The 61,480-nt window shown below is 39.7% G+C and overlaps 3 protein-coding genes and 1 long non-coding RNA gene across 7 annotated transcripts; 3 read left to right on the top strand and 1 right to left on the bottom strand.

The window, feature by feature from the left end:
• The first annotated feature begins 17,873 nt into the window (after positions 1 to 17,873).
• On the top strand, positions 17,874 to 21,580 carry ncam3 (neural cell adhesion molecule 3). The gene is made up of 11 exons (XM_004568114.3): positions 17,874 to 18,004; positions 18,386 to 18,457; positions 18,614 to 18,811; positions 18,914 to 19,048; positions 19,301 to 19,447; positions 19,583 to 19,700; positions 20,245 to 20,399; positions 20,505 to 20,638; positions 20,821 to 20,956; positions 21,106 to 21,273; positions 21,423 to 21,580. Exons 1-11 carry the CDS (start codon positions 17,941 to 17,943, stop codon positions 21,572 to 21,574), a joined length of 1,479 nt encoding a protein of 492 aa, XP_004568171.2. The 5' UTR covers positions 17,874 to 17,940; the 3' UTR covers positions 21,575 to 21,580.
• A 343-nt stretch (positions 21,581 to 21,923) lies between these two features.
• LOC143421049 (neural cell adhesion molecule 1-like) lies at positions 21,924 to 23,402 on the top strand. The gene is made up of 5 exons (XM_076889808.1): positions 21,924 to 22,045; positions 22,138 to 22,306; positions 22,499 to 22,685; positions 22,775 to 22,879; positions 22,974 to 23,402. The coding sequence occupies exons 1-5, from the start codon at positions 21,953 to 21,955 to the stop codon at positions 23,014 to 23,016; spliced, it is 597 nt and encodes a 198-aa protein (XP_076745923.1). The 5' UTR covers positions 21,924 to 21,952; the 3' UTR covers positions 23,017 to 23,402.
• LOC143421050 (uncharacterized) lies at positions 22,239 to 32,174 on the bottom strand. The gene is made up of 3 exons (XR_013100780.1): positions 32,049 to 32,174; positions 22,415 to 22,662; positions 22,239 to 22,325 (listed from the first exon to the last, which is right to left on the bottom strand). It is a non-coding gene; the product is annotated as an uncharacterized LOC143421050 (long non-coding RNA).
• Positions 32,175 to 35,475: 3,301 nt separating this feature from the next.
• On the top strand, positions 35,476 to 60,245 carry mroh1 (maestro heat-like repeat family member 1). Of its 4 annotated transcripts, XM_004568112.5 has the most exons (46): positions 35,476 to 35,634; positions 36,294 to 36,397; positions 37,397 to 37,499; positions 37,642 to 37,787; positions 38,542 to 38,673; positions 39,061 to 39,223; positions 40,001 to 40,099; positions 40,261 to 40,412; positions 41,032 to 41,172; positions 41,366 to 41,458; positions 42,629 to 42,707; positions 43,029 to 43,142; positions 43,365 to 43,438; positions 43,632 to 43,754; positions 44,246 to 44,353; positions 44,597 to 44,741; positions 44,941 to 44,981; positions 45,470 to 45,611; positions 45,858 to 45,910; positions 46,136 to 46,243; positions 46,960 to 47,079; positions 47,193 to 47,315; positions 47,936 to 48,082; positions 48,755 to 48,781; positions 50,047 to 50,169; positions 50,267 to 50,346; positions 50,679 to 50,820; positions 50,961 to 51,056; positions 52,046 to 52,150; positions 52,253 to 52,388; positions 52,601 to 52,713; positions 52,918 to 53,070; positions 54,071 to 54,127; positions 54,390 to 54,487; positions 54,638 to 54,803; positions 55,000 to 55,169; positions 55,286 to 55,423; positions 55,599 to 55,713; positions 55,882 to 56,028; positions 56,105 to 56,171; positions 56,310 to 56,431; positions 56,833 to 56,982; positions 57,107 to 57,241; positions 57,421 to 57,523; positions 57,687 to 57,752; positions 57,838 to 60,245. In XM_004568112.5, the coding sequence occupies exons 3-46, from the start codon at positions 37,478 to 37,480 to the stop codon at positions 57,912 to 57,914; spliced, it is 4,911 nt and encodes a 1,636-aa protein (XP_004568169.3). In that variant the 5' UTR covers positions 35,476 to 35,634; positions 36,294 to 36,397; positions 37,397 to 37,477; the 3' UTR covers positions 57,915 to 60,245. The 4 variants fall into 4 exon arrangements, with proteins under 4 accessions (XP_004568169.3, XP_004568167.3, XP_004568170.3 ...); XM_004568110.5 differs by lacking the exon at positions 36,294 to 36,397; XM_004568111.6 differs by lacking the exons at positions 35,476 to 35,634; positions 36,294 to 36,397 and adding an exon at positions 35,698 to 35,773.
• The last annotated feature ends 1,235 nt before the right edge of the window (positions 60,246 to 61,480 follow it).

Genomic DNA, 61,480 nt, shown 5'->3' with positions numbered 1-61,480 from the left:
CCAATTCACATGAATATATAATACTATTAATAACATTGTGCAAAAGAAGGCTTACAGAACAGAACGCAGACAAAACGAATACAACAGTTTTATATATAAATGAATAAACCAAATCCTTCCTAACTTGTATCAGCTCTATACACTAACAGATTTTGTTACAGAGAAACTCTGAGTTAAAGAGTTTCTTTTTCAAGTTTGTAATAAAAACAAAAACAACCAAACAAATTAAATATTTAACCAACAAAACCATTTTATGCATAATACTGCACATTTTCTAAATCGTGCATAACATATTACCAAGTTGTTACCAGTTATAAGTTCATTAATTATCAAAAACTCAAACAACACTAGATATTGAATTTCTATTAATTTGGTTCCACAAATCAGTGCAATCTTACTAGTCATCATAAAATAGACTTAATTTCTGTTCCTGTTTATTTAATAAATCTATTTTTATTCTTTGGTGTAAATGCTAAAGAATAAAAATAGAGTTTGATATAAATATATACTTGTGTGTATTTTTCAAACAAATCAACATAAATTATCTTCTCTTTATAACTTAATTTCATACCACTGCCACTCTAACTGTCCCATGCAGCCTGTGGGTTGTTTGCAGTACGTGGGCGCATACACGTTCAGCATCTTCGCCACATGATGGGCCCTCTTCCTGACTAAACCAAAACTAATAGTATGTTCATATTTGTAACTTTTTCATTTTGGCCTACGTTTTGTTTTTCCGTTGGCATAAAACACGATGGAGCCACTCCAGTTATGTCCTGCATTATCCATTGGAAGGAACATTTGTCAAGTTTTCATCAGTGACTATCATTTAAGAATTAACTTAAAATACATTTATCCATTACGCTCAAGATTTCTAAGTTTATTTTCTGATATTTATTTTTGTGAGACGTTTTTTCCCTCTGTATCTGCTAAATGCAAACATAGACTTTAGCAATCATTGACTCAAACTACTAAATTACTTTAAAAAAAATGTTGATGCACTCTCCTTAATTATTGCCTATTGTCCTTCAGTTTTTTCTGATGTTTCTTTTTTTACATAGTTAAAGTTAAGTTAAAGTAGTTTCTGGAACAGCTTCTCTGCATGTGCCTCTCCCCAGAGTTCTGACACTATTTCAATTACATGGTGGCCTTTTGTCCCCAGGGGAAGAATTGGGTGTGTGTGGATCTCAAAAAGTAAATGATGTGCTCTAGGACACCCACCTCGCTGCCGCCTTGTACCCGCTGGTCCTGCCCTGGGCTGCCCACAGGATGCTATCCTGCTTTGATGCTCTCATCATACACACACACACAGCATACAGTACACAAGATAACTAATAGTCCCTTAGAAGATCCTGTAATCTTAATAAAGTTTGCGACAAGCAGCCAGCATAGTCTTCCTTAGTGTGTTGACTTCCATCACCCAGAGCACTGTTCACACCAATCAAATGATTTTGCATTAAAGGTGTTTTTGACCAGCCTAAAAATGACAAAACTGTTTTTGTCCAAAAATAATTTGGACAAAGTTGCTTTGAAATAACATCTAGCAGAAACAATTAACTGGAATAGATGTAAATGTGAGCCTGTGATGTGGGCCTTGTGATGGCTAAGTGGTACTTAGCCATCACAAGCCCCCCCCCCCCCCCCCCCCCCGCCCCGTTAAACAAGTGGTTGTCTACAAAAGTATCTTGCTGTTGTCTTTATAAGACACATGCCGCCAGCCCTCCCTAGGGTCATATAGCCTGCTGTAGACATCTGCAGATAGACCAGTGATAGCATACAGTGCATCTAAGCATCCGCCCAGTCTGTATGACCCAGTCCCAGAAAGGCCAATAAACTGTCACTGTTGCGTGTTGTGTGGCATATGTTACAGGCCGCTACCATTCATCACAAATACAAAGTGGGTGTTTCTCCATAGCTCCATTTTTATTAATTTAGAGCTTATGTGCATTTGATGCTTGAGACTGTTCATGCGCTCTCTGGTTTTTATACCTAATGCTTGCATCTCGCTTACACTTATCTCTCTGTGCTCTCCTTTATTGTCTTTCCCTTCACCCCTACACCAATCACAGCACTGCCTGTCACTGAGTCTGACTCTCCCAGAGGTCTCCTCGTGTTAAAAAGGGATTCTTCCTTCCCACAGTCGCCAAGTGCTTGTTTATAGCTAATTGTTGGATTGCAACGATTTTCTCGCTAAACCTTATGACAAAAACCACCCTGAATTTGACTGTTATTGTGAACTGCTGGCATATAAATATCACTCAGTTATCTACATATTTCTTCTCTGTTCCTCTGTTGCCACTGTTAAAACAGCACTCCTATATCTCAGACATCTGGTCATAAACTCATAAACAGGTAGTTAGCATTTGCAGATATATGAAAACTTAAATTTCACAGACACACACACACACTCACATAGACGAACATACTCCTCAGTCACGCCCCACCCAGGGTGTCTGCACAGTTCCGGGCCGTGGGGCAATTAGGAATAATGGCAGGAAGCTAGTTAGTGTTATCTCATGTCACGGCGGCCTCCACTGGCACTGAAAGACCCGGGACCGGTCACGTAGAGACACAGACAGTCAGACAGGGAGCCTGGACAGAAAGAGAAGGAGGAAGAGGAGGCGGAACTGTAAGAGAGCCCTTGGGCAAATGGCCTAAAAAGACACCAATATTATTATTATCATCCACTGGGCTGTATGTTAAATTAGAAGTCACACTTGAAAAAACCAAGTGTTGTCCCAAAGAGTCTTCTAATGTGAAGATAAAATTTAAAATCCACACGTTCACATATCAATAAGCTCATAGTCCAGCGCAAAGGGTTCCAGAAATTTGGCAAAAGTGACCTAATGTCTCATCTATGTGCCACTGCTTCGTCTGCAGTGTGGCTCCTGGCTGCAGTTAAGATGTCTTTCTATTGTTTCAGCAGCACGTTCCATTTCCTGTATGCATGACACTGTGCACATGCCTAGGACTACGTGGGTGTGTTTTGATGGGGGGCGACAGGGATGACGGTAGGAGTAGCGCTGAAAAAACGTAAGAGGATGTGGTCAGGGAGGTCCAAAAAAGACTAAAGAAAATAAACAAAAAAATCCCTGAATGAGGCTCAGGCACAACAAACAGTCACGTTCACCAGCTTCAGGTCACATCATCAGACTGGCAGGCACACAGTGCTTGGAGAAGTCATGCTTCTGCAAGATATGTGTCAAGATCTGGCATTAATGTGGTATGGATTAATAAATTAGCAATGCTATGAGTGGGCTGTTGCTGAGAAGAAACATGCTGACGACATAAAGACAATTTTTAAAAATCCTATAAAAGTAATTTTGACAAATATGCCTTGTCTATGTGAATCCATAGTCTGTGTTCCACTACAGATTTTATCAGAAGGTTTATCGATGCTGACACTGGCCTGTTGTTGTGGACACAAATCTGTTGTGCGGAGTGAACTTTCATATCTCTTTGCGGCAATCTGTACTGAGTTTACTATGTATGAAAGTGTGGGGAATAAAGTGAGCTTACCGAATGTGTTTATTTGTCAGATCTTCTCTTTTCCCTTTTATCGTCGCACCATTTCAACAAAAGAAAAGGCCTCTGTCAATAGAAGAGGCCGAGATAAGACCGCAAAATACCCCAACAAACGATTTACAGTAATGCCGCATGTTACGTGCCAGTTTGCAAACACTGTCTTTAAAGTACATGAAGGTCACTGTTGCCACTATAATGAACTTCCTACGTATAAATCTGTCGTGTTTGTGCTGATTGTTGCTAATCTGCAATAATCTAAGTGGGATGACTTTCCAAACCTTCAGTGAAGCCTGTGCTCGCAAGTTCCCGACTGTATAAAGATCCGCTCTTTATTTTTTCTCACTCTGTCCAGATCAGAGCTTAAAAAGCAGTTGTTTGTCAGAAAGCATCCTTAACGGAAACCCTAGTAAAATATCAGCCACTGCCAAAGCGCACTGTTTGGACATGTGTTCATTCACTCATGTAATGGCAAAAAAATAAACTATAAGACAAATAAACAGGCCTCTATTTTGGTAAAGTTTGTATTTGAGTTAAGAAACTGGGCTGGAATTGAAAACTTCCCACCAATTAACAATGTCAGCGTTTGGGTTATTTATTGTTTTATAAGCAAACTTTTTTTTCCCCCAAATGGCCAAATGATTAAATTTGAATGACCTCAGAATAAATGTGTGATTGAAATTCATCCAATGGCCAAGGCCAAACTGAGCCCATGCGTACGCTGCTGCAGAAGCTGCTTGTAGATAGGTATGTCCCTCTGTTTGTGTGCAAAAATAGCTGATTAGACTAAAGATGTTTAATTTTAGATGAACTGTCTTCAGAGCAGCCTACCATCTGTCTTCCTTCTATTGTTGTGGCTGATTGTATTTTGAATTTCAGTGACGTACAGTAGCATCGGCAGGCTCAGCTATAGTAAAACTAATTCCAGGGGAGTGGCTCCCAATCACAGACTGATGATGGATTGTGTGAGTGAGGAAGAATAGTGAATTTCTGAATAATAACAATGCTAAATACTTTTCACTCGTTTGAAAGCATGCCTGATATGCTGACTTCTTTAAGAAGAAAATATCTTGATGTTCTATCAGGAAACAGCTCTATTTTTAAGTTAAAATAAACAAAATGTAAAATGATGTAACTGCAATGCTCTGATGTTGGGTTTTTTAAAAAAAAATCACAGCAAGGAAACTTCACCGACTCATCTGCAGCTGGATCTGCCAGAGTGGGTCTGGATGTTCTCGATGTTCAGATGAAAGCTCTGGTGAGAGACTTTATGGCGACATCCAAGATTGTTTAGACTGTGGGGCTGTTTGATGAGCGACATGGCTTTGGCTGAAAAACCATTTCTTACAGTACTTTGTTTAGTCAATACATTTTAAGAAAAACATCTAAATATTTCCTGTTGCCCCTCTGGGGTCACTGGAGTGTAACTATAGTGCTTTACCTCTGACCCAAATCTTTCGTGATATCACATCTCATCAGAGAAAACCAAGCAATCAAATATTAGAAGGTCATGAGTATCACCTGTCTTTGTCCTCTGTGTATTCACTATGAGTTTCCTGCATGGCAAAAGAGGTCAGGAAGAGAGGAGCACCGAGCAGGAAACTGTGTGGGTGTGTTACTCCCATTACGACCTGGAGAAATGTGGAGGTGCAGGGTCGCACAAGATGCTGGATGAGTTCAGAATAGCCACACACAATGCACGTAAAAGTGGTATACACACAGACAGCCCACTGCGGTGTTTGTTTATTAGGTATTTATGTGACAACAATGGCTGGTGTAAAAAGGGTGTCATGACCTCAGGGCATCTTTCTGTCTGTATTTCTGTGTATAAATACACTTTGTATAAATTTAGCAAGACGCTGCAATACTATCACTATCACTTCTTTTGTTTAGAGCCCGGTCCAGCGTTATTTTAGTAACAATGGCTGTGTCGCAATTCAGGGTCTGGATCCTTTGGAGGCCGCATTTGAAGGCCGATTATTTCACAGCGATGCGATGAAGGCGGTCCAAATTGGAAGGTTGCTCCAAATGTGGCCGACAAATGCATCCTTCATTGCCCGAATTTGAAGGATGGGTTGGGTGTCCTCCGTGGTTTGAACACCCGGTCAGCTATTGACCTGACTGGGTGGTCAAGGCTCACTAGAGCCGGCGAGAACAGCGAACTCCTGGCACATCATTTTCAAACCCTGCGCGGTCTTTATCTACTCAGGTTATAGATAAGTCACTTAGAACTTAAAAATGTCATTGTTTGGCTTTTTTAAGTGTTTTATGAGTAAATTGGTTTGGCTGAGATTAAAGTTATAGTTTTTACACAGCTGAATAGACGTGAAACAGAAAACTGATTAAACAGAAGTGTGAGATGGTCGAGAATTTGCTCCAATGTCCTGTTACATTGGGGCAAAAAAGTATTTAGTCAGCCACCGATTGTGCAAGTTCCCCCACTTAAAATGATGACAGAGGTCAGTAATTTGCACCAGAGGTACACTTCAACTGTGAGAGACAGAATGTGAAAAAAAAATCCATGAATCCACATGGTAGGATTTGTAAAGAATTTATTCGTAAATCAGGGTGGAAAATAAGTATTTGGTCAATAACAAAAATACAACTCAATACTTTGTAACATAACCTTTGTTGGCAATAACAGAGGTCAAACGTTTACTATAGGTCTTTACCAGGTTTGCACACACAGTAGCTGGTATTTTGGCCCATTCCTCCATGCAGATCTTCTCGAGAGCAGTGATGTTTTGGGGCTGTCGCCGAGCAACACGGACTTTCAACTCCCACCACAGATTTTCTATGGGGTTGAGGTCTGGAGACTGGCTAGGCCACTCCAGGACTTTCAAATGCTTCTTACGGAGCCACTCCTTTGTTGCCCGGGTGGTGTGTTTTGGATCATTGTCATGTTGGAAGACCCAGCCTCGTTTCATCTTCAAAGTTCTCATTGATGGAAGGAGGTTTTGGCTCAAAATCTCACGATACATGGCCCCATTCATTCTGTCCTTAACACGGATCAGTCGTCCTGTCCCCTTGGCAGAAAAACAGCCCCATAGCATGATGTTCCCACCCCCATGCTTCACAGTAGGTATGGTGTTCTTGGGATGCAACTCAGTATTCTTCTTCCTCCAAACACGACGAGTTGAGTTTATACCAAAAAGTTCTACTTTGGTTTCATCTGACCACATGACATTCTCCCAATCCTCTGCTGTATCATCCATGTGCTCTCTGGCAAACTTCAGACGGGCCTGGACATGCACTGGCTTCAGCAGCGGAACACGTCTGGCACTGCGGGATTTGATTCCCTGCCGTTGTAGTGTGTTACTGATGGTGACCTTTGTTACTTTGGTCCCAGCTCTCTGCAGGTCATTCACCAGGTCCCCCCGTGTGGTTCTGGGATCTTTGCTCACCGTTCCCATGATCATTTTGACCCCACGGGATGAGATCTTGCGTGGAGCCCCAGATCGAGGGAGATTATCAGTGGTCTTGTATGTCTTCCATTTTCTGATGATTGCTCCCACAGTTGATTTTTTCACACCAAGCTGCTTGCCTATTGTAGATTCACTCTTCCCAGTCTGGTGCAGGTCTACAATACTTTTCCTGGTGTCCTTCGAAAGCTCTTTGGTCTTGGCCATGGTGGAGTTTGGAGTCTGACTGTTTGAGGCTGTGGACAGGTGTCTTTTATACAGATGATGAGTTCAAACAGGTCCCATTCATACAGGTAACGAGTGGGGGACAGAAAAGCTTCTTACAGAAGACGTTACAGGTCTGTGAGAGCCAGAGATTTTCCTTGTTTGAGGTGACCAAATACTTATTTTCCACCCTGATTTACGAATAAATTCTTTACAAATCCTACCATGTGAATTCATGGATTTTTTTTTCACATTCTGTCTCTCACAGTTGAAGTGTACCTCTGGTGCAAATTACTGACCTCTGTCATCATTTTAGGTGGGGGAACTTGCACAATCGGTGGCTGACTAAATACTTTTTTGCCCCACTGTATATTTTAGATAGCAACGAGCAGACGGCTGAGTTTATTAACCTCCACCGAGACAGCAGTGACGCGAATCTGAAGCCTAGACCGTCCAATTTCACAGCGTTGCACAGCCTCTGGATGCAGCCCCTGCATTGAGACACAGCTAATGACTATCTTACAGACATGACTGCAGACCACGGCATTTTTGCACCTCATACATTTAACTACGGGACAAGCAGAAAAAAAAAATCTTCCAAAATTTAACTCTTAAACTGGTGGCAGGCATTTTTTCCCACTTAGATAGAGTCTTGTATTAGTTACAATGTTTTCTTTTTTGTTCAAGTTTTCTGTTTCATCCCTCTCGCTTGCCCTTTTCCATGGTTTTCTTCCTTCTCTTCTCTTTCACTGCACCGATCACCTATTTCAATATGCAGTCACAAACAACGATTTTTACACATCTGCACGGCATAATCGTGCACTCAGCATCAGCACATCCACTACAGCCGCACAGCGCATACAGACATATAGGACCCACACGCACAAGCGCCTACACACTCGCTCATACAAATTAATATGCATACACATAATCAGACTTATGGAGCCTCTTGCCACATATTTTTTAAAACTTGACTGATAGATAGTAGTGCCTTTTTCCACACTCACTACACATACACAACTATGGAATATCACATGGAATATGCATGGAGCTTGCTCCAGAGAACAGAGGTTAAAGATATGTAACCAGCTTAAAACACTGCAGGCAGATGTACTCATAGACTGTCACAGCTACAGATGAACTTAAAACACCCGAGTTTCCTAATGTGTTCTCTGCCTGCTATAACTCTAGACAAAGGGGAGTAGCATTTTAATACACAAAAATATTAATGTTACATACTCACAGTTATAAATCCAGAGGGCAGATTTCTAATCATTAAATTATCTGCACTTAACAAAACGTTTTGTATTGTGAGTACATATACTGGTATATAAACTGTTTAAAATCTACAGTTCTTTCAATTAATTGCTTCTTTTGTTATTCTTCTTCTACCCAACTGCAATCTGGAAATGTTAAATATTCCTCCTAGGCTTGCAGATGTAACTGCATTAAATCACATCCCACTTTTAAGGAAAGTAGAAGATGATCTAGATCAGGGGTGTCAAACTCAAATACACAGTGGGCCAAAATTCAGAACTGGAACAAAGTCGCAGGCTAACGTTAATATTTATTGGGAAAAAAAATCGTCCTCTAGATATAAGAATGAATCTTTTCTTATGGACTCAAACAAGTTTTGCTGAAAAACTGAATATGGAACGAGCAAAGCTTAAAACTAAACAATATATATATTAGCTGTATAATACCAGTAGGCCAGCTCTAATAGTAATTTGGTATGGCTTTGCCAAATTTGGCCCGTGGGCCAGAGTTTGACACCTATGGCCTAGATGGAAGTCTCTACCCATATCACTCATGGGAAGAGTCGCTTCAAAACAAATGAGGGTTTTGCCAAGAATCAATTATTTATTCTCAATGATCCCGCGTAAACCATCTCCTGACTGTTTTAGATCTCTGGAATTTTCCATTTCTAAATTCCTTGGGAAGATAAGCTCTTAAAAAACCCTACAAAGGACCAAGGATAGAGGAGGACTAGATCTGCCTAACTTTCGCCACCACTTCTTAGCCAACAGGCTACAAATTCATCTCAGGAAGGTTAAAATACACTTTCTTAGATGAGCCCTGGCTAGATGTAGAACAGCCATTATGCAATTATATAGAGCAGGGCTCTCAAACTCACAGCCCGTGGGCCACTTGCATCCCACGTTGTACATTAACGTCAACAAATATAATGCAATTTGGTCCTTACTTTACTTTTTTTGTTGGGGAGGATTTGATTGTTGTTGAGTGCAATGCTAAAATGCGTTCTTTAAAAAGCAAAAAATGATTTAATATGCAGGCAATATGAGCAGAGAGTACAAACATGTTGAGGGATTGGCTGTGTTAGTTCAGTGAGAGAGTTATTTGTAAAGAAAACTTTTCTTTCACCAGCAGTCAAAAACTAATGTGTACACTTTAGTACGCAGGCTTCAAACTACCAAAACTCTCCTTTAAAGAGGACAAAGTCAACGTCTCAAACCTGTCAAAGACAGTATAGCAAGGAACACAGACTGAGGGGCCATGAGCAGAAGGAGAGATTTGAACCCTAGTGGAGAAACCTTCTCATTAAAAAAGTGTAAAAGAAACTTTCACAGGCTGCAGGGGAGGGCTCAATACAGTCAGTCTGCGATGCACTAAGAACAGAGTCAATGATCTGAACTAAAACACCCGGATTGTGACACTTAAACCTCACTCGCATCTGACAGCTTGGGTCATATCGTTCAGCCAGGGCTCAGATTTAGTTTTTTATGCAGCTCAGCTCTTTAGTCTGGCCGCATAAAAACTCTGTAATTTGTTATTATAGATGTGCTGAAAGCTCCCTGAAAAGCCTTCAGTTGATCCAAAATGCAGCAGCAAGAGAACTGACAGGGTCTAGAAAGAGAGAGACCATTCATCCTCCCATGATGCACTGTGTGTGTTTCGTCTTCACTCACCTTTTTTCACTCACTCTGCATTTATACACCTCTCTACAATGAAGTATTAGTTATTATTAATCTCTGGTTCTCTTCCAATGTGTTTCTTTGTTAAACAATTTATATAAAATATAAATTTAAAAAAAAAGTCCGAATTTCATGCCCATGTTTTATTTACAGTAGAACATAGAACGTATATCAAATGTTTTAAATGGGACTGGGGCATTTTGAATTTAATGGCAGCAACATGTCTGAAAAAAGTTGTGATGGGAGCAATAAAAAGCTGACAGTATAGGGGGTACTCAAAAGAAACATATGGTTATTATGTTGGTAACAGATCAGTAACATGATAAAGATAAAAAAAAAAAGGGCAAATAATCACCAATCTGCAAAAATATGCATCTGCAAATTATGAAATCATTTCAGAATAATGTTGCTCAATGTAAAATTGTGAAGACTTTGATTACCTCATCTATAGTACATAATATCACAATGCAGCATGCAGCACACAATAAACTCAATTAAGACAACACATACTCAGACAGCTTGATGGATTCGGTCTGTACTTAATGTCTACCGTTGCGCACATACACAGACACATGTACACAAGCCTTTGCAATGTCGTACGTGCACTGGCTAAGCATCCGTTATCATCTGTGTGCAAGCACTAAGTACTTCCTGCATCGTGATGTTAGAGAACAACAATACTGTGACCGCATGAATAGATTTCTTGGCAATGATAACACGATTCCTCCTCATTATATTTTCTATTAATATTTTTGTCTGGAACTTTTAATTCACCCGTGTCTGCAATATAGTTTTTATAAAGAACAAATTTGCATAAATCCTGAGAATCTGGAGTCATTTATGTAGTCTGATCTGATCAGAGATGAATGAAACTTGGATGGAGCAATGTGTGTTAGGAATGAAAAACTGTCCTCTGGGATTTGGAAAATTATTTATCCGTTACATCGCTCCATTGCACAGTTTTTCATATGTTCATAATCTGCCAAATTCTTTTGTTGTACTTGCCTCACTTTTCCATTCTTCAAACTGGAACGAAAACTTTTGCCTTTTTTCGAGACTCTGAACATTTGGAAACTGTTTAAACTTTTAAAAAGTTGAACTTAAAAATGTATCTAAGTAGCTTTTTAAAAACAATACAAAAAACATGAGCCAGGATTTTCAGCATAATGAAGACACTTGAGGACAAGCACATACTCACAGCGGTCTGTTTTGTTCACACAAAGGGGAGAGCGAGGGTGGGCCTCTCCTCAGTCACGAGAGCCTTGCTGTCTCTCACTCCTTCCTGCCTGTCTCGTCCTCATGTCTTCAGCTGCTCTTGTTCCTGTCAGTCTGTACATGTTCGTGTATGCAATTCTTTTGTGTATTATCTGTCCTTAGACACATTTAAGGTCCTCTGTGTCTTTGACACTGAAACATGTTTTTTTAATAAGGTCTTTTTATCTTAAACGATACATAAAAATATATACTTCTACACTTCTAAATTTCTTCAAATCTAACTTTGCTTACCTGGTTAACTTTAACGTACAACTTAAAACTAGCTAAAAGAGATCTTGGGATGTTATGTTGAATTTTTCTTTTCTTTTTTTTTTACAGACTTACCTGCTTTTAAAGGTTTTGTTAAAATGTTTGTTCTTCTGTGAAAACGAAGACAAACAGCAAGTTTCCAACTCATCTTTCTTTATGTCTCAAACTCCAACAAAGAAGGAGAATTTAGGTTTTTTTTGCTTTGTTTTTTAATCAGCATAGTTTAAAAAAAAATTATTATTCTTTACTATTTTAAGTCTATATGTCTACCATTTTAACTTATGTGTAGCCTTTAAACACATGAATTGAACATGAAAGAAGAGTTGTTTTTATTTGTATAGCAAATATTTGTTATATTCTGATCCACCAGAAAACCCCTTTAGCATCATTTTCTTACCTGAAAAGCCAACAAAGGAGACATGTTGGCCCATTGCGTGACCCCAAAGCCAAAGACAGTTCACATCCTGGAATCAGTTTTTCTTTTACACTTTTTAGAATTTTATTTCATTTTTTTGTGGTTGGGTTTAAGGATGGATGCGTCCTTCTAGATTTGGAAGACAAATTAGGCTTCTGTTATGTACATAAGAAAAACAAATCATAAGCCATTATAAAATTTGATTTGTTCAGCTCAACCAAAGGTGCGTTTTTGTTAGATGTTTTAGCTATCGTGCTATGCTTGGCACCACCTGGTTGCTGATACTCTGGAACCTGAAAAAGCAGATTATACAAAAGGAATATTGTTTAATAAAGTCTTAAATGTTTTGTTAAAGATGATCATACTGTCATTATTGGAATATTTACTGAATTTCAGATAAGAGATAAATGAATCTAAACAACTTCCAAAATCTGGCTTGCATTCTTTTCAATAGTCCTAAAGTATAATAGTTAGTATAAAGTATAATAATTAGTATAAAGTATAATAATTTAATCTATTTCAATATACTTCTCCCCTTGATGTTAGAAAACCCCCCAAAACAAAACAAATGGATTCCACCATCGACAATATGGTACACAGCTTTACTTAGTTTTAGTATATTTTGTTTGAGTATATTAACTGGATTTAGTCTGTTTTTGAGCATTTGCTTGTGAATTTGCATGTATGTCTGAGACAGTTTGGCTATAAATATATGTAGTTATAAATATAAGCGTAATGTTGAGGTTTTGGCACCAACAGCTGGAACAATTGTTCTCAATTTGTTTATTTATTGGCTACAAGGACAAAACAGAGGACGTGGACACCGTTACCATGCTGTGTGTGTGTGTGTGTGTGTGTGTGTGTATTTGTGTGTTTGTGGATGGTGTGTCTTCATCGAAGAATGTTGTCTTGGGTAAATAAATGGCACATAGAAAGTACGATAGAGTTTTTATCTGGGAACGCTGTGTTACCGGATGTTAAATCTGTTTGTTTCCCACTAATCTCTGCAAAATGTTCCAAATGGAAATAAATTTTACACATTCTGCCAAGTCCTTCTTGGTCTTGTTAAACAGAGAGTTATTAATATAAGTACAATTTTGAGTTTTTGACAAAATCACCTGTTGTTCTAAGTTTATTTATTTATTTGCCACAAGATCAAAAAGAGGGGTTGCAAAAATTCTTAGATGTCAACAGTTAGAGTTAATATTAAAAAATACTGTCTTGGGTTAATGTATAACTCACAGGCAAGAAATAAAGCTCTTGGATAATGTAATGTGTAACAGTTTATGGCCACTAGATAGCCCCAAAAAATGCTGCTGAGACCAACAAATGAAAAAAAAAATGAGACAAACATATATATGTTCACTATTTACTGATTAGTCAGTCTCTCTGTTCAGGTAACATATATGTTTATGTATTTAAAGCTGTTATATTGAAACTTTCCTTTAGAAAAAAAACAAAATAAAAACAATGTGATATTTAGGGAGGTATGTAAACTAATGTCGTCTTTGCAAGTAATTCAATTCAATTCAATTCAATTTTATTTATATAGCGCCAAATCCCAACATAAGTCGCCTCAAGGCGCTTCATAGATACAGAGAAAAACCCAACAATCATATGACCCCCTATGAGCAAGCACTTTGGCAACAGTGGGAAGGAAAAACTCCCTTTTAACAGGAAGAAACCTCCGGCAGAACCAGGCTCAGGGAGGGGCGGCCATCTGCTGCGACCGGTACTCTCAAAATTCATACTCACATTTACTTATGCTTACTACTTACAGTTTCATTTTTAGCTGACAGTGCATTAATACACGTTAAGCTTTAGCCTCACTAATTACTCTAACATGCATGTCTTTGGACTATGGGAGGAAACCCTAGTACCCAGAGAGTATGCAGGCCTCCAGTCGTGGTTCTAACCAATAACCTACTAGCTATAAGGCAACAGTGCTAATCACATCATTACTCCTCATGATCTTTGTGTGACCACTTAGATGTGTGGTTATTTTGGATTTTGCCTTCATAGCGCCTTGGGCCTGAACTAATAAATTGTTAGCAGCACCATGAATTAAAGCAAGACTTTTGTCAGTTTTATAAATTTTGCTAGTAATCAAGCAAAAAAAAAAAAAAAGACTCAAATAAATATGATGCCAACAAGATCTGTGTGTGTGTGACCACCGTCGTTAAACGCCCTCGTTATGAGCGCACTCTGTTCTAATGAGCCATAATAACACCTCCTGATAATCAACCTGATAGGTGTCCCCTTTGGGCTCTCCAACCTTTGACTGGCTGGCTGGACGTTGGTGTGGAGACACTGATAGGCTATCAAAGGGAAAGAAGGAGAGGCAGGCTGGCAGTTGGCCAGTGGAAGTGATAGGACCCAAAGGAACAAGACTTGACTAACATCACATAGATGAAACACAGTGGCATAAACTGTATGCGTGCATGTGTGTACACTTTTACACGTTTAAGTTCATAACACTGATCATCATTACGATCTTTATGGTTATGATCAAAAGGGATGTAAAGTGTTCCCTATTGCTAGTTACTGTGTTTGATTTTGTCATAGTGGATTCCACGACACTTGGTGGACAAAAGTATTGGACGACACGGTCTCTCAGTTTTTGAATCCAAGTATTTTCAGTCGCATTTCCACAGGTGTATGAAATCAAGCACCTAGTCGTGCAGTGGACCTGAACAAACATTTGTGAAATAGTGGATCGTTCTAAAGAGCTCACTGTAGTTCAGCACAGTACTGCAATAGGATCCACCACTGCAATAATCTCAGGCACAAAGTGGCAGATAATGTGAAGTTACAGAGTGAGTCTCTGAGCACTGAGATACATAGCGCATAAAAGTCAGCAGCGCTCCACTGCCTCAATAACTGCAGAGCTCCAAGCTCCTTTGACATGAACATCAGCACAAACACTGTACACCAAGAGTTTCAAGGCATGGGTTTCCCTGACTGAGCAGCTCAAACAAACAGTGTGGCCCAAACAGTCTTTGCTATTTTGTCCCATATACATGGCAACCATGTAGTATATGGGATTATGTGGCAGACCAACACTTGAATTTAGCACATTTATGGTGATGTAAACAATCGTGTTGTTTTTTTGAAACCAAGAGTGACCAATTTGGACTAAGTTATGAACTAATGTTGTACCGACTTTGGTTAGCAATAGATAGTTAAATCCACCCACTATAGATGCTGGATCCCAAAGATCATATCTAATTCTTGCTGACATCAAAATAAATTAACACATTAAAAATGGGCACAGGCACAAAGATGGTTAGAACACTTAAAGCAAGCCTTATTGAAACGTAACTGCATTAAAAAATGATCTAAAAATGCTTCAGTGGGGAGCCAGGACTCTTTGCACACCTTTAACAATGCACAATTTTAAACCCTGATAAGATTTAAAGATAATCCTCAACAACATTAATCAGTTCTCATGAAAGGCACTGCATTTATATTTTGATATATCAGAAGTTGTTAAGAACAGAATCACTGATTCAGCAGTAACTTAACAGACCATGATAGATTCACAGAGCACGTAGTACAAAAAAAGCACCTACATCATTTTGCTTTTCACTGATTACTGCTGATTGTTTATTCTTGCTTTAATCTGATGTGAGTAGCACACGCTTGCTCAGTGGCATGTCTCATTTTGAGAGTGACAAGAGAAAAAAACCATTCTCCCGTGAAAACACAACATTTATGTCACCTCGTCACTGTATACACTTCGCTCCTTTGATTTGACGTCGCTTTCACATCTCAAACAAAAGCTTTTTTTTTCAAGGTCTGTGATCAAATGTAGCCAACAATTAACACTACCAAAGGCGATCCCAGAATACGAGCTGTTTTGCAAAGTTAAGAAATTGTTTTCTTTGCAGCAGAATGGGCATCACTGTGGTTTGTTGATCTCAGCTTCCTGCAGGATGTAAAATGTCTGTGAATGCGAGCGTTGCCATGCTGTATGTGCAGTCTGGTGCGCTTTCTTGAGAAGAATGTGACCCTCTTTAAATGAGAGGAACAAACGATGGAATGATAAAAATATCTTTCTCCATCTCTTCTTTCCCTTGAGGGCTGCCTCCCCTCACTTTCATCCGGCAGCCTGAAGGGACAAGGAGGGAACAGGGTGGAGAAGGTGAGAGAGAGGGAGCGAGAGAGGGGGAACGTGAACTTTAGCAAATGTAACTTTTTAACTGCAGATTTTAAAGAACCTAATGCCTCCTCGGTAATGAGAATAATACAAATATTCCCATAAAATGAGATAACGATTGTGTCCTTACACAATGCAAACTGAAGGACAGAGCATGCACATACACACACTGATGTGATGTAGAGGTATATTTAGCGATATATGCAATGTAAATACCGTACCTAATTTGTGCACATTGTTTATTCTGAAGAAAAATGTTGTTGTTTTGCAGTGTTAAAATAAAAGTGCAAATGAAAAGATAGAAAAGAAGATAAATATGAATTAAAACAGGCCAACCCAACAATACTGGCAAACATACACTGTTAAAAAGAAATCCTAGAAAAACAGTAATATTCTGGCAGCTGGGGCGCCAAAATAATACCATGAAATAACAGAAAATAACTTTCCCATAAAAATAAGGTTTTTTTCAGTAATGACAATACAGTTGGTTGCCCTAATTTTACATGGGATTTTGCCTTTTTCAAGTGCTTTTAAACATTAAATTAGGAACATTTTAATGTGATCAAGCAATGAAATTACCTATAAACAAAGTCAATGAATGTGGCAATATGAATAATAATACTTAAATGTACAGAAATATACAGTTAACTTAAATAATAGTGGATTGCATGCCTGGGGACAGACTGACAGCTCGAACCGGCAACCTTCCGATTACAAGGCGAACTGCCAACTCTTGAGCCACGATCGCCCTATATAGCAATAACAATTATTATTTGATGTAAACAAAGTTTATAGGAATCATGTTATATATTTTTCCATAGCATTACATTTGAATTTAACAGTTCAATCCTTCACATAACGGACAAATATTTGTGCAATCATGATACATCTGTGAATGTATTTTAACAATCTAAATATGCATATGTACAGACAAATACATTTAAAAAACAAGGACATTATGTTTTATTACATTACAGTGATTTTACATTAATTTACATTTAAAATGTGAAATCACAGACTATTGATGTAAATTTAATGATATTCTAGAAGAACAGAACAAAACTGCAAAATACACAGTAAAATACTTTTATATTAGGACTTGTTCTTACAGTGTAGGCAGTCACATGAAATGAACTTACAAACATATAAACAAGCAAATCTACTATAATTGCAATTTTTCCCATTCTTGATGCACATTCATGGATTACCTATTAGATTGAGCTTTTCTGTGTCACACATTTTCAACTGCTCACGTGACCTATGCGCTGATAGAGCGTGCCGAATTGAATTGAACTGGCCGAGAAACTGGAGGGGAGCAAAGCAGAATGCGGTGAAAAAAATGAACAAAAGAGATAAAGATAATAGAACGTGGGGGACCATTTTGAGCAAAACAAAAAGAGAGAGATTAAGGAAAAGATGAGAGGAGCAATGACGTCATTCACTCACCACATCCCAGTTTTCTTCCTGAATGACCCAAAGTGACTCTGCTGGAGTTTTAGGAGGGATGAGAGACCAGAAGTCTGTTCCCCGCCTCCTCCTCCTCATTTCCTCTCATCTCTTTTGCCCTTGTGCCCCTATATAACCACTGACATAGACCCTGTTTCTCTCAGAGTGGTGCTCGGTGGATAGGATACAGGTGTTTGCCTGTCAGTTTCATACTCAGACAGATTTATTTTTTGACTAGCTGATTTTTCTGAATTTGATTTGCTGACAGCACAGTTGTCGTTTGAAAGATCGGTAATCTGCAGACAGGTGAGCAAGATGAACCAACCAACTCGCATCCTGACATTGGCCTTGCTGCTCCTGCAGCTGATGGACAGCATAGGTAAGATCTGCTGATGTTTTTAATGATTTTGAAGTGGAAATGCAGAGTTGTCAGAGTGGGAAAACTGAGACTGTGGTCTATGAAAACTGTGAAGTGTAAGGATGAAATTATTCAAGAAAACTATGCTTTATTGAGAGACACATCCACAGAGCGTTGGAGTGTTTAAACTGGATTTACTGGGGGGAGATGTGTTGTGCATGTCATTCAACTGCTGTCTGTTAAATGTTTAACAATGAACTAAAAAGTCCTGATAGGTGATTTAGGAACAACAGTGTTACTGTGTTTGCTTTGGATGAGATGTTGCTCTGTGTTTTTCTTCTTCCAAAGAGAGGAAAAACATCCCAGACTAAAACCAATCTCCTCTCCTGTCTTCTCCTCCAGATGCTAAAATGAGCATCATTTCCACTAAACTAGATATTAAAGTTGGAGATGAGATCTTGCTGTTGTGTAAAGGTGAGTCGTTTATATTTCTTATCTAATTGAAACGATTCAGCATGAACATATTTTGCAATCCAGCTTTATACTCTTGTGAAGGTATTAAAATAAGGCTACAAATTATATTTTTTTCCCCTCTCTTTTTCTTTTTGACCTTCTTGTCTCTCCTCTCAGCTGGAGCAGAGGGAGACATAACCTGGCAAAAGGATGGGGAGGACATAGATGATGAAGAGATTGTGAATAAGTTGGACGAGGCCTCCTCCAAATTGGTAATTAAGAAGGCTACAATGCAGGATGCTGGCAGGTACACCTGCCACTGCGATTTTGACAGCGGACATAAAGATGATGCTCAGATACAGCTGTTTGTTTATGGTACGTAACAGCTGGCGGCACTTTTTCCATTTAAACTTTAAACTCAGTAAAATGTATGCTAGGACTTGTTGCTTTATCCTTAATCTTTTCCTCTTCTGTCAGATGGGCCATCCTTTGGAAGCACTAAGACCTACCATGAGTTTCTGGAGGGTACAGATGGGCTGGTACCCTGCCTGGTGACTGGACAGCCACAGGTGGATGTTCAGTGGTTTAAGAACCAGCAAGAAATCTCTAATGGTAAGAGCAAAAAATGGGAACATAGGACCTGATGCTACCCTGCAATATGAAGGCTTGCTTTGTGATTTAAAAAGAGCGTTTTGTGAACCTTTTGTGAACATTCAGTTTCCCAAGCAAACTCTCCTGTAAACTTTAGAGTCGTAATAAGCAAAAGTTAGTGTATGACTATCATAGCCAAAGCTGCTCTAATCAATATTTCTGCATCAAAATAGTTTTTAGTTAATTTTTTCTGCCTTTCTTCTCTTGCTTCAGTGGGAGGGCATATGCGTAAGCAGTCTGATAACACGCGCCGTATTGAAAAGGTGAAGAGAGAGGATGCTGGGACATACGTGTGCAGAGCTCAGATCAGAGGGAGGCCGTCAATCTTTATGGAACTCTCTGTTTCTGTTGTTGTCAATGGTAAGTGACTGTTTTGCACCAACACATTCATGAGGCTGAATTATTATCATCACTTCCTCTTAGAGTTTTAGAATGAGATTAACAAACAAAAAAAACCCACCTGAAAATGTACTGAAACTCAACCCTCTCCTGCAGCTCCCCCGACTGTGAGACTGAGAGAAGAGGTGAAGAAAGTGTTGGCTGGACCTGAAACTAACGTCTCTTTGTTGTGTTTGGTGGACGGTCTGCCACAACCCAACATCACCTGGACCATGTAAGACCACATTTTATGATTTAATAATAAAAATCAAATGTATGGGCTGAACACGATCTGAGCACGTTACATCCCTCTCTCTAACGGCATCACAAAACCTCTAAGGTTAAACTTGTCAGATTTTTCACACAGTTCATCCTTTCCTTTTTATTTAATTCACATATATGCATGCTTGTCACAAAATGTAAATAATGTTGTTGTTGTTGTTGTTTTTATTGGTTTTAATTACCACCATAGCTGAGGGAAAATGTACAATCAGCAAAGAAACTGGGTCACGTTGTGTTGATGTTTGGACTAGTCCCCCTGACGCTCTCCGTCACTAATGTAGCGTGACATCTACACTGTGCATCAGCGGGTGGAGCAGAGTGCACGTGTCTAAGGGGGCTGTGTGTGTGTGTTCCTTGATTTCCAGCTTTATCTCTGCCTCCCTCTCCTGGCCTCGTTTTCTCCATTCCTGATATCTAAACAGTCTCACTATCTCATATTGCATAGCATATTAACATGAAAAAAATAAGCAATTTTCTATTTATTTCATTTTTTCCAGGCCTGTTCAGTTTAACCCCTCCCGTCATCACTTCAACTCAGACAGCAGCCAGCTGACTATACAGTCTGTTGTGAGGGAGGACTTTGGGGAGTACGTCTGCACGGCCACCAACAAGATTGCTGAGAGCAGCGCTACCATCATGCTTCATGTCTTTGGTTGGTTTGATTGTGTTTCACTTTAAAAACAGCTGTGCTAGAAAAACTCTTTTTAAATCTTGCTTCAGCAGTTTGTGTCACGATCATTGATGTGTTTCATTTCAGAGGCCCCCGAGGTGTTTGTCTCAGCAGAGCAGCAGCGTGTGTTGGTGGGTGAGGCTGTATCTGTGTCCTGTAATGTGACTGGCCATCCCCACCCTGAATTACACTGGCTCAACAAGCAAAATGGACAAACACTGGTAAGACTGTATAAACATAAATACTTAGATTCAAACAGCAAATTGTGTAGCTGAATTCAAGGACCTATATGTAAGCACTAATCCTGAATTGAAAAATTTGATAGAGCCCATAATGTTATATGGTTAAATATATGTAATGTTTTTTAAAATGTTTTTACCTTCTGTCTTTTTCTCTCTGTCAGAGTTCAACTTCAGGCCGCGTGCGAGTGGTGGATAATGTGTTGATGATTGATGAGGTGGTGCCCTCTGATGGTGGATTGTATTCCTGCATGGCCATCAGTTCTTCTGCAAATGCATCAAGAGATGTCGCCGTATACAGTAAGACGTTGTCTCTGTCATATATGGTTAAATGGAGAAAGTGCCTTTATACTTTATTTATAACACCAGTGCATGTTCTGTTTCTTTTATATTAATTTGTGTTTTGCTGTTCCCTTTTTCATTTTTTTCATTTTACACCCTAACTTCAGCTCAGCCCGGTCCACCTCTCTACCTGTCAGTCTCTGCGGGTCCAGCTTCAGTCCACTTCTCACTGAAAACCACACCTGTGAGTGGAGGAACACCCATCACAAGTTTTGTCCTGCAGTGGAAAGAAAAACCCACAGAGCAGTGGAAGGAGAACACCGTCCCGGCTACAGGTGAAACACCTCCTCTTTCCAGCCGTGTATATGCATCAGTCATCATTTACACTTTCACCTGCTCACAAGTAAAAGTTTTATGAATGTGTGAATGAGTAGTAGGACTTGAATATGTGCAGTATCTGATGCTGTTTGTGTGTTTTTTGTAGATCCTCTTGTTATCAACCTCAAGCCGTACACTTCGTACACAGTACGTCTCTCTGCACTGAATGCAGTGGGACGTGGAAAGTTCTCTGAGACACACAATGTCCACACACAGGGAATACGTAAGTTCTTCACACATTACCAACATATTATATAAAGCATACATTATATCTCTAATTCATTCCATAAATTTAAATAGGAGTGAATGAATTACTGGTTCACACTGTGCAGGATGCTTGCTGATGTTTTTGTGGTACTACATCCTTATCTGCCATCATTACTTTTTCTTTTCCATGTCATCTTCTTCCGTCTCCTGATATTCACTCGCGCTGTTCATCACATGATGTAATCCACCGTCATCCATCCTCAGAAGGTAAAGTTCTCACAGTTTTTTGCTAAACTAACCTGACATGCTAGTTTAAGTAAATCAGTGAAATGCAGTGATCAGGTTTTAAATATTGTTATGAATTCTTCGTGTTTTTCTTGCGTCGTTCCCACAGGTGAACCTGACAGTCCAGTTCTATCCTCTGATGAGATGAAAATAGAGAGCAACACCTTCTCTGTCCCTCTTAAACACACGGTAGATGGTGGCAGCCCTGTGTTGCAGTTTAATGTTCGATACAGACAGGTAAGAGACAGCATGAGCCTGTCTTTGTGTTTGTCTCCATCAACCCATTTCCCTTGATTAAGTCCTTTGGTTGCTCTGCTGTCTTTAACCAGGATAAAGAAGAGGCTGAGTGGAAGGAACTGCAGATGCCACCTGATGCTGACTCTGTTTCCCTCAAAGACTTGGCTTTTGGCTCAAACTATCAGCTGGAAGTCTCAGCAGTCAATGCCAACGGTTCCTCCATACCTGCCACATTCAACTTCACCATCGCAGAACAGTCTGGTATGTGGCCTCTTGAGATCTGCAGCATATACGGAGCTAGAAGTTATTCTTAGAGTGTAATTTATACATTGAAAAACTGACACTCATACAAAATCACAGCAGATCTACCTGAATAATAGAATTTTCTTGTCAGAATAAAGATGTTTAATGTTTTCTGTTTGCGCATTGAGACTTTTTCCTCTCTCCCACCAGCCAAGAGCGGCATGACCAAAGGCGCTGTGGTTGGCATCGTCATGATCATCTTTCTGGTGGTATTCATTGCTGTCGATGCCACCTGCTGCTACAGAAACCACTGCGGCCTGCTCATGTGCATTGCCGTGAAGCTCTTTGGGCAGAAAGTTCCAGGAATCAAAAAGCTGGAAGAAGGAGGTGAAAAGGGGTAAGTGTTTGGAATAACCTGGAGGAGATGAAGCTTATATCATATATTTCCATGATCATAACTCATATATTTATGTGTTTTGTCTGCAGAGAAGTAAAGCTGAAGGGCATGTCCACTCTGAAAAGCAGTATGCAACAGGTGGGGGTCCCACTCAAGGAAGGGAAATGTGACAAGGCCCCACTCACCAAGAATGAGTACGTTCATTTTCTCCCACACACTGTAAATCTACACAGATATGTCATAAACATGCGTTGAGAATCTCACCGACTACTTCTTTTCGTCTCGCAGGAAAACCCAACCTGATAGAGACCTGCCCAGCATTAATGCATGAGACAAGAAAACAAAGACGGGAAGATTTCATGTACTTTACAAAGAACAGAAGAAGAAGTGAAGTAATGATAGGTGCCATGGGAAAGGGCAAACACTTTAACACTCCGTAGGGGACTGGCTGACTTTGGCCTGACCCAAACCTCTGAACGGTTTCAGTCAGTGGACAGCGATTCTTTGTGCAGCCTCTCGTGACAGCACTGTCCTCTCCTCAAGCTTCTAGCTGACCTGGTTGATACGTGACTGCAGACAGGAGATTAGCAGAAGTTTTTTTGTTACTTTGTCTGCTTTTACAGGGTAATCCTCATGTCTGTGGTTTACAGGCTAAAGCCATTGTTGTTACTTTCTAACTTTACACTTGATTTATGAAAAAAAATCATAAAGACACAACAAAGGTTTGCCTTTCACATTTGAATGTTACACAGGCGTGAGGACCTAGTTCATTTTGGTTTTTGTTACTAACTTTTTATTATTACTGCACTGTGGCAGCTCTACTAACTTATGTCTATGACAAAATATCCTATTAATGTAACACCAAATATGACAACTTTACCATGTGGACTATTTAAAGGGCAATATATACTAAACCTACACATAACCAACCTTAATTTAAAGTATGCTAATTTGTGTTGGTATTTATTGGGTTTAAAAGCCGTACCGTGACTAAATGAGAAATGTTGTAAAAATGAAAAACATAATTGGACTTTTTAGCCAGTTTTGTTCTCAAGCACTTTTTTAGGAAAAGTTTTGAAGCTCTGCTAGTGTCACTGACCACTTAGGGGACCTTAAAATGAGATCCCTCTTTAAAGTACCTGTAATAATAGCCGACATGTATGATATGGTTGCTAGACACAAAACTGATTGATGTAACTCATTTTTGTATTTATGACCAAATTAATGATTACAGGACGCAAGCTGTTCAAACGACAATTTATTTGAAGTATCTTCGAATTTTTGAAGGCGATGCATGTTTGTTTTTATATTATGTTTTTCACTGTACATTCTTGTAAATACATGTTACTTCTTTCTCTTTGTGTTTTATAAAAAACTTTGACTTGGAAAGCAGCTGTATGTCTCTTTTACTCACCAAATGAATGTTTTTCCCTTTTTCCTGGTGTAATTATCTCATACAGTAAAACTATGAACACTGAGAAAACCTGTTTTTTCTTTATTGACTAAGCCTATCACAGTTACATATAACACCTGGCTACTATATTTAGAGAGTTTAAGAATATAATATGTTCCATTAAAAAAAAGCCCTGCATGGAAATGACTGTGCTTCCACAGCTCACTGAGCGCCATGTTCAAATTTAATGTAAATGTATAAAAAGAATGATGACATGTCTCTGCTTCCTCCCACTTTACAAAAGTGAAGCCAAAAGCTTCTACAGTCACTGAACACAACATTTATTTAGCAGTTTTTAATTCCAGATCAACCAAGTATTGACTCCAGTTGTGCTGAATGTATTTCTGACTTAAATCCTTCAAGTAAGCAAGATGTACTATGTACTATAACTCACATGACTACAGCATTAAAAACCTTATTGTTCAGTCGTGGTATGCTGAGCTAATGTTGGTATTTTGATATCCAAGCAACTTTTTTGATACCAACTTTTTATCTTTCTCGAAATCCAGCTGTGTATAAACAGAGTTAAACTGTAGTCTCACTTGCTTTCTTCATGTTTGGATGTTTAGGATGTGATAAACTCCAGTCACGTAAACATCTGTTGACTTCTGAAGAAAACATCAGGACTAGAAAACAAAGAAAAAAGTCTGTCTGCAGATGCAGTGCTGTGTAATAGTGAGTGTGATCAGCATGAGTATGATGTGGCTGCTAATCTGAATTTCTTCTTTCATGTAAATGAGATTGACCACAGTTATGACTGATGGCAGTTTTTTCTGTACAATGTGAGAATGGCCCATCATGTCTAAGATTACACACCACCTGACAGGCAGGCCACAGTGCTTTGTTTTATATAGTGGTGAGCGGCTATGCTGTCTCTATTCCTGTTCACCTCATACACCTCAAACTGTCAGTACAGCTCTGCACTAACTCAGTGAAAGCTTCTGCTTCTGAAAGTGAAAAAGCACTGAAAACTCCTACTTTTACAGAGGGACTATTGAGAGCGTCCTGAGCAGCTGCATCACTGTCTGGTCTGATGATAACTGCACTGTATCGGATCGCAACACCCTACAACAGATAGTGAGAACAGATGAGAACATCACTGGAGCCTCTCTTTCCTCCATCACAGACACTTATCGCACCAGCTACATCCGCAAAGCCACAGGCATTTTGGAGAAACCCTCACGGACACTATTCGCCCGGCTGCCTTCTGACAAGAGGTACCGGAGCATTCGGGCCCTCACTGTCAGACTGACAAACAGTTTCTTCCCCCAGGCTGTTAGACTCCTGAACACTCAGTGACTGGACTGACACACACACACACACCCTCATACACGTCACTACCAAGCACTTATCTGCACAATTTCATACACACACAGACAGCACACCTTCATACACCAAGTTACTTTTTGCACAATGCTCAGTCATTTCTATTGCAGTTGTGTCTGCACTGTCTTGTGTCTGTAACGTTCTGTTCTGTCTTGGTTTTGTTTTTGCATTTTTTGCACATTGCACTTTATGTAGTCCTGCGTTGATTGTGTGTTATATGTCATATGTAGCACCAGGGTCTTGGAGGAAGGTTGTCTCATTTCACTGTGTACTGTACCACTGCACATGGTTGGAATGACAATAAAGCCACTTGACCTTGACCTGCCTATCTCGGGCCAGGATGTTGATATGGAGCAGTATAGATGCCTGAGCATCCACATTAACAACAGGCTGAAATGGAAGACTGTATACATTGACTTTATTCTTCAGCAATTTACACTGAACATTGAAGTTACCATTTTAATGTCTTATGATTCGATTTCTGTGGGCGCGGGGGGGGGGGGGGGGGGGGGGGGGGGGGTTTGGTTTTTTTAGCTCCTTTGTTTTACTTTATTTCATTTATATCTAAATAATTTAACTATTTTCTTTTGAGCATTTTTTTAAAGCTATCTTATTTATGTAACTTTTTTATAGATTGTGTTTTGGCTGATTGAGCACAATAATTTCTTACTTTCAGGAACAATTAACATATATTTTATCCTTTATATAGTAGAACTGTCCATTCATCCATCCATTTTCTTCCACTTATCCAGGGCCGGGTCGCGCGCGGGGGCAGCAGCCCAAGCAGAGAAGCCCAGACCTCCCTCTCCCCAGCCACCTCCTCCAGCTTGTCCGCGGGAACACCAAGACGTTTCCAGGCCAGCCGAGAGATATAATCTCTCCAGCATGTCCTGGGTCTGCCCCAGGGCCTCCTCCCGGTGGGACATGCCCGGAAAACCTCACCCAGGAGGTGCCCAGGAGGCATCCTTGTCAGATGCCCGAACCACCTCAACTGGCTCCTTTCGATGTGGAGGAGCAGCGGCTCTACTCCCAGCCCCTTCCAAATGGCCGAACTTCTCACCCTATCTCTAAGGGAGAGGCCAGCCACCCTTCAGAGGAAGCTCATTTCTGCCGCTTGTATTCGCGATCTCGTTCTTTCGGTCACTACCCACAGCTCGTGGCCATAGGTGAGGGTAGGGACGTAGATTCACCAGTAAATTGAGAGCTTCACTTTTACACTCAGCTCTCTCCTCACCACAACAGACCAGTACAGCGTCCGCATCGCTGCGTCCGCTGCACCAATCCATCTGTCAATCTCCGGCTCTTTTCTCCCGTCACTCGGGAACAAGACCCTGAGATACTTAAACTCCTCCACTTTGGGGCAGGAACTCATCCCCGACCCGCAGTGGGTACTCCCCCCTTTTCCAGCTGAGGACCATAGCCTCAGATTTGGAGGTGCTGATTCTCATTCCCACCACTTCAGGGGTACTGCCCCTGATCTCCACGCAACATTGTAGAGGTGTGTCAACCAAGACAGCCCTACAACATCCAGAGCCTTCAGGAACTCGGGGTGGACCCCGCCCACCCCAGGGGCTCTGCCACCAAGGAGTTGTTTAACTGCCTCAGTGACCTCGCCCCCAGAGATTGGCGGGTTATCCCCTTCGTCCCCAGATTCTGCTTCCACCACGGAAGACGTGCCAGTGGGATTGAGGAGGTCCTCGAAGTATTCCTTCCACTGCCTGGCAATTTTCTCAGTCGAAGTCAGCAGCACTCCACCCGCACTGTACACAGTGCAGGTAGAGCACCGCTTTCCCCTCCTGAGTCGCCTGACGGTTTGCCAGAATCTCTTTGGGGAAGTCCGAAAGTCTGCACTGTTAATAAGAAGTTTATCAGTCCCATAGATGCTGGCCTGTTGTTGTGTGTGTGTGTGTGCAGCGGACGTTGTTATCTATCTGGGTAGATCTGATATGTTTACAACGTGTGAGAGTGTGGTGAAGAAAATTGGTTTACCAAATGTGTTTATTTGTTAAGTCCCCTGTTTTCCTTTCATCATCTCCCCAAGGCGGCTGCCAAACAAAAGAAAGAACTTCTGTCAATAGTAGAGGCCGAGATAAGACCCAAAAATACTCCAACAAACAACTTACGGTAATGCTACATGATGTTACGTGCCAGTTTGCAAACTCTGCATTTCTTTGACTAATTTCCTCCATTTAAATTTAACTAATGAGATTGTTACAATCTAAATGGGTTGACTTTTGACTAAAACCTCCCGAGTCGCCATCAGTAAACTCCACTGTATAAAAATACATTCTTTAAAACAGACACTTTTTTCCCTTCTCTGAGATGTTTTTTTGACAAACAACCACTGATATCTGCTGCTGGCAAAACAGTGTTATATAATGACAACCAAAATAAAAATTAAGTCAAAATAAACAGGACTCAATTCTGGTAAATTTCATAATTGTTAGGTTAGGATGGAATAAAAAATGTCTGCAGATGTTTATGTTATTTCTCTATCTACAGGTAAACTTTTTGTTTTTCATAAAATGGAAAACAAGTATAACCATGTCAGAACAATTATGTGGTTCAATATCATTTACACCACATGTAATGGAAAAAGAAAAGCACCATCCATTCGCTTCCGGTCATCCTTTTCGGGGTCGCGGGGGGTGCTGGAGCCTATCCCAGCTGTCATAGGGCGAGAGGCAGGGTACACCCTGGACAGGTCGCCAGTCTGTCGCAGGGCCAACACACAGGGACAGACAACCATTCGCACTCACATTTACTCACACATTCACACCTAGAGGCAATTTGGATTATCCAATTAACCTATCCCCACAAGCTGCATGTCTTTGGGAGGAAGCCGGAGTACCCGGAGGGAACCCACGCAAACACGGGGAGAACATGCAAACTCCACACAGAAAGATCCCGGCCTGATGTTGGAATTGAACTCAGGACCTTCTTGCTGTGCGGCAACAGTGCTAACCACCGTGCAGATAAACTTATCTAATTAATCACACAGTTCATTCTTTTCTTTTTAGTTAGTTAACATATATGCATGCTTGCCATGAAAGTAAATTTACCTTCATTTTTTCCAGGCCTGTGGAGTTTAACCCCTCCCGTCATCACTTCAACTCAGACAGCAGCCAGATGACTATACAGTCTGTTGTCAGGAAGAACTTTGAGGAGTACGTCTGCACGGCTACCAACAAGATTGCTGAGAGCAGTGCTGCCATCATGCTTCAAGTCTTTGGTTGGTTTGATTGTGTTTCATTTCGAAAGCAGCTGTGCTTTAGTCAGATTTCAGACCAGAAAAACACCTTCTGTCTTTTTCTCTCTGTCAGAGTTCAACTTCAGGCCGTGTGCGAGTGGTGGATAATGTGTTGATGATTGATGAGGTGGTGCCCTCTGATGGTGGATTGTATTCCTGCATGGCCATCAGTTCTTCTGGAAATGCATCAAGAGATGTCGCCGTATACAGTAAGAGTTTTTCTCTGTCATATATGGTTAAATGGAGAAAGTGCCTTTATACTTTATTTATAACACCAGTGCATGTTACTGTTCCTTTTAAATTAATTTGTGTTTTGCTGTTGCTTCTCACTGAAAACCACACCTGTGAGTGGAGGAACAACCATAACAAGTTTTGTCCAGCATTGGAAACAAAAACCAATCACTGACAAAAAGTCATCATTTACACTTTCAACTGCTCACAGGGGCGTAATTTCCAGGGGGGTTAGGGGGGTTACAGTGTCATGCCAAATTGTCATACATCCAACTGCTCTAAGTAAAAAATTCAATCAATTCACATGCACATCAACAGGCTCCCATATCCCAACACTTCCAGTGAGACGGCAAACAACGCAAACAGAACAGACAAACAACAAAACAAAACAAAAAAAGAAATCCAAAAGAAAAGGTAAAGCAGCAGAACTTCTGTCAGTGTAGCCCGGAGAAGCAGTGGCGCCCAAGCTATAAAAGTTATCAGCCACCCACTGAGGCCTACACTTCCGATCAAACAGCGTCGCTCAATTTGTTAACAAAGTAGCCCATATGAGGCTTCTGCAGAAGCCAATAAACAGTGTTGGGGAGTAACGGCATGTACCACCGTTACGTACACTCAACAAAAATATAAGCGCAACACCTTTGTTACTGCTCCCATTCCCCATGGGATGGACGTTGAAGGAAAAAAATGTCCATCCCGGTTTTCCCTCCAAGGCACGAGCGATAAGCAGAGTTCTGTCCTTTCCTTCTAAGATTCCTAATTATTTAAAGTAACACTCAGGTATGCCATTCAGCGTGTTAGTACGAGCTCGGGAGCAGCTTGGGAGAACAAGAAAACAGAGACTGCTTTAGGTTGCCTTCCCAATCGACTCAAAGGTTTATTTAGTACATAACAGCTTATATAGAGGAAAAAAAAGGTTCGTGTGTCAGCAAGTTCTCAGTTCAAACCGGTACAGACCAAATAAGGAAACGTCTTCCTGCCTTGTGAGCAAAGAAGTATCCTGTGTGTAGTTTATCAGTTCAGCTACAATTTATGATCATCCCAGCAAAATACACTCCTAGACATAGAATACAGAGTTCTTTCATTAGTGAATTCTGAAACAAACCACCTGGCCTTTAACGAGCCTTTTTCTAAGAGATAAAGAAAAAGGGAGGATGGGAGTAAGGAAGTGGTCTCGTCTCTGTGGTATTTTCGACCTTGGGGTACCAGCCTGTGAGTCTTACACATTAATTCTTGGGTCACAGAGAAAGAGAAAAACAACTAGTAGATGGGCCTTATTGAGTAACAGTTTTCCTGTATAAAACAATATCCTGTAAATGCTAACCGTGGTATCAAAATATCACAACAGACGTAGAGACCTAAAATTCATTCCAGATACACAATATAACCATCCCTCCCAAACAGTGGTCACAAATCAGTCCAAATGTGTGGTAGTGGGCACATCTGCTATATTGAGATAATCCATCCCACCTCACAGGTGTGCCACATCAGGATGCTGATCTGACATCATGAGTAGTGCACAGGTGTACCTCAGACTGCCCACAACAAAAGGCCACCCTGGAATGTGTAGTTTTGTCTCACAGAAAAATGCCACAGATGCCACAAGCAATGAGGGAGCGTGCAATTGGCATGCTGACTGCAGGAATGTCAACCAGATCTGTCGCCCGTGCATTGAATGTTCATTTCTCAACCATAAGCCGTCTCCACAGGTGTTTCAGAGAATATGGCAGCACATCCAACCGGCCTCACAACCGCAGACCTCGTGTAACCACACCAGCCCAGGACCTCCACATCCAGCAGGTTCACCTCCAAGATCGTCTGAGACCAGCCACCCAGACAGCTGCTGGAACAATTGGTTTGCACAACCAAACAATTTCTGCACAAACTGTCAGAAACCGTCTCAGGGACGCTCAACTGCATGCCCGTCGTCCTCATCGGGGTCTTGACCTGACTCCAGCTCGTCGCCGTAACAGACTTGTGTGGGCAAATGCTCACATTCGATGGCGTCTGGCACGTTGGAGAGGTGTGCGCTTCACGGATGAATCATGGTTCACATTGTTCAGGGCAGATGGCAGCTGAGAATGTCCCAGTTCTTGCATGGCCAGCATACTCACCGGACATGTCACCCATTGAGCATGTTCGGGATGTGCTTGACCGGCGTATACAACAGCGTGTACCAGTTCCCACGAATATCCAACAACCTCGCACAGCCATTGAAGTGGAGTGGACCAACATTCCACAGGCCACAATTGACAATCTGATAGACTCCATGCGACGATGTGTTGCACTGCATGAGGCAAATGGTGGTCACACCAGATACTGACCGGTTCTGGGTCCCCAGACCCCCAATAGCGCAAGAAACTGCACATTCCAGGGTGGCCTTTTGTTGTGGGCAGTCTGAGGTACACCTGTGCACTACTCATGATGTCAGATCAGCATCCTGATGTGGCACACCTGTGAGGTGGGATGGATTATCTCAATATAGCAGATGTGCCCACTACCACACATTTGGACTGATTTGTGACCACTGTTTGGGAGGGATGGTTATATTGTGTATCTGGAATGAATTTTAGGTCTCTACGTCCATCCCATGGGGAATGGGAGCAGTAACAAAGGTGTTGCGTTTATATTTTTGTTGAATGTATTTAAAATACAAAATATGAGTAACTGTCCCTGTACTAACGCTCGGAGCCGCGGACCTGTTTTATATACATGCGGAATAGTTTTCTATACGAGATCGCTGCAAAAAGTGCAGCCTTACCTAATGTCCACCTTACTGTTACTCATTTATTTTATATTAAAATTTAAGAATCTAGTTGGTATTGGTATGGCGATTATCCTTCAGTAATAGTAATAAATCACACAGCAATAGTACTTTCATGTAGTTGTAAAAAGCATGAAAAAATATTAAGTAATCCAAAGTAATCAGAATACGTTACTCTCACTGAGTAACGTAAAGGAATATGTTACAAAATACATTTTAGGGCATGTATTCTGTAATCTGTAGTGGAATACATTTTAAAAGTAACCTTCCCAACACTGCCTATAAACACACTTATTTACCACCAAGTAAAATAATAAATGACACAAAATAAACACATACCAGCAGCGATGGGAGGCTTCAGGAAGATAATCCGCAGGTGATAACATGAGTAACACCAATCAACAAAAGTACAGCCAATTCAGGCTGAGGAAGTCGCAACATGTACGCAACTCCTAACTGTAACACCCAGGGAAGTCAGGTGACCGAAAGGCCGCATGCGGATAACAACAGGTGAGCGATTCAGGGACACTCAGATGGCAGCTACTATTTATAGCAGAGCCATCTAATATGATTGGTTAGTAGTTGGATTAAAAACAAAAGTACTGCATACAGTATTCATTCTGCTACACAGAGAAGTAATGCTGAAGAGCATATCCACTCTGGAAAGTATGCAACAGGTGGAGGTTCCCACACTCGCTTATGAGGTCGGTCAGTTCACAGAGATGAATATGAAAACTGTTTAATATGCTGTAGGCTACAAACAACAAAAGAAGAGAGAGGTCAAATATACTAAAACGGTCTGATTTGGGGGTGAACCAGAGCTCTGCATTTTTGCAGTGAGAGGACGGTGGTTCTGAATGTAGCCTCTTTGTCTTTGACAGCAATGTCCACTCCTCAGGCTTCTACCCGACAACAGGGTGACTACAGGGAGGAAATTCTGCTGAATGTTTTGTTGTTTATTCAATTTGTTCACTGCAGGGGAGTAAACGAGATGAATCAATGCTGCACAGTGAGACCAGCAATTTATTTCATATCAGCAAGTTTTCTAATTATATGTCTCGGTATAAGATACACTGCTGTAATATGCAGACTCTACTTCATCATTCCTGGTACAGAAAGCTTATGTTAGTCTTTTGAAATGTAAGCAGTGAACTTCCTCAGGAAATAACTGATGTCCAAGTCTCTTTTGTCCCAAATTTGTGTGTATAAACAGAGTAAACAGCAGTTCTGGTTCCTTTCTTCATGCTTAAACAGTGATAAAAATGATAAAGTCCAGTTCTGTAAACAGTTGCAGACTGCTGAGCAGAACGTCACAACCAGAAAACGACAAGTGAAACATACATATCTTACTCTTCAGAGAAGCAAACCTGAGAAAATGTCTTTTTCACCACCTAGTGCTGATCTTTTTTTTTTTTTCTTCCAGTATATTGAATAAAATGCAAGGTTTTTCCCCACCCTAGTTCTATTTTTCTTAAATGAAGCTTATGGGAAGGTTCAATGTCTGCTCGCTCCCATATGCTGCCAAATAAATCTAAGATTTATCCACTTTCCCACGCTGTCAAGCTGCTTGTGTCATCGCTGGGCTAGTCCAGTCATCTTCTCTCTGCCTTTTCCCGGCCAATCAACATTCGTGTCACGTACTTAAAATCTCACTGCGCATCTGTCTTTCTCCTTCGCGGACTCCTTTGTGCAACCCACCTCCTCCCCGTCTCCACTCACTCATCACTCAAGCTCCATTCAAGCCACCTTCATCTCCACCACCAGCATTTAGGCCATCTGAGTCTAACTGCCAAACATTTATCTGTATTATTATTGTTGTTATTATTATTAAGTCTTTGTTATTATTTATTTAGTCTAAAATATGTTGGCATAAAAATTTAAAAGGGCTATTGTAAAATTGCTAAAATCAATGTCAAATATAGATTCGATTCTTTCATTGCCTGCTCAAAATTTGCCCAAAACTTTTATTTGAGGCAATTTAATATTTCATTTTTCATGTTTTATTAAAAAGAAACTGACAGGCACAAATTCACTATTTGGGACTCAAACACAGAGTTTGTATACTTGATGTTTTGTGCTGATTAATAAAGTGTCTTGCATGCAAATGCTCCAAATTAAAGAGATGGTCCTCACCTGCATCCATCAGATAGAGGAAGAGAGGGAATCAAGATTACCGCATCCATTACTGATGAACATTTTCACTGTAGCTCTCTTTTAAAATGGCCATATATGTATTTAAATGACTTCTGAATATATGTTTAGTTTTGACCAATACAATCTGTTGATTGTTTCTTCACTTTCTGTGTATAACTTCAGTTACCTAAAAGTATTAAGACAGTAATTTGGTTTAGATTTTCACAGGTCAGATTCGGGTTGCCTGCATTATACACTGGGCTGCCATGGCAAACTATATGCTGTAGTGACATTTTTCCTCCTTCAGTGATTGGTCGCCAACAGCTTTGAAAGTCAAAGCTGCAAAGCATTTGTTAAAGATTAATTAAGATTATTTAAATCAAGCATTTTTTTAAACCTGGACAACAGTGTGTGGCTTGCTCTTTGTCCTGCAAAAGAATGCTAAAAATCCCAATTTGGGGCGTTAAAAATGTAAAAAGAATCTTTAATGCAACATCTATAATCTCTCCTTAGCACCAAGACAGATACAGTCGACTGTTCTTTCTTTTTCTGATTTCCTCTCATAACAAGTTCAACACAGGACCTACAAAAAATGCTTAAAGGTGCGACAAATGTCAAATGTTGAACTATATTTGTTAATAATTAGGCATGTTCTATGCTTTCTATTGTTAGCTAGTTCATTTACATATCTTTGGACTCCAGTCACAACTCTATCTGTGAACACTTGGTCATTATTATAGTCCATGGTTAGACCAACGAAGAAAACTAAAAACAAAGAGAAAAAACTCAATCTGCACAGAACTCTTAAGCACTGTAGTTAATATGTAATGAAAACTATCATCACAGAGAGAAGTGAACAAATAACGACAGAGGTGAAACTACTTCCCATGCGACAATGTTAGGGTGGATCATTAGATGGCAGTATTTCCCCACGATTTTAACTACTGCTCCAAGAGACATGACAAATATTCTTTTGGGCTTTTAAGTAAACATTTCAATCTGTAAAGTCTTTATATTCTTTTGGAGATGACATTTCCTGCACACATTTAATTTGTGTAGAATTAGAGCACAGTAACCAAGTCAAGATTGGAATTTGTACTTTTATTGCTTGATGAAATAATGTGGTCTTTTCCCCAGTAACCCTTGTTAGAGTCCTAAAAGACATAAATATTAAATCTATAGTTAGAAAAAACATCTACTTTATCAATCAATCAATGATTCAATCAATCAATGAATCAATCTTTATTGACAGACGTTTCGTCTATAAAAGGATCATACCCTTTTTTTAAAATTCATAACCACAACTCCATTACAGTATGGAGATTTGTTCTATTAGTACTAGTATGTTAAAATTGCGTTTGTGCTCCATTTACACTCACACTTACGCTTGAATGTTTTTCTTTGAGTAAATCACATCAAACACCCACATCCACTTTATCTTTTTTTAGCCGTTTTTACTTTTTTTAAAAAAATAATGAATTATGATGAGGTACCCAGTTTACCCAACAGAAATAAATACTAATTTGATGACGCACTTGAGCAAGTCAAAGTCTCGATACCTCTCGGTAGCAGTGAAAGTGGCAGCTCTATGTGTTTCAGGTCTGCACGCTAGCCACGCCCCCTGCCTGATGCGTTCCTGCTGACTGAAAGCACATGACCAAGCGTGTTTACACCTGCAGTCTTTAGTCAGGCGCTAACGTCAACTGTGACACGGATACGCAAGCCTGTTTTTTAAACCAAGATAAGACTTGACCGTGGGGTGAGAGATTATTGTTTGGCAGACCCTCGGCTGGTAAGTTAGCTATATTAGAAAGGCCGCTGTTTTGCTTCAATAAGAAGGCTAGTAGCTCTTCCGTAGCAGCAGCTGCTGCTAGGTTAGCACACTAATGACTCTTGAGTAGGTTGCGACAGCAGCATCACCACCAAAGCAGGTAAAAGCTAAAGGTTTAACAGTTCACTCATGTATAAGTGGCTTCACTTCAGGCACTCTACTTAGCTTAGCCCACACGGTGTGTTTGCTTGCAATGTCATCGTTCTTTATGGTATAATCAACGTAAAATTACAATAAATGACTGAACGAGCTAGCAACGATTCAGTTGTTGGTTATGTTAACCCTTTAGCACAGCAGGTGTGGCGGACTGATAAAAAGTTAAGTCCTATTGACCAGATAGTGGAAGTTTTTGGTTGAATACAGCCTTAAACTCATTAATAGGTGTTAGCGTGTCTCAGTGTGAACTTGTCACAGAGGTCACAATCAACTGTCTGCTCTCAGGTAGCTTCCCGCAGGTTCCCTGTGTCTACGTGAGTTGTTGTAATCAGAGGTTAAACTGAGATTTGGCAGGTGAAGGCACAAAGATTGGCTGCAGCAGGGCCAAATAATTACTGTGAGTTAGAAGTAAGTTACATAAAAATGTGTTCTGTGATGTCCAGTAGATGTTTCTTTGTCTGCAGATTGTGATCAGCTGAACTGCCATGCTACTCCGATATTCCCTGCTCTTTATGGATTTAACCACCTGAATTCAACAAGATATAAGCAGATGTTAAGACAGTAAAAGGTAGACTTCGGTGAATGAGTCTAATCCGCATCAACTTAATCACCTTAAATATAAACTCATGTAACCCATTAGCAGTACCCAAGATATATTCAGTTCAACATACTAATTCTCTGTAAACTTGATAACAATACTGCAAACTAACCAGTGTAGCATGCAGTAAACTGCCTACTGCCATATTTTCATGTAAGCATTTGCAAAATGTTAGGCAAAAACATAATTCAACAACACATCATGCATAATCCAGTATCTGATTTAAAACTCAGAGACTGCTCAGCATGTGAAAATCCCATTCTTTAAAAATAAATAACTCATCTTTCTGGCATCTTTCTCCATATGTCAGTGATGCATGTTAACATTTTTTTCCTCTCCCTGGGAAAAAAAAAGCAACTGAGCATTTAGCTCACGGATGTATTTTGCAACACACTGCACGGATATAGTTTGTGCATTTGTTGATATTTGTTGAGCTGTTTTAAAGTTACTTTTTACAATACTTCCCCATTAAAAATCATTTCTTACCTCTTCTGTGGCACTAACTAGATGCAGACTACCGTGAAACCTTATTTAAATCAGCACCATTAATTGCATCACAGGGATGAAAAGGAAAAAGGGATGTGTTTAAGATGTAAATGAACCATGGGATGTCATTGTTTTCTTATTATTGAGCAAGTGTCTCCATGCCATCACTGGAAACAAGCACAACTCACTCAATAGTAAGATGCACTAACCTCTCTATCAGATGTAATTAATCATTAACTGAAGGCGGTGGGATGCTATTTCAGATTGTTCCAACCCACTTTAACCCCTGGTTGTCATGTTTTTGCATACATTACTGCACATATTTGATAAAGGAACATCCATACTGGGATGGTAGTATGAACATTTTAAATGAATCAAATGATTTTGGTTGCTCCCAAGTCAAAACAGCAGTTTATTTCCAATGAAAAAATGGCAATATTAAGAACAGTATTAACTGTAAATACTGTATACTGTCTTCGGTAGCTCTAGCCCATCTGTATCCCAGGAGAAACAACCCCTCTTTGGCCTCTGGCTCCAGGAAGCCAGAGCTCCTTGCTGTCCAACATGGATGAGACGGATGTTGAACGTGAGTCTCTTCCCTTCCCTACTGAAGGCTAAGCCACATGTATTTGACATTGGTCAATTCAGCTTTCTGAAATGTTGTCCATCCACTTATGTTTACTCCTTTTCTGCTCCGATATGCTTCTGAGGTTGTGTTTTCCTTTCAGAGGTGACCCTGGCTCTTCTTGATGCAGCCACCGATAAAGACTCAGAAGTCCAGGAACAAGTCAGGAAGTCTATTTTGACTCTGGGAAAACAGCAGCCAGACCGAGTGTTGGCCATGTGTCAGGACTACCTCCTGAAACACCCTAAGGTAACAACCCAGAATAGTGAGAGTCCTTAGGAAGACGAAAGTCTGCCATAATTACGTAACTAAGAAAACAACTGCAAAGTCGTTTAATGTTTAAAAGCAATATGGACTGTTAAATCTATTTTGAGCCTGTTTTTCTGCATTTTTTTCCCGCACACAGATGCAGAGACTTTTGATACCGTTGTAGCCACTGAATTCATTCAGTTCATTAGTTGGCTTTTTTAAATTTAGATGGTGTAAAATGTTCTTGGTGATATATTCTTTGCTTATCTAAAGGCAGTCCCTGACATTCAGCAGAAAACAGAGTCATGCTGTTATGTTTCAGATTAACTGCTCCTGTAGCATTTTAATTTCCTGTTTCACTCCATTGTGTTCCTGTTCTCCTTTATGTTAATGACCTTGTCAGTGAGGCTGATACTGTTTTCATCTTATTAATCCGTCAGTATCATCATGCTAAAATGTGCTTAGGGAGACGTATACTATAACAGAAACTACCACAAAGGCTATTTTGGAAGCTCTGCCTTTCTATGGACAGATTTTGACAACAAGGTAACACAGCTTTGGGAGATGCAGTCATCAGATTTTACGCTTGTACTGACATCAAAATGAAGGCTGATTTCTGTGTGGTCGGAGAGCTTATTGGCATAGTGACTGATGTTATTCCATCGCAGACCAGCCTGTGGTCCTCTTTTTTTCTCCATGCTTTTATATCGCCTCTTCATATCTTCCTCTTCTTCATCTCATCTTTCTTCTGTAGCTGGTGGTGAGCCACAGAGTTGTGATTCTTCGGACTATTGAGCTGATTGTTAGCTGCAGGATAGAGGAGATCAGTCCTTCCAGGATAAAGAGTATTATCTCCCTGGCCTCAGATGAAATGACTCGATCAAAGGTAAATTATTTATGTTTGTGAAGGTTCTCAGTCGCCCAGGTCATCGTAGTCTAAGGAGCTTGGAAAGAAAAGCATCTGGACTTCTTTAAGTGGACCTTTCACCTCTCATCTGAGAAGCTTCTTCAGTTCTTCTTCTTTAGAGCTAAAGAAGCTGAGAGGTGTAACGTCTTCAAGAAACTTAAAGAAGTCCAGATGTTTTTCTTTCTAAGCTCCTTTGACAAAGGTAGAATATTTACTTTTAATCATTGATTTTTGTGTTTTTTAAGAGTGTGGACATTACATGATTGAGTTTTGATTAAGATATCTTAAAAGCCTTAGTCATACAGTTTCGTGTGGCCCCTTTCTTACATCCTCTTCATTGTTGTTCTGCCTTCATGGTTGATTCAGGAGGTCATCCCAGACTGGCAGCAGGCAGCCAGTAATATCTTGGTCGCGGTGGGTAATAAGCACATCAATGACATCATGGAGGAGATACTAAGCAAGTTCCAGCCAGGGGTCCTGCCTCACTTCTTTGTAGTTCAAACACTGGCCAACCTCTCTGATTCAAATGGTAAGGACATTTTTACTGGCGTACATGAAAGGAAAAATGTGCAGTCTGTCTTTAAGGAAGCCCACATGCAGGCCAGGGTAGGATTTTGGCTGAGAAGAAAGGAATTGAGCGGTTGCTGAGAAAAGCTGAACCTGTTAAACCTGTCCAGTAAGAGCACTTGCAGGTCAAAGATTTTGCACAACACCAGGATTTTTTTCTTTCTCTCTGTTTTTTAGGAGCACTCTGTGATTACAAATGATTAGGGCTCATTTTTTCCACTAAGTATGGAGTCATACTGGCAGCAGTAAGATATTTTTCAAAACTTCTGAGCTGATGTGTACTTTTCTAATGGATTAGTAAAACTTATTTAGAGCCCTGAACTTCAGTGTCTGTGCTCCAAGTATGGCAGCTACCAAAGTAGCATGTCAGGTAGTTAAACAGAGTTTGTCAGTCTTTAAAGGGCCTTTAAAGTGCGGCTGACGTTACTAATCCTACATTTGAATTTGAGCATGTGTTTTATGGCATGAATGAAGTTGTTGTTTTTTTTCTCCCCAAACTCCATAAAATGAAATCTGGAATAACTTAAAAGAAAAATAATCAGAGTTGTCTGAACTACTCATGTCTGAGTGTCACTTATTGTGGTAACAGCCAAATAACTGATAGACAAATCCATTTGAATTATTGTATAAAAATTAGTCTCATAGTGCAAAAATAATGCCAATGTATGTCTCACTGCTGTTATAGAGGAAGAGGGAAATGTAAGCGTGCCATAAATGTGTAATCTGTTCTGTTCTCTAGTTTATGGCATGGTGCCGTTTCTGAATGCTATTCTGGGAACCATGTTACCCATGCTGAGCATGGCAAAACAGGACAACATAAAGTGGGTCTTCTCTTCTGGTAAGAACCACCTGACCTGTTTTCCAGTGGTTTCTTAGATTTTGACTGAACAAACCAAACAAAAAGTGCAGCTTCACGATGTTCGCGTGTTTGCTTTGCCTGCTCTTTACAGTCACACGGCTTTTCTGTTTCCTGTTTTGTTGTTTTTTCTCTCCCTGCAGCTCTGTCTCATTTCAGCGACAGTATCTTGGAGTACCTGGCCAACTTAGACAAGGCTCCAGATCCTTCAGTCAGAAAAGACACGTTCTCCAGTGACATCTATGCTGCTTTTGAAATCCTCTTCAATAACTGGTTACAAAGCAGAGAGCCCAAGGTAGGTTGATCGTGCAAGATGATATGAAATGCAGTGGACTATACAACTGAAAAACCACCTACATTTTGCAAGAAGTCATGGGTTGAGGCATTGTTGAAGGAAGCTGAATCATTAAGGAAGCAGAAGTAAGCCATCCAAAGCTGCAATGACAAATAAAAAAATAAATGATAAAAGCTAAATTAATTTTCTCACAGAGAGAACACTTGGTGTAATTTACTCTCCTATCCTGGAGAGACACTGTTTTATTGGGAAATTCCCAAAAAAATGTTTTTTGAGTTTTCTGGAAGGTGCAATCTGTTTTAGTCAACAAAAGAGAGTCACAAAACTCAACTAGAAGAGGGTGACATCTTTACTTTTTGTACTGACTCTATATTAATCTGTGTTACTGAACCAAACAATTAAACCGTTTGTTGCACAATTGGGAAGATACAACTGTTTATTAGAAGAGTATTTAGTTAAATTATCTCAGAAAGAGGCTTGTTCTGGGAACTAATATTTATTCAATCACAGGTTATTGATGTGAAGGTCATTCTTATTACACATATGTCCAAGTACTCACCTAATCTTTGTCATCTCTATCACCTCATATTCTGACTTTTCTTTTCTGTTTGGCTTCCAGTTGAGGCTGACAGTGGCTGAGGCGGTGGGATCAATGTGTCATCTGATGGCCAGCGATAAACTGGAGGAACAGATTCCCAGACTTGTTCCTGCCATCCTGTCCCTGTACAAGAAAAACAACGAGCACTACATCATTAGCAAGGTGGGCACAGTGTGATGCATCAGTGTAGGGATTGTTTATTATGGGTTTTTGTAGAAAGTATAATTTATGTAAGGAAATGGAGGACCATTACTCTCTGAGCATCTCTAAACTCTGTCCTGGCTTTAAGTAGAAGTGCATCTTAAACTGAGTCTGAGCCTTTGCGTGAGTGTACCTGTTTTGTTTTTCTAAACAGAGTCTGTGCCAAGTCCTAGATGCATCTGTCAACATGGGCAGCAGGGTGCTGGAGGCACAACTGGAAGCTCTGCTCTTTGCACTGCACCAACAGGTACACTTTAAGTGCATTTCTTTGCATGGTAATAAATTGGTATCATTGATTGTGTAGTGTATTGATGAGAAACAAATGGTTAGAAGAATTGTTTCTCAGTATTTCTGTTTGGTGCTGAACTACTTATGGTATTGAAAGCACAAATCTGTGAATGAATGGACTGGGTTAATTCTTGCGAATTGCTCACCTGTGCTGCTTTTCTTAGTTGATGAATCAAATGACCGTAACTGTTACTGAGGTCACACATTTTCACATCCTTGTGACTCAGCTGACACTTGGCCTGATGCCTGCGTGTTGCAAAATTTCACCTCAACTACGTAATGTGATGTGATGGCATAATGTTACAGCAGCAGTGTCTGTTACAGTTCCTTTTGTAATTTTTTTTCCCTCCATTTTATATATGTAATATTTAACGGTGCTTAAAAGTGCATGTTGCTGTTAAGAATGTGTTCCTACAACATTTTCAGTTCTTATTTTCAGCTGAGAAGTGTACCCGAAGTGGGAAAGTGGTGGCACATGAAGCTTTTCAAAAACAATAAACACATGTGACTTTGTGCTGTAAAAACAGACCATGTGCTCAGACTGTTAATTTTTTTTATTATGGTTTTCAAAAATGCACTGGTCCATGCAAAAATGAACTCATGTTAATATTCTCCCATTCTTCAGCAGCAGGAGAACACCATCATCCCTATATATGATACAGCTGCAGGAGAGCGTTTATACAAATGTTTTATTGCCTTTAGCTGCTTGATTTGCACTCTGACTTGTAGATTATGAGCAGAGTCCTTGTTATGTAAAATTATATCAGTCCCATTTTTAATATACAAATGCAGTGATTCGTATTAGGTAGATATACATTTCCTGGCTGTCACTGATCCAAACACACATCTGCACCCATGACACCCGAAGCCACAGAAACCAAATTAGAAAACTGTATTTTATCCATGCTGAATAACACATACGCTGTTATTATCACAGCTGTTTTAATACAAGGGATAAAGGTAATGGTAAAAATATTATTTAGAATAATGCGACATGTAGCACAATTGTGTTATAGTGAGCCATTTTTAATGACATCTAAAATAATCTAATCTACCGCGACCATTATTTTCCTGATGTAACTAAGTCACCAGAATAGACACCATGATGCTCTTCCCTTGTTTCTACCAGGTGTCTGCCCCTGTTGACTACAGTAACCCTCCTACTGTCAAGAACCACAATGAGGTCCTGCGCTGCTTCAGTTTGATTGGTACTAATTTTACTTTTATTTTTCTTCTTATGTTGATGTGGAGTGCACAGTGACAGCTGAATGTTGTCCGGTCAAGCTTTTCTATCTGGTTTAGCTCTGGAGAGTCACAAGAGCAGTAATGAGATGTGCATTAGCGTGTTAGACCCAGTTTCCACCACAGGATAATTGCATTAACTGTGGCAGTTTGTGGACTGCTCTTATCCTCTGTCTTGCTTTGCTTGCCTTTTTTTGACCTGATTATTACATCTGTGTCAATTTATGCATTTCACATTTAAATGTATTTATTTTATTTTTTTTAAACTTCTAATTCTCTCCCTTTAGCGAACTCTTTCCCAGATCGCCTGGTTATGTTTGTTCTTCAGAAGTTGGAGAACAGTAATGAGAGAAGCAGGATGGGCTCCTTGGCTGTCCTCCGTCACCTCATCAACTCCTCCAGTAAGGAAATACAATAACAGCTCCAAGCATGACACACACTATTCCCTGATCACACACTTGCCTGTTTTACGGCACACAGACATTTCAAGACAAGTAAGAAGCAAATTGTTCAGTTTACCTAAATCACGTGATAGTATTTATGTATCTATGTGTGCATACATAGAAGTGTTGATTCATTTGATTATTTAAGACTTTGCCTTTATTAGTACCTGTGCATTACAGCTTCTACTATGGAGAGCAAGAAGCTGCTGATTCTGGCCAGCATCAGACAGCCGATGGCTGACCACAGCAACAAGGTAACGCACGCACACACACACACACACACACACACACACACACACACACACACACACACACACACACACACACACCTTTTTATTTTATTTTTTTTGACTATCATGCTGTTAGATGGATGAACATATTCTTCTTGTGTTTTACTCTTTTCCTTAAGCTTTTAGTTGTTTAGACAATGATGTCATTGTTTCCCAGGTGAAGAAGCGTGTGGTCCAAGTGATCAGTGCCATGGCTCATCACGGCTACTTGGAGTTAGAGGGAGGAGAGTTACTGGTTCGATTCATAGTTCAACATTGTGCTTTACCTGACACGTATCAGGTACAACTCCTTTTGTGTTCATTTCCCCCTTTTTTTTTTTCCTGATTTGTATGGAAGTTCTCTGTTAGTTGCATTTTCAGTGCTGTATGTGTGTGTTAGTATGGTGGCTTTTTGTTGTATATATGTACACAATGTACAAAATGGTAACAGTAAAAACAAATATCATTTTCTGTTTTCCATGTGATTAAAATCTAAGGTGCAAACATGAATGATGACATGCAAACAAGCCCATTAATGCCCAGACATTCATAATCATTCACAATTCATAATTCACAAATGAGCTTTAATACTTTATCTTAAAGTCTATAAGATTAATGAACTATATGGAGCTGAAAATGACAGATTCTGCAGATGTGAAACATCAGTCCTTTCACAGATAACCTGAGGACTTTAGCACCCCAGATTAAGGAAGAACTGTACAGAAGGACCAGCAAAGATGTTTTTAAGTAAAATATGTATTACTACCTGTGCCCTTTTCTGTGTGTCTTCAGCGGAGTCAGAGGCCCACAGATCCAGAGGAGGTAACTAACGAGTCACTCAGGTCAATGTGTGACAACACCCTTCATCTCCTCACTACCACTGTTGGACGACTAGCCGATGTATGTACCCTTTCTACCAGTCTGATCTGATAAATATTGTGTATATATATTAACATGTGTTGTTCAGGAAACGGTGTTAGCAGCAGGTGTTTCTTATGTCTTTATTTTATGCTGTGCATGTGTGAAACTTCCCTGACTAGTAGTGTAGGTCAGTTAAATTTGATTTGTACTACTAGTCAGTTAAAAGTGTTACGTTTAAGAACTTTGCTGTGATATTTAACATGTGTGTTTTCTTGTTTGAAGGTACTGTGGCCAAAGTTGCTGTTTTATCTGACCCCTTCACAGTACAGCAATGCCACTACTCCTCTTTGTAAAAGTCTCATAGTGCTGGGCAGCAAGAAGAAAAATAACCAAGAGCCCAGCTTCAAAATCGACTTTACACGGGAAGGTACATGGCTATAGACACTTCTTTATGTAACGTGTGGAAAGCAGTGTGCTGTAAGGGGTCTATGTTGAAATGTTGTGTGTGGAAGTGGAAAAAATAATATTATAAATAACTTTATAAGCATTGAAATTTGTTCTTACGTCTCTTGTTCTTGTTCTGAATGATCAGTTTAACCTAAACATGTCTCATCTCTGTCCTTTAGTCAATCTACCATCTCCACAAACACTGATGATCAGACTGCTGGTAAGCAAATATAGAAGCATCGGCTAAACCTAATTCCCTTTTTGCATCTTCAGTATTCAAATAAAGGCTTGCCAAGCATCCCATCTAATAATTGGCTGGAGCAAAATTTTTGTAATAAAATTAAAAAAAAGAAAATTAAACAAAAAGAAAAAAGGACTGCATGGATTTATTATGCTAATTTAATCCCCGGGGGGTGGGTGTGTGTGTGTGTGTGTGTGTGTGTGTGTGTGTGTGTGTGTGTGATCTGCATATAATGATGGGGTGTTATATGCATACTGTGAGTGAAAGTTAAGTCTGTATGTGTGTTTTTTGTGTGCGTGCATGCGTTTGTTTCACTCTCTATGGCTTTTAATCCCAAATTCTTTGTAGTTGCATTTTTTTCTCTAGCTCCTCCTACCACGGAGCAATAACCAAGTTAGACAGATTTACTGCAATTGTTTGTCTTTTATGTGATCTGTGATATAAATGATACGTATCTGTTTTTGTAGGTGAATGCAGCTTTTCCATTCAATAACAGAGATCATGGCGCTCCGTCCCTCTCTCTCCTCCAAATCCTCAGTATTAACATTCACCCCAATGCTGAGGCAGTCTGGGACAAAGAAATAGCTCCACTGCTTACAGTACTAGAGGGTATGAAAATATGTGCACATACAGTAATCATTTTATGCATTTATTTGTATTATACTATATATGTGCTTTGCTGTAGTTACACAAACTGGCACTTTTGCCCTTCAGGGGTTCTCATGCTTGGTTTTTTTTTTTTTTTTTTTTTTTTTCTTGTAAAGATGATCGTCACCTTGAGTGTCATCCTCATGCACAGTATTTTTCACTATGCTGCTGCCAGAGCTTTCTGACTGTGGTTTTTGGTTTTAACAGAGTCCGCTGCAGAGAGTCTGGATAAGAAGGAATGGGACAAGAGGTTACTGGAGGTGTGTGGGTTTATTTTTAATATTCCCTCTTCAAATGCATTAGTGATTTTCAGCTGAATAAAACAAAAATATCGTCCCACTTATTTGGGAAGAGAGTGAATGATGGTTGTCATCATTATTAGATTATTTATATAGTTAGACTGTTATGATCCCTGCTTCGTCAAAAAACATTTAAGTCAATTAATTTGATCAAAGTCATCCTAACGGTGCTAAAACTGTCCACAGCTCTTGTCTAAAACCCTGACAGCACTTGATGATGATAAGTGGGTATGTCAGTTGGCAGCTGAATCAACCAGATACCTCCCTACATATAACAACGCCTTAGAGGAGAAGGTAGGTACCTTTTTAACAGTAAAGGTTTATTAAATCAGTTCAGAGCTGCTAAGACTTCAAAGCAAACTTAATTTAGAAGTGAAAAATATGGAGCAGGTAGAGGGTGGTAATAAATCTAAGAAAAACGTCAGAATTTCTGACAGTAAAATTGTCAATTTCCAAGAGAAGAAAACTGCAATATTCTAAGATTTCCATCACAAATATGAGACCACAGTTCACACAGCACACATTAGCACTAAAATGATGCCCATGGTACTCCTTGTGCATATTTTGGCAAGACTGTGCAATGAGAGCTGATGCCAAACGTTCATCATCTCACCCAAATCACCAAGTTGTTTTCTTCTAAATGGGTCCATTTTTTTTCATGCTAATATTATGAATCATACTTAAATCACAAGTATTTCTTCATTCTTCAATCCAATTGCAAGGTATAATTTGATTTGGTCATCTGCTGCAGACATAATGAATGCTTAGCAGAACACATAAAATTTATATTTATTTATTTATATATATATTTTTTGATTGCATACAGAAAGTTGAAAAGTTACACCTGACCAAGGGTGTAGCTTGAAAATAAACAAAACTTAACTAGTATGTTTTGTATAGTATAATTGATATCACAGATGTTCCTCTTATAGGAGAGAAAGATATGAAAATGCTGCTTAGATATTTATATAATGAGCCTTTTTTTCCCCCCTTTTTTTTTTTTTTTTTAGAGCTTCCTGTATCGATGTATAGGAGTGACTCTCCAACACTGTTTCAATAAAGACCTGGTCAAAAAACAGCTGCATGAAGTTCTCCTCGCAGCTCGGCACAATGATGCAGTCGAAAGAGAGGTACCTGAAACTGTCACCTGAAAATATTCTTTCGTACAAAACTCATGTCACTTTCGATGTTGTTGCACAGGTTTATAGTCTGACTCTAAATCCCCGTCATCTGCATCTCTCAGGGAGTGGCGATGGGCGTCGGTCTGTGTGCAAATAGCCACTTGGAGGGAACTCTGGCCAAGCTGGATGAGTTTGGAAAATCGGATGCCTTCAAGAAGTCACCGAGCATCTTTAACCTGCTGAAAGTACGATGGAAAATGTGCAAATAACAAGTTTCCTTATGTTTATTTTATGTAGAGCAGTGTTCATTTAGACGTCAAATTTTGATTTGTTCACAATCTTTTGACCAAAATCTCATTCTAAAAAAATCTAAATTCTTGTCGTTTTAGCTAAATATCATAAGATATGAGACCAAATCTGACGTTGGCTACATTATAAAGTGTGAAAGAGTGTCAACTTTTGTTGGTGACAGTTTCTCAACACTGTTTATTTTCCTTGACATGAAATATCAAATGTGTCCATATGTCTACTCTTCTCTTCCTCTCATATGTTAATTTAAGATCAGAGATTACTTCTGACTGGATCACTTCCATATTCCCACCCGTCTATACACCTGTCTCTTAGATAGTTCTTATTGGATCTTGTCTCTGCAGAATATTTTCAATATTTTTTTTTCGTTGACAAAAAGTGGCAACACATCCCGTCATCGTTTTTGTCCTCGAGCATTATTTTTTATTTCCTTGTCAGCTTGTTTTTATTAGGAAAAAGTGTGACAAAAATTATTGGTTAACAAAATGAATACTGATTGTACAGTTTTTTTACAAAAAACAAAACGGCTGGTTATTCCTTTCTTGTCTAACCTCAGGAGCGTAATGATGTCGAGGTGGAGAAGGTGAAAAGCACATTAATCCTGTGCTACGGTCAGGTGGCTGCGAACGCCCCTCCAGAAAAGATTCTGAACCGCATTGATCAGGACATCCTACGCTGCATCAGTAAACATTTCAACACCAAGGTATGGAAACACAGAGAAACAGTCCTGTGATTTAGTAGTTTGCCATTGTTTGAGATGGTGTTGCTGGGTGTCACAGACTCCTGCATCACTTAGGTCAGCGGTCCCCAACCCCCTGGCTGGGGACCAGTCTGTGAGTCGTCTGGTCTGTGCCGCGAGAGTTGAGGCTTAGGTGTATATATTTGAAAGAAATATTTACGCATTACCATAGCGACCAGAGAGCATTAAGGGGCAGAGAGGAGGATGTTACTCTCAATGCTGTCGGCGCATTTCAGGAGGACGCTGCTAATAAAGTTACACAATTACACAGTGAATTTGCTTTTATTATTATATTTACAAAATACCACAGTTTTTGTCTTGGTCGTATCATTTTATTTTGTTGTATTTATCCGCAACACCTTAAAGGCCAGTCTGTGAAAATATTGTCTGACATTAAACGGGTCTGTGGTGCTAAAAAGGTTGGGGACCGCTGACTTAGGTGATCAGACAGTTCATGAGAAGAAAGAGAAAAAACAGCAAACTGAGCTAAGATCCAGGTCTGATGCTACAGGCAGTGAACAAGGAAACTCTTAATTTTAACAGCTTATTGATGAACATTTTATTTGACTGAATCCTGCAGGAATCAGGGCTGTGTTTGTATGTGAGCTCATTCCTTATCACCTTTTCTTTATGCAGGTTCTGGGGATTAAAGTAGAGACAAAGGTATCGTCACAGGAATCCAGGAGCTTTGTCTTTAATCCTTGCTAGTTAACATTTCCTCTTTCTTCAGTTTGATCTCACCCTCCTTTCTTAATATATTTCTGCATAAAATCTGCATACTTTTGGTGATATTGTCACTAAAATCATACATGAAAGTCTTCAATTTGAGAGCGCTGTGCAGTAAAACAGCCTTTTCATTATGCTTCAACCCAGCTTCACTGCATACATGTGAAGTTTCACGGTGCAAGAGCACCAGACTTTACTGTCCTCTGAAGGCATTCATGTATGATCGATCACTAACATGTTTCCAGTGTGGTGGTGGAGTTTATGTTGATTTTTAAAATGCAATTTAAAACTTTTTTACAATCACCTAATAGCAATGAGACTAAAATATATCCCAGCTAAATTTGGTTGTTGAACCGTCGGAAACCATATTGAGCATCACTTCTTATTGCAATAAGGGACCGTGGTGTACTTCTGGGAAATGTAGCTTCAAAGTGATGCATCACTGAAAATATCTCACACACTCACTTCAGGAAAGCTTGAAAGATTTTTTTATCTTTTGTTGTCGGCTCTCAGCTACAAAGAGCAGATGATAAGAAACTAGCAGACCACCTTTCTTACATTAGTCCTTACTAAATAATATTCAGGTTTACGACAATATTGTATTATGTGTGTGCTGTTAAGCTGTTAACATTTTGTCTTGTGATTATAATCATTTGGGGCAAAGAAACAGCTGTGTTTACGGCATTGTTCTAGTCAGGGTGACATTGATAAATAACACCTTCAGGTCCGTCTCTCTCTGTTCTTCACTATAAGCTCTACTCTTTCTTTCTTTTTGCCTTATTTGCTTAAAGGTTGATTGCTGTTACATTACTCACTGGTGACTCGCACGCTGTGTGAACACCTTTTATGTCTTACTGATCAGAGCTTGCAGATGTTGTGTTGTTCTACTGATCACCTCACATTTCTTTCCATCCATAGGCATGGAGGATCAATCTGCAATATACATGTTGGATTGATTTAATTAATTAGCTGACTGATTTATTATTATATGTATTTTATTGTTTATTTTTGCTATGCTTTGTTTAGAGTTGTGTCTGCTAAAACAGGTTTGCAGTGCATCTTGTTCATTCTTGATAACGGAGACTGCCTCTTGACCCGAATCATTTTCTCTCTTTGTTTTTTTTTGTTGTTTTTTTTTTATGTCTTTGTGCGTCATTTGTCTTTATTTTGTGCACCGTCATCTCTGCATTTTCCCAATACAGGACCTGACTATGAAGCTCAGTTTGATCCAGAGTGTTGGCCTCATAGCCAGAGCCATCAGTGAGTGTGTGAAGAAACAGGGCTACATCTTCTCTCGCAAGCAGGAGCTCATTACTGTTATGCTGGTCAGTGGAAATTAAGGGCCAGCTTCTTGTTACACAGTAATTGCAGACAGTAAGAACAGCAGACATGTTCTTGTCTTTTATTTTTTTCACTGGTCAGGACTTCATTAAGGCAGAGCAAGCTGATGCACTGAGGACTCCAGTACGCCAGCTTGTGATGAGCACGTGTGCCAACCTTATGTATCCTTCACTTCAGTGAAGAAACTGAACTTTGCAAAGTAATATGACACAAATTAAGTCCCTTAATAATAGAGACTAACAGCTACTGAATATATGTACAGAGCGCTTACTAATAAATGAGTGTTTGTAGTAGTTAATCTTACTGTTTGCACTGAATGAACTGTAAAACTTTGATTTGGGGTGACTTCCTTTTGCAGACTTAAATGATAACCACAGAACTCAAAGTCAACAGAAGACAAATACGAGGCAGCACTTTGCTGACGTGAAATGAATCATCAGTGACTGAAGCTCTGTCATCTCCCAGTGTTTTATCTTTGACCTTAATGCCTCAGTCCACTGGACCCTCCGATGAGCGAGAATGAGAACTTTGACTTGCTAAAGGTGTGTATCAACAGTGTGTTCTGTCTGCCAGCTGAGACGAACACTCCAGAGAAAACTAAAGAAGAGGAGCCGCTCGACCCCAAGCAGAGAAAGGTGAAGTGAGATAGACTGAGATCTGCTGTAGTTTGTTTGTACCACCTCTGATCTTTATAGCAAACTTTGTCTGTCATTGTAGCCAAGTATTTTAAATGCTGTCATGCTGTCAGTCAATATATTCTGGTGGATCTCTACAGGCGCTGTACAAAGACACGCTGGCTGCTCTGCAGGAGCTGCTGAAGAGCGTATTGGCTAAAGATCCAACACCCGACGGTTTACAGAATGTCTTTAAGGTGAAGCCTGCCGCTTCAGCAAATGCTCTTGTTTTCACTTGGCTATTCAATATGTTATTTATTTAATTTTTAAAAAATAAATGAGGTCATTTTGTCATAAGATTAAGGGGCTGATGAAAATCTTTACTAGTAGTTTTGGTCGAGCAGTAGAAGAATGGGGAATAAAATCAATACAGAATAGTATCACAGTGTTTTACATGGTGATAATAGATCGATTAAGGGAAACAAAATATCAATATTCTATTAAATAAATAATACTTCTATTAGAAAAATAATTTAAATACTCTCTTACCATCATCCTGACATAATGTTGACTCAGTTTAATGCAAGTGAGAAACTGTCCAACACTGGACACACTTAGCTCGACTAAAGCTAGCTCCTACTTCAAAGCACGCTGATGGCTCAGTCACAGCAGCCTCCTCACGCTCCAGCATTGACAGCAGGTTTTAGTGAAGGGTCTAAAGCAGGATCTGCTTAACAATCTCATTTAAAGCACAAAAAATAAAGGCAATAACTTTATCTTATAGAGTAAAACAAATACTGAAATAGTTTAACTTTGAAGACAAATCACCTTTTTAAACTGAAAAATAAATTCCAAAATATGCTTTTGAATATATTCAGCATATGTTAAAAGTACAATAATATTATATTGTGAGTGAAGTATAGTGACAATATTGTATCATTAGGTATCTGGTGATTCTAGCACTATTTATTTCTGGTTTTAAGTGCATGATACAAATTGCTCTTTCTCTGCTTTTAATTTTAGTTTCTGTCAGTCCTGCTCACGACTCCAGTTCCACAAATAACTTTATAAAAATCTTTAAGTATTGTAGACTGCCATACAGTAATGATTGACTTTAACATGCCAGTATCATATCGTAGTGTACGTGTAAAGCTCTTGTAAAGGACAAAGTAAAGCACTATACAAATACAGGCCATTTACCATAGTGTATGTAACCTGCGTTTTCTGATGTGACTTCCTTGTGCAGCACATTGAATCATGGTTGAGTTCTGGACAGGACCACGAGAGGGAGCGAGCTATCACAGCCACAGCTCACATACTGGCTTACTACCTGGATAACCTGACTGTCAAGGTACACACAAAAACATAGGGCAGATATATTGGTGACAAAATGTTTTTATAATTCAATGGATAATCGTGTAATTACCATTTAACAACTCAAAACTTTGTGTAGAACATGGTGTCTTTCCACAACCTTGGAGCTCTGCTGGGCCGCCTGTCTCCACGCTGTTCGGACCCTGTCCCTGCCGTGCGCGCTGCTGCCGTCGAGTGCATACACACACTCCTTTATATACAACTTCGATATGAAGGTACAGTCATGTAACGCTTTGACATTTTATACATTGTTTTAAGGAAGTACCATGTCATAAAGTGGGGAAAGGTAAGGAGGCAATGATGAGACCCTGTCTGTTATTTTGTAATTAGTTTATAAAAGGAGCAGGGGTTGGATAATCTGGAGTTGAACTGTGAATAATTATTGTCAGTGTAAAACTTATTTAAATATTTCTATCCCTGTTCCTAGGATTCTCTTTGGATTATAAGGATGAATCTGTGGACTCTCTGCTGTTGTTAAAGGATCGGCTGGAGAACCCTGACCACTCAGTTCTGTACAAGACCTGCTCAGACCTTACCAAGGTACGCGCAGGAGAGCTGCAAACTGCTTTATTGCTCGTGCTCAATACTTGTTTTCTTGCCAGTGTGGATTTTATCTTTTAGTATGACACTCAACAATATGTTTGTGCAGTTATCTGTTGTAATGCGTATAGTCTGTCACACTCTGTCCACCATAATGTAGGTGTGTGTGTGTGTGTAACTGTATCTTTCCCTGCATGAAATCAGGTGATGAGTAAGCGTCTGCCTCAGCAGCAGCTGACGACATTGGTGTTCATGCTGTTTGAAGGGCTTGTCGACAGCCAGACAAACTGCTGCCGAGCTTCAACTGTCATTCTGAATACTCTGCTCAAGAACAGAGGAGGCGGACTACAAGATATGGTAACACACGGACTGCCTTTAGTTGCATTTTCTTATGCCTGTACAGTCATTGCATATGATATAAAGTTGCAAAAGAGAAATCTCTGGAATCACTGACATTTCCTTATAAATAAATGTATACAACATTTGCCTACTCACAAATTTGGGGGATAGCTTTCACAGAACCTTAAGAAGAGGCATTTGAGCGATCCGCCAAGCAGGGAAAAGCAGCAACAAGCACTTCTAAAGATCTGGATGTTATTCAGCCCGCGAAAACAACTAATTGTCTACAAGTGAATAAAATTTAAGACTACTGCTACTCTCCTGGGAGTAGGCATCCTTCAAACATCAAAGGGAATAACACTCAGTCTTGGGAGTTGAAGAAGACCAAAGGGCTGCAAAAAACGGCACTGTAAATCTTTAAACCTTGTTAAAGTCTTTGTTCATGTATTCATAAAAAACACTGATCGGGAAAACGCCTAATGAAGGGGAAAGTTTTTTTTTTTTTGTTTTTTTTTAAAGACCACTTTGAAGGTACAAACTACATTTAAAAACTCAAGATTGGCTGCTTTGCAACCCAAGGGCCAAGAAATCTTTGAATCAATGAGTGAGCAATAAATTCAGAACAGAATTAAACAGCAAAGTGGTTTACAAAAAAAAGACAAAGAAAGGAGGAAATTCCACTTTTTTTGAGCCTCTTAGCTCTGACCTGATTCACATGATCTGGTGTGACCTGTAGAGGCCTGTTAGGTCAAGACATCCCAGAAATGTTGATGAAATATTTCTGAGAATTAAGCAGGACATGGAAAGTATAGCTGTTACTGGTTTAGTTAGATTGTGTTTGTCTAAAATGATCTTGATGGCCGTACAGATGACATCAAATCAAAAGTCCTGCTAAATGTAACCAGCTTCACAGACATGGTTTTGCAACTGTAACAGTGAAGTGCTTTACCTGCTGCTGTCCTGCTGGATCACCAAACACAGCGATTGTTTGTTTCTGTGTTGTTTGGTGTGTATGTAGGTCCCAGAGATGCTGGAGGTGCTGCATGTGCGTCTGCAGAGCGTCACAGAGGACCAGGTAAAGACAAACATGAATGCACAATTCATATATCACACACTTAAATTATTCAGATATTGAGCGTTATCAGCATTTACAATTTAAAGGATTTCTTATTATCCCCATGTTAAAATAACAAAGAGCAAATTAGAAGAATACCTTTGAGCCCTATTTTGCAATGATGAGCCGTTTACTTCACAACTCTCTTACTTTGTTTTCTTGCAGGTACTTAATGAACTCACTCGCTTTGCTAAGAATAACTGTTTTATTGTATTATGTTCAGGTGAGAGTGGCAGTGGGACAAACAGTACTTATCCTGGCTTCTCAGCATCTACAGACTGTTATCAATACACTAGTCAACCAACCACTTCCTTATGACAAGTAAGTATAAAGAACCTTTAAATCCTCTTCCTCAGCATGACCACATGCCAGCTGTTTTTTGTCTTAATATAAGAAAGAATTGCTCATATTTTAGCTGTAACAGATATTTTCTGGGACATGTGTGAACATGAAGCGTATTTGTTCGTGCAGCTGGATCAGTGAGATGTGGATGGCTTTGGGAGCAGACCCCATTGTAGCTAATCAGATCATGGAGATGGTGATGGAGAAACTTAGCATCATGGCACCCTACGTAGACAAGAAGGAGTCATTGATGAGAGGAGGAACAACAAAGGTGGCTACTAATCAGCCACTGGCTGTAAGTTACAAAGTGACTCACTACATGTAAATTGAGATGCAATTGTTGTGCACAGGACACACACATATCATGAAAGTCTGTTGTACAGACTACAAAGAAATTAGCTTGTGTTTAGTTTCTGGTGCTGTTTTTAAACTTGGTAAATTTACTATAGATAATTGATGGGTGTGAATGTTGTGTGACTTTTGTCATTCAGATGACATGCGGTCTCAAGGAGCTGTTATTAAACGGTCAGAGTCAGGAGCCAGCGGTCAGTCTGTTCCCTCGGCTATTCTCCTGCCTCACTGTGCGACTGGGAGCGAGCGTCGGAGTCTCAGCACCAAAGGACAGCAACTCAAAACACACTGCCTCCATCCACGTCGCAGGGTACTCATCTTTTTTTTTTTTAATGTATAAAATAAATAAATAAAATCTCTGTCAAGTTAGAATGTCAGGTGTTTCTGTGGGTGAACCTTTGGATCCAATCCTTTCTTCTCTTCCAGGGTAGCAGCTGAAGCGCTGAGAATTTTGTTAGCACGAGCCCAGTTAGATGAGGTGATGAAAAAACTGGATGAGGATAACGCCTGGGATGCAGTGAAGGAAGCCAGTACACATGTTAAAGGAGTGACACTGCTAGCAAGGTACAGATATCTTCATGTTGCACATCAGTAAAGCTGTAAATCTCTTTTAAAACTATGCCCTTGTTTTGCATTTTATCCAAACCCTGTCTTATTAGGAGTTAAAATGTTAATTTAAATGTGCTCTAAATGTGCTATGGTGTCTTTGTAAACAAGCGTTTGTTTGCCTTGTCCTTAGGGCGATGGCTAAGCATGCTGGTCCCAGATTGCCTGCAATCGTGGAGTGTCTGTGTCCATTACTGAACAATATCTATGAATGCCAGCGAATCACTGTCACTGCTTTCTTTTCTGAGGTGATAAACCCAGTGATTACATGTCTCCAATTCTTATCGTTATATCTAAATTGCAAATGACTAAATGAGTATCTTTAGCAGCTTCATTGGCCAGCAGCAGGAGAACAACAATAAAATGTTTTTTATTTATTTTATGTCTTTTGTCACGGTCTTATCTTGTGACTCCAGCTGTTGAACCATCATGTGGTGACAGAGCTGATGTTAGTAGATGTGTTAATGAACAACATGATGGAGAGGATATCAGATCCATGCTGCACGGTCCGCATGTTGTCTGTGCGAGGGCTGGGGAACATAGCCGTGGGCTCACCTGAAAAGGTACGCACACTCACAGCACTCGCACTCAGCCACCCTAACTGTTACGACACTCACTCACATGTAACTTTCATATTAGGTGAATAAATATGCCAAGGAGCTGCTGGCAGCCATGAGTTCAGGAATGGAGGAGAAAGATGATCCAGGTAAGTCAACAGCAGATTAAAAGTGAAAAAAGGTAACGCTAATAAACATTTGTATCTAATTCACTGCAGTGTTTCTTAAAGCGTACATGGTACAGTCATTAATCAGATCTCTCTTTTTTCTATATAAAACTGAAACAGGTAAACTGATCACACTTGAGGCCATGTCAGGCTTGTCTAAAGTTCTTGTCCACCTTGACAAGAAAAACGTTCACCTACTCGCGGTCTACATCTTCATGAAGATTAAACCTTTCTTGGAAAGTGTAAGCTTGGTCTTTATATATGTCCTGTATCATGTTATTAATCAAATATTAATCTAAATAAAGTAACATTTTGTTGTATTTTATATCAATATTTCTTAAAAGTTCATTCACATCTGAGGTCAGTTAGATTTCTCAAGCTTTGTTCAGTCCTGTGAGAAGATGACTTTTTAAATATTCAGACGCAAGGAGGCTTTATGAGACACCTGTACGTTTGTGGCTTTTCAGCAGGTGTGCCTACTAACAGGGCCCTTTTTGTAGGCACACCTGTTTACCTGCCTACACCTCTGTGCCTAATAAAGTGAAATTTCCCATTCCAACCTACATGAGACGATGAAACAGGCAATGCACTTTCTCTAGTTGTCTAGATAAAATGCTAAGTGCCGCTTCTGACTCTCAACCAGGAGAACGATGACATCCGCTGTACTTCCATCCATCTCATGGGTAACCTGTCCACGTTTGGCTCAGGAGAGCAAGTGTTCAAAGACCAGATCCACAATGTTCTGGTCAGCCTGCTGTTACACCTGGTTGATCCAAACCCGGAGGTGGTTAAGGTAAAGTTGGAAAGCACACACAAACTGTGACAGCAGCTTTCTCTCTTATTGCAGATACACTTTAGTACTAGAGGGTGAGCTGTTACATGCTGTCATGTAAAAGTGGATTGATTTGTTTGTTTAGGCGTGTAAGTATGCGATGCGAGTGTGTGCTCCTGTAGTGGGATCAGAACAGATCACAGCCATGTTTCAGAACCACCTACATGAAGATAAGAGCTTGCACTACGGAGAATTCATCAACGACCTCACAAAATACCTGGTGAGCTGAGAGACCGTCTGAGTTAAGCTTATTTAAATGTGGGGAGATAAATTCAAACCGTTAGTTTTAGATTTTGTCAGCTTTCTGTCCTGATGTTTGCTTTTCTCACCGCAAAGTTACAATAAATCATAATATAGATGCTCGTTTGTGATGCTTATTGTGTGTTTTGTGGGCTGTAGATTCAGGACTTTCCTGGCATGCTGAACTTCTACCACATTTCAGTCATCCAATTCTTCAAGAGTAACTGGCCTGAGGTCAGAGCAGGAGCTGCCATGTTTATAGGTATCACTGCACTTTAAAAGATCACTCCATATTATAAACTGAAGTTCTATCAATAAGCACGAAGTGTCAAATAAAAACCAGCCTCTGTGTCAGTTAGGTTACAGTATGATAGTTTACAGATGACATGTGATGATGATGATGATGATGATGTATCCATCATCAGGGTTCATGCTGGGAAATCTTCAAGAGGAGCATCACTCCCACCTCAACATGGGCACCATCACTAAAGGTAAAGTGAAAAAATCCCTTCATTTCCTCTCTGATCTCATTCTGTTTGTTTGCTGGTTTTAATATTTGTGTGCGTTCGTTTACAGGTTTGGTGATGCTGCTTCAAGATCCAGATCCTGTTGTGAGAGTGAAGGCTGCTGAAGCCATGGGACACTTCCACTGACACACACACATACAAATACTAGTAATTCCTTTACACATCAGTGGTCGGTATAGATAGTAATTTAATTGTTTTTTTTAAATATTCAGCACTCTGTGTTCCAGTGTGCAGTCATTCTCAAATTATCCAAATAAACTAACTGCAGACTTTCATTAAGACCAGAACAGGGACCAAAGAGGAAGAAGTGAGGAGTACGAAACCAAACGGTCACATGATCATGCCAATGAAAACTAAAAACACTCAGTCACACACACATGCAGATGCATTTAGCTCTTATAGTCTTAATTTAGCCCCTCTCACCTTTTACTCTGGTACTTGAAGGAAGAGTCGATTCTTAACGGTATTTTAGTGACCCAGAACTGTGCTCTTTACAGATAGACCTCATCTGTAGCATCCTGTCAGTGTGACAGCGACAACGAGATGCACTGTGTTCTCTCGATCAATATATTATACGTGAAGTTTCTAATGCGAACATGAAAATACATTTAAACTTGAGTAAAACTTTTTTAGAATAAATATAGTTTCTTTGAATACAGATATATATATGAGCAAGTGAAAGTTGCACATTTGAAGTACATGACTAGTTCACGTGAGCGTGGTTGGTAGCTTGTGTGTGTGTGTGTAGTCATGGCAGCATTTTGTGACCATGTCAGTGAATGTGGAGTTTAGTTCCAGAAAATCTCCGTTACAGGTAGTTGCAGTTTAGTGAGCTTGGTTTTGGTGTACTAAAGACCCCACCCTCCCCCTCACCTTTTGAATCTTTAGCCACTGCTGAGCTGTTTCCCTGCCCTCAGTGAAGACCCTGTGAAACGTGCTTAGATCGATTAGATTTGTGGTTCCACGTGGATGTCTTAAAGTGAAGCATAAAATAAAAATAAATGCACGAGAGCTAGAGCAGATCAGATTTGAAGGGTTGACAGTGTGTCTGGAGGATGTGAGTAATTAATCCATATCATTTAGCCACTAAATCAGCCACCAGTAACCAGCCAGTAGCTGTTAGTGTTTCTATAACCAGCAGGACTCAAGCTCAGTAATGGGAACTGGGTAAGAGTTTGCCTATTGACTAATGCCAGGCTCACCATCACTGTTTAATGATGCTGTTTATAAATCACTACCATCTCTACAGCTGTAACAGTCATGTCTTCAGCCGAGGCTTTTAAAACTGCTTTGATTGTCTTGTTTTATCAGCATATGGTTAATTTTGTTTTTTAATTTCACGTGAACTTCACATTAATCTCACGCGTACACGTTAATCGCCTGGGGAAAAAAAAAATCTTTGCCAAACCTCCTGTGTCAACCCTCATAAACACACCAGCCAAAATCATATCAATCCATAACGCTGAGAGGTGTCACATTATTTAGAAAACGAACTTAATTCCAATTAATAATTGTCAAAAAGACAATTGTAGCCAATAAAAGGTTACTAACCTAGTGTTGCTTTGTCAAACAGTCCAGCTAAACGTGATGAAACCAATGCCAAATATCTACAGCCTCATTATATTGTAGCAATGCCGTTAATGATTTTCCTTTATTCTAACTTCGAAAGCACTTGATCCTTGTTTAGTTTTACAGTTGTTGCCTCTATTTGTGTGCTTTTAGGTACTGATGTGGGTGTGCGTGTAAATATGTGTGTGAGCAGTGTCTTATACGAGAATGACTTGAACACAGGACCTTAGTATTTATGTCTCCAATCAATGTGCTCAAAGACAATAAGTCGAAAATAATATGTTGTGCATCCACATTCAAATCGATTTTGGGGCAGAAATTTCCAGAAACTCTGATTAAGGTGATAGCGATGCATCGTTTGTTGTAAAGTTTACCTCTGATATTTCCGTTGCACTTTTAAGCCCTGCTGTGCGGTTCCTGTTTGGGGAACTGGCCGGCAAACCTCTGCTAATTTTCTTCCAAAGTTCAGCATCACAAGTCTTCATTATTTTTCCCTGTTTACTTTTGCACTTGAACAATTGAGACACATTTGTCTCTTAATACTCACATTCACACTATAAATGTATTAATCGCATACATAAGCTGCTCCTGGATCTGTTTTTGCTAGCCCTACAAACAGGGACTCGTAGCCTCCTGCACTTTCTAACACTATGGCTCGGTTTAGGGTAGTTGGTATTATTCTGTTGTTGTAAACTTTGTACAACTGATATTGATTGTTTCATGTCTTCCTGGTTTTTAACATGTTCTGAATGTCAGATGGTGATTATTTCAAATGTGTCTGCGTGTTGGAGCGTGAATGTGTGCATGTCTGTTTTCAATAGAGTGTGTGAGGACAATGGTAATCAGTGCATCTAAAACGAATAAATAAACAGACCCATTATAACATAACTAGTCATTTTGTATTTTTTTTTTTTTAAATACCTTTTTCAAAATGAGTTATACTCTTACTACAGCAGATCAACTGAGTTCAGGACTTTGAACGAGACTGGATGGATAAATCTGAGCTAAGAGACCAGCAGATACCCACCTGTCTATATAAAGAGACATTTTCATCCTGTGTGCAGATAACACATGCCACCATTTTTTAATAAAGAGAAATTTTAGCTGAAATTCTTATTTCATATGTGTGACATAGGTGTACTCACCGTAATCATGCAGAAAACTTAGAATAGAAAGTGAAAAACTTCAGATGACTCCAACAGAGAGCTACAATATTCTTGTGTATTCGATGAGCCTCCAACCAGGAAGCATGTTAACAGTTACATTCATACTGTCCTCAAGTGCAGCTCAATGACGATTTCTCTTTATCCAACAACAGATGAAACTGCGCTGAAAAATCAGTCAAGCAATGCCACCAATGAGTATTTCACTCATTACATTAAATTCATTGAGTTGTCTGATCATTCAACATGTTTTCAATGTAAACAGAGGGTTACCAAATTATTACTTAAGGTAATATAACCATGTTGTGTTCTATTACATTGGTCCTTCTTGTGTTCTGCACACGAAAACATAGAGTGGTGACAGTTCTGTGACGGCACATCAAAGTCAGTCACTTGAATATGAATGAATGTTGTGAATGTTAGCACGTAATAGAGCAGGCAACATTATGAGCTGTATTTGTGTATAAAGGCAAAAATGAAAAGTATCTTTCATTACAAGTTTGTGAAAATTCAACTCCAAGCATGTGAGTCTTCTTTTTCCTGCTGTTCCCACAGAAGCCCCACAATTCATCTCTCACACATCTTTGCACTTTTTAACAAATCAATGAGGTAATTACTGCACACAACAGTCTGTGGAGGTCATTAAGGTATCCAGTAATCGACTGTTCATATGCTGCAATACCACTTTTTTTTTTTTTTTTTTTTTTTTTTTTTTAAATGTGTGTCCATAAGTCTGCAAATTAGTAATGTAATTACACTGCCTGGCCAAAAAAAGATAACCACCTGGATTTAACTAAGCAAATGGGTACAAGCCCTCCTATTGGATAATTACTGCATAGGTCTTTCAGCTGGCAACAAGTTGTTTAACCCCAACTGGTGCAATGAGTTGCTTCTCATTTCATAAACAACCATGTCGAAAGACTCATCTCGTGGTCGTGGAAAAGATGATAGTGTTTGGAA

The sequence above is a fragment of the Maylandia zebra genome, linkage group LG11, assembly GCF_041146795.1.
Source record: "Maylandia zebra isolate NMK-2024a linkage group LG11, Mzebra_GT3a, whole genome shotgun sequence".
Lineage (NCBI taxonomy): Eukaryota > Metazoa > Chordata > Actinopteri > Cichliformes > Cichlidae > Maylandia > Maylandia zebra.
Note: the sequence above shows the minus strand (reverse complement) of the source record. Positions and strands in the feature narration are given on the sequence as shown.

Bases quoted from the DNA above. Each gene is read 5' to 3' on its own strand.
- ncam3 (XM_004568114.3), top strand. From the start codon at position 17,941: ATGAACCAACCAACTCGCATCCTGACATTGGCCTTGCTGCTCCTGCAG. The intron at 20,400-20,504 runs GTTGGTTTGATT...GTTTCATTTCAG, and splicing joins CATCATGCTTCATGTCTTTG to AGGCCCCCGAGGTGTTTGTC. The intron at 20,639-20,820 runs GTAAGACTGTAT...TCTCTCTGTCAG, and splicing joins AGCAAAATGGACAAACACTG to AGTTCAACTTCAGGCCGCGT.
- LOC143421049 (XM_076889808.1), top strand. From the start codon at position 21,953: ATGAAAATAGAGAGCAACACCTTCTCTGTCCCTCTTAAACACACGGTA. The intron at 22,046-22,137 runs GTAAGAGACAGC...GTCTTTAACCAG, and splicing joins TTAATGTTCGATACAGACAG to GATAAAGAAGAGGCTGAGTG. The intron at 22,686-22,774 runs GTAAGTGTTTGG...TTTTGTCTGCAG, and splicing joins GAAGAAGGAGGTGAAAAGGG to AGAAGTAAAGCTGAAGGGCA.
- mroh1 (XM_004568110.5), top strand. From the start codon at position 37,478: ATGGATGAGACGGATGTTGAAC. The intron at 45,911-46,135 runs GTGTGTGGGTTT...AACTGTCCACAG, and splicing joins GGGACAAGAGGTTACTGGAG to CTCTTGTCTAAAACCCTGAC. The intron at 53,071-54,070 runs GTAACACACGGA...GTGTGTATGTAG, and splicing joins GAGGCGGACTACAAGATATG to GTCCCAGAGATGCTGGAGGT.